Here is a 69,114-nt window from a genome sequence, read left to right on the forward strand (position 1 = left end):
AGGGTTAAATGGCTAAAACGAGCCATCTGATCAGCCCTTGATTAGAGATTGCCTTACCATCTCCAACCGAGGGGCCAGAGGGCCATAGGCCAAACATAGCCTTATGACAAAAAACCATCTCCAACCGAGAGGGCCAAACATAATTTATTATTTTAATTTAAAAAATACAACAACTTAAATTTAAAAACTACAACTTAAAATACAAAAAAAAAAAAAATCCTTATTTGGGTTTACAAAACTATTTTGGGCTATCTCCTTGCTAATTAATATTAAACAGGCCACACGGACCCAAAGAATACTTAGGGTGTATGGTTTTTAAACAAAACATGTTCCATCGTTGTCTGTAAAGTGTAAACTCGTCCTCAAAAGCTAAAAAAACCCATATAAGTTTTGCCTTTTTCGCTTTTCACAATTGAATTTTAATAATTTTGAGTTTGATCATCATCCTCGTCCTCGCTTCAAAATCAAGCAAAGCATCGCATAATTTAGTTCCTCACCATCAATCAGAAACCCCAACTTTTCAAATTAAAAAATTATAATAAAAAAATATGGAGAGGGTGATGAACATAATAAAGCCAAAGCCAAATCCACAACAGCAATTAGAGATTGGCAGCGCAATCTTCGTCAAGAGTGCCGCAACATCGAACGACAAATTCGAGGTATTTTTTTAACTTACCCTAATTTAATTTTTACCATAATTTTCAATTTTCTTCGAACTTTTGGGTTGTGGGTTAATTTCTATGATGATTTAGGTTCATGGATCAAGAAATCGGTTTAATGGGTAGTTTTAATTTTGGTTATTTTGCAATGGGTTTTCTTCAGATATACAAAGAGAAGAGAAAAGTGTGCAGAAAGCAATCAAAGAGCCCGCTGGCTGGCTGGTTGATCTTGGCCAGCTCGCTGGCCTACTTTGAGATTCTTGGCCGAGTGGGATCCACAAACCCTTTGGCCTAATCCTCGGTTGAAGATGATTTTCGTGTCAAAACGGGTTATTTTTAGCCCTATAGTCCTTTGGTAGAGTCGGTTAGAGATGGCTAAACCAGAGTATCAGTAGGCATTCATTTCACATATCCAAACCACCATAACTGATTTTCTTTCATCTTTTCTTCAAATGCGGCTACTCCTACTTTACCTCGGATATCCTCTTTCCCAATGGCGAAGCTAGAAATTATTGAGGGGAGGGGCGAAATTTGAAAGGGTAAAAAATTGTTGTCGACGAGGTTTCATGTCATGAAAACATTCCATAATATGCTCATTGACTGCATAATGAAACATTATTAGCTAGGGTAAAATGCTGTAGAAAAAGGTATTGAGCCGTCGAAAAAACTTTTCGAGGAAAAAATTTGCCGTTGATCGTCGCAAATTCTTCTATTTGAAATACTTTTTTTTTCTTTTCTGATTAATCATCCATAAAAACACATTTTCGACACCAATCACCCTTCAATTTCAGTTAAATGCTTGTCGAAGTCGAATTTTAAAAAGATTAATAATCCTAAATTAAAGAGGTTTTTTGTCAATCGGGTGCAAATATAGTTTACAAGTTAGCTCATATAAGGTTCTCAAGCTCACAATATCATCAATTTAATAAATTATCATACAATTAGGCCGAAGATAAAAATTAATACACTTATAATATATCTTATGATGCATTATGAGAATTTTAAAACTTCGTGAACTATTTTAAAAATCATTCCAAATGTGAACAATGTAAATTGTAGTTGACTTATTTTTTTAAGGTAAGCTCCAAATACATACGACTCTTCATTTTTTTTACTCATTTGAAAAGATTAAAATGAACACTACCAATTATCGAATATTTACACATATGTAAGAGATTGAATTATGTGCTAACTATTACTTTACATTAGGTGATTGTAGACTAAAATTTATATTCATGTATACAAAATTAAATACATTGCCAATATAATTTAACAAGTTAGAACTTGAGGGTATATATATTTGTGAAGTGTGAGTTTTGGGGCATATTTTGCTGCTCTCGTAAAAGGGACGGGGTGTAAGTGAGTGTGAAGAAGAAATGGGGAACCAGTGGTCCCCACTATAATCATTTTTTTAAATCTCAATAAAGCAAAACGGTGTAGTTTTGCCTAAGAACTTTCAAAAAAATTATAACCCTTCATTGCTGCTGCTGTGTACAACAACAAAGAAACCAGAGTAGTAGCAGGGACTCCATCATTTCTGACGGCACCAGAGGGGTGGAACCATCGCTCCTGGGCTTGATTCTAGTGAGGGGAGGGGCGTCCGCCCCTCTTCGCTCCTCTGTAGCTTCGCCTATGCTCATTCCTAATCTTATCCTTGCTCGTGTGCTCACAAATCCAACGAAGCATTCTTATATCCGTTACACCCATTTTATGTACATGTTGAAGCTTCACCACATAACATTCCATGCCATAAATCATTGCCAGCCTCATTGCCATCCTATAAAGTTTTCCCTTGAGCTTCAATGACATACGACAATCACATAACACGCCGGATACACTCTTCCACTTCATCCATCCAACTTGTATTCTATGATTAAGGTCTCCATCCAACTCTCCGTTCTTTTGCAAGATAGATCCAAGGTAGCTAAAGATGTCGCTTTTTGGTATTTCTTGATCTTCAATCCTCACCCCTAACTTATTTGAGCCTCTGTTTGCACTGAACTTGCACTTCATATACTCTATCTTTGACCGACTTAGGCGAAGACCTTTAGATTCCAACACTTATCTCCAAAGGTTAAGCTTCGCATTTACTCATTCTTGAGTTTCATCTATCAACACTATATAGTTTGCGAAAAGTATACACGAAGGAATATCATCTTCAATATGTCCCGTTAACTCATTCATTACCAATACAAAAAGGTAAGGACTTAAATGTCACATTCCGTCTCGGAGATGTACGTTAATTATGTTATCGACGGTGTGAAATTACCTAAATATCCTTGGATGTTGAGAATTATTATGGGATGGGGTGGTTTAAACTTAAGATTTTGGACCAATTAATTATATTCCTCTTTTATTGGATCCAATTAGAACTAAGTGTTCTCTTAGTTGTGATTGGTGTGCATTTTGGGACCACACACACATCCCTACCCTCTCTCTTTTCTTTCCCGTACTCTCTCTCTCCTTGCTATACGTACGGACAAGAGCAAGAACACCTCAAACTTCGCAGATCAAGGAAGAAAATGGTACCATTGTGTTCGTGAGGACCCTACGAGTTCAAAGGTATCAATTTCAGGTAAGGAAGCATTCGATTTCACGTGGAAACCCTAGCCCCGATTTTGGTCACTATTCATGTAGATGTAAATATGTTGGTTTCAGGGAATTTCAAGCTCATAGATAGCTTTAGGAGGTCCTAAGGAGGCTCGGGGTGGTTCGTTGGATAAATTTGGACGTCAGGATAGCTAGTTTCAAAGTTGACCGGATTACTGAGCTTCCTCAGGTAAATTCTAGTGGATTTCAAGGTTTAAAAATAGTATAACGTGATTCTACATGTGGTTAGCTTTCCAATGGTTCAAATTTCATGAAAAATGGTGCAAAAATAAAGAAGTTAGGATGATTTTAATATTTTTCTAGAAACCGGCAAAGTCACCGGCGACCAGCGACTTACCGAAGAAGACAGGGGAATCTTCTGTTAGTTTTGACGGAATACGCTAACGCCGTCAGTTAGTTTGGACGGTTACCGTTGGGTTTGAACGGAATATTTCGAGGAATATTCCTAACGCCGTTCATGTTCCGTTACATGTGTCTGGCACATGGCGGCGCGTGGGAGCTCAAAAAATTTATCTAAAAATTTGGGGATGATCTTGAGATTGTGTAGGTCACTGTGGTGTATTCATATACGCATTTTGAGCAATGTATGAGAAGTCATTAGCTAGTCTTGTCTATGTGCTTTAAAATAACGTTTTTATAGTTAATTCGCATATAGGTGAGACTTATCCCGAGGACGAGCATATCCACGGACGACTCGGGGGTTACGACCCGTCGACATACCAGTGAGTGGGCTTTTGTTTTTAGTATATATTTATATACTTGATATATTTCCCAAAAAGCTTTTATATTCTGAATATGCATTTCATGTGTATATATATATATATATATATGTGGTGCTGTGGAGGCACAGGTAAGTTATGTTTGGCTATGTGAATCATCGATGATGTGTTATGTGATGGATTGATGTTGAGTTCATAAAACTGCACTTAGGGTGATTGTGATTTAGCCAGAGATATGAAGTACATGCCTGTTTATTTATGTTACCTCCCGCATTATATGCTCATATTGGATCCAACTTAAGTGCACAGTCTTGTCGTACAGATCTTAATTATGGTTCCGACTCGTAGGTGACTAGCGATTTATCGCCCGACTATTATGAGAGAGTAAAATTAAGCATAACTATATTACACCCAATCTTGTCGTACATACCTTTTTAGTGGTTCCAACTTATGTGCAGTATATTGTTGTATAGGTCATTGTAGTGACTCCGGCTAGATTGACTTAGAGCTATGAATTCAGCCGTACAGACTACCACAGGGGTTCCGGCTAACATATCATATTTCTATGAATTTATTCTTACCTAAATTGCTTACTCTGTTATATATTGGCATGACATATATTTAAATATCATTATGTGAAGCATGAATTGGATTGATATGATTTCATATATATATATATGCTTATATCCTGATTTTGGGAAAAATTATACATGTTTTACAGCGAGGGGTTAGATATGTTGATAAATGAAATGGTTTTGTAAAACATTTGTTTTTGCCTACTCACGTTTTCTATTTTGCGCCCCTCCAGGTTTTAAGTAAGCTTGTTGTTGGTGGCTTGAGGACGTCGGTGGTTCTGACCTATCTAAATAATAGTAGGACATTCCTGGTACTGTATAACTAGTACTTGTCCTACTGGACTGCACCTAGACTTATTATGCTCTGATTAGGAGTGTTTACTGTTGCAACTAACTCCTATCACTTCCTGTTTAGTAGTGCACTCTAGTAATTCAGTTTTTAATTATTCGTATAATTCTTATCTTTATTGCTTCCGCACTGTGCACATGGCTACGTCACTCTCACGTGATGGCCAACATGCCTTGATCTCGGTCGGAGTGTGTCAGTTTGGTATCAGAGCCTAGGTTTAGCAGTCCTATATAATTCTTGAATATTCTAATCCTTGTGATGTCTTATGTCAGAACTATGCCGCCTTGTAGAGAGCCCCGTCAATCAGCTGAATCTAGTTTCCCTGATATTGCTCAATTAGGGGAAGCTATAGTTTCTGCCATTCAGACAGCATTCCGTACTCCTTAGATGACACCTCTTGAGACAGTTCATAATCTGAAGTTAACTCACTTCATTGGAAATGAAGGTCATGAGGGGGCAGAAAAATAAGCTGAATCATGTGGAGAAGACCTTTCAGGTGATGTAGAGTCAGGAGAATCTTTCTTCTGATAGGTAGGTCGAGATGGCTACCTAGTTTTTGGGAGAACAGCCTGCATCCTGGTGGAGATATGAGTCTTACCAGTTGACCCCAGAAGAGATTATGGACTGATGAGTGTTTAAGGAGCTGTTTCGAAAAAAGGTTCATTACTCATGCGTATATCGATCTTAAGAAACATGAGTTTACTCATCTGAGGCAAGGAAAGATGTCCGCTAGTGAGTATTATAGGATGTTTACTGATCTGTCGAGATATGATATGAAGCTTGCTGCTAATCCGGTAAAGATGTTTCGCCGTTTCAGTTTGGGTACTAAGAAGAAATGGCGTTCCATAGCGACATCGACTCACTATGCCTCTTACCAGGAGTTTTATGAGATTCTACTGAGGATTAAGGAACATGCCTAGTGAAACTGAGGATGAGGAAGGAAAGAATAGGGGCCAGAGATGAGATGACAAAGGAAAAGGACAAACATTTCAGGGACCCCGCAAGACCCAGAACTTTAAGAGAAGTGGTGGTAGTTCTAGCTCTTCTAGCGAATGATTGAGTACTAATATGTAAAAGAGAGGTGGTAGATTCACTAGAGGTATGAGGTTCCTGACACAGAGAGATTTTGGTGGTTCAAGTGGATCTGGTGCTCCTTTATGCTGCATGTGTAATAATCGGAATTTTGGGGAGTGTAGAAAAGACAGTAATGAATGTTTTACTTGTGGACAGATGGGTCATAAAGCTGCCCAATGCCCTTAGAATCAGCAGAGACCCCAGCAACCTTCTTTCCCACCACTTGCATCGACCCAGCAAGCTTCAGGATCTAATGGTTATTCTCAGACTGGACGAGGAGGTGCCTACCACTATCAGGGCGACGCCGCTCCTTACACCTCAGGACAGCAGCAATACTCTCAGGATCTTCAGTATCAGAGTGGGTATTCTCAGTATCGGGGAGGATCTATGTCTTACCAGCCACATCAGCCAGTGGATCTCAGTGGTACCAAGGGGGATAGCCCCAGCAAGGAGAGATTGCTGCTAGTAGTGCAAGATCTTCGAGGCAGTCAAGTCAGCAGAGGCAGGGACGTGGTATTCATGCCAACATAGGTCGTGGTGGACGACAACAGAATTAGGGGCGTATCCATAACATGTCACTGCAAGACCAGATTTAATTATGGGTACATTAAATATTCTTGGTCATTTTATTAGAGTATTGATTGATTGTGGTGCTACACATTCTGTTATTTCTCATACATTTGCTCAAGTGACACAACCTCATCCTACACCTCTAGGATATAATTTAGAATTTTCTATGCCTAGAGGGGATAGATATTTTGTGAATCGGGTATATCCAGGATGTCCGGTGATAGTAGAGGATATTATTATGCCGGCTAATCTTATGTCGTTGGATATTATGGATTTTGATGTGATTTTGGGCACTAATTGGTTGCACTATAATCGTGCCAAGATAGATTGTTATAGGAAGACAGTCACATTTCATTGTCCTGGATTACCTAAAGTTACATTTGTAAAAGAGCCTAGTGGGGTGAGGTATGTTATTATTTTAGCCATGAAAGCAAAGAGATTGTTGTCGAAAGGTTGTCAGAGATATTTGGCTCATGTGGTGTTGAATGATGATGCTCCTAGTAGTGTGGAGGATGTTCAGGTGGTCAGATATTTTCCGGATGTATTCCCTGAGGATTTGCCTGGATTGTCGCCAGATAGAAAGGTGGAGTTTGTCATTGATCTGCTTCTAGGTACGAATCTCATATCCTTAACTCCTTATAGAATGGCTCCTGCTGAATTAAGGGAATTGAAAGTCCAGTTGCAAGAGTTAGTGGATAAAGGTTTTATTCAGCCTAGTACTTCACCTTGGGGAGCTTCAGTTTTATTTGTGAGGAAGAAAGATGGAACCTTGAGGCTGTGCATTGATTACAAGCAATTGAATCGGGTAACCATTAAGAACCGTTATCCATTGCCTTGTATAGACAATTTATTTGATCAACTCAAAGGTGCCTGCGTATTTTCTAAGATTGACTTGAGGTCAGGATACTCTCAGTTGAAGATTAAAAATGAAGATGTCCCTAAAACAACATTCAGGACTTGATATGATCATTATGAGTTTTTTGTGATGCAATTCGGGTTAACTAATGCACCAGTAGCTTTTATGGATTTGATGAATCGAGTATTCCAGCCATATTTGGACAGGTTTGTTATTGTCTTCATTGACGATATTTTGGTATACTCTAAGTCTAAGGCTGAGCATGTTAGACATCTAAAGTTGGTGTTGAGTAGTTTGAGGGAACATCAACTATATGCTAAGTTTAGCAAATGTGAATTCTGGTTGAATCAAGTGGCATTTTTGGGACATGTTATTTCTACTCAAGGCATTCAAGTGGATTCTCAAAAAGTGGCAGCTGTGGAGAATTGGGAGCAACCTCGAACCGTTACCGAGGTACGGAGTTTTATTGGCTTAGCAGACTATTATAGACGGTTCGTTAAGGATTTTTCAGTGATTGCTTTGCCATTGACGAGGTTGACGTGAAAATATGTTAAGTTTGAGTGGGATAATAAATGTGAGCAAAGTTTCCAGCAGTTGGAGTACTATCTCACTCATGCTCCTGTTTTAGCGCTTCCAGATGATAGCGGTAATGATGAGGTTTATAGTGATGCTTCTCTGAATGGTTTGGGTTGTGTATTAATGCAACATGGTATGGTGATTGCTTATGCTTCGAGATAGTTGAAACCTCATGAGAAGAATTACCCTACACATGATTTGGAATTAGCAGCTATCATCTTTGCCTTGAAGATTTGGAGACATTATCTTTATAGTGAGAAATGTAAGATCTTTACAAATCATAAGAGTCTTCAGTATTTGTTTACTCAAAGAGATCTTAATCTTTGACAGCGGAGGTGGATTGAGTTACTTAGTGACTATGATTGCACGATTGAGTATTGTTTATACCATATTTAGGGCCTCGTATTTAGATCTCGTACAAATACTTAGGGGACTTAAATGTAATTATGTGATAAAGGAAGGGGCAAATATGTAATAAGTAAGGAGTCCTTATTCTATAAAAGGACCCCTCACCTTCACAATTGGGGAGAGCCTCATTCTCACCCTCAGAGGCCAATTCCTAGGCTCTCTCACCCCCTCTCAAAGCTCTCACTCTCAGAGCTCTCTCTCCCTCAGATAAATACATAATCAGTGTGGACGTAACCCAAATTTTAGGGTGAACCACAATACATCTTGTGTTATTTACATTTCTTGCAGATTCACAGTCGAATTTACGTTGTTCCAAGATCCCCGGTTTTATGCATTAACATTTGGCGCCGTCTGTGGGAAACGACATGAAAAACTATGTCGGTTCTTTCTCAATTTTTCACCTCTACCGTGAATCTGCAAAATCTGCACACAAAAAAAAAACCCAGAAACCAAACACTCTATCTCTCACTCGCCTAATCCTTTTACAGAGGAGTCACAAAAATCAAAACTCTCTCTAAAAATCCAGTCTCTCTCTCCCCTGTTTCTCTCTCTAAACACACAGAGAGAAGGACAGCAAAGCCTTGTCGCATTTCACAGCTCCATGACCTCTCTTTCTCTCTTCTCTAACTCCTTGCTCGGCCAACGCCTATTTCCCCCAACTCTGTACTCTGTCCTGACCAAGTTAACATCAAAGCCTTGTCGAAATGTAAGGAAGAAATGACCGCCGCCGCAGCCATTCCCTCCCACCAAGATCTGGCGCTGCTGGCATTGGAGGATCAACGTGAACCAGAAGCGGTACGCCATCGTTTCGACCATTGCAGCTTCTGCCATTCCTGATCTTCCTCTTGTCGTCGGCGACTCAGTCGAGGGACATGGAGAAAACCTCGGCAGCTTTGAAACTTCTGAAGCAGATCGAGGCTTACGATGACGCCGATGAGGTGAATGGCAGCCACGCGATTCACCCCGGAAAGAGTAAGATAAGGAACAGCTGCAACACTGGTTCTAGGAAACAGATCCATATTTGGATCTAGACTACGGACATGTGGATTCGAGACTTGAAGAAGCTCAAAAGCAGAATAGCTGCGGCGCTCAAATGGAACCAACATAACTATCTTCTTCTACTTCCATGGCTGGTTCAAATTTTGGAATAATGTTTTTGTATGAATGATTATATCTCCGACGAGCGAGCTATCTTCGCAAATATACAGTTCTACAGTGTCCATGTTATGGAATATGAATTTGAAGCTCCTGTCAAGCTTTTGGACAAGATGTTGCATTCAATGCCACAATCACTAGATTGGAGATCAGAAAACTATAACAAGTTAGCGATGCAGTGGAAGGAGTTCAACGAGCTATGCCAAGTTAAGGTTCCATCATTCAGAGTCCAATCAAGACATGATAACAAAGAGAAAGTGGAAACGAGGAGGCGGGTTGTTGTTACTTGCCTTCACCACACATATGAGGGATAATTTATTTTGATGAGCTCGGGTTTCTGATCTTAGATTGTGAGTGGTTCTACGGCGAGGTGCTTGGCCAACTTAATCACACGGCTGGCGATGCTCCTGTGACTCACATCGTTGCAAACGGTTGGATGTCGGCGTTCCCCATGGATGTTGGTGTTTCTTTTCCAATACCTATTTTAGTACCGGGTGCACATGCATGACAGCTCAAAGATAGAAAGAGGTGCAATAAACGGAGAAAGCAAAACCATGCAGCAGAGAAAAAGAAAAGGTGCAAAGCAAAAGTGAAAAAAAAAGTTTTAAAAAAAAGAAAGAAAGAAAAAAGAAGAAAAACAAAAATTTTCCTATGATTACGATTCATTTTTTTTGCCAGGTGAAGAGACAGAGAGAGTGGTGGAAAAGCAAAAGCAAAACAGAAAGCGAAAGAAAAAGCAAAGCAGAAAACAAAAGCAAAAGCAAAAGCAACGCACCAACGATCTTTGTTTTTGTATGATGTAATTTATTTTTCTTATCTTTCAAAGACATCTGTATAAACCCCATCAGATGGTAATAAAAAAAATTAAAAAAATATAAAAAAAAACGGCAAAGCCCACAATAAATGGGCTGGAATGTTGTGTGGAGAGTGAAGTCCCATATGCCCAAAAGAGCCAGACCCTCTATTATCACCAAACAGGCGACCAAAAATACGCCCAGTACTACAAAAAATTAATCGGCAACCTGCCACTATTACCACCAACCAGGTGATCAAAAGTACGCCCAGTACTCCAAAATTATTCAGCAACTCGCCATTATTATCACCAACCAGGTGTTGAAATGTACACCCCGTACTCTAATATCATTTGGCAACTAGCCATTCATGCCACCAACCAGGTGATGAAATGTACAACCTGTACTCTAAAATCATTTGGCAACTAGACATTCATGTCACCAACCAGGTGATCAAAAGTACGCCCAGTACTTCAAATCATACATGAGCATTACTCATGTCAATCATACATAAACATTCATGAGCATCACTCATCCAATCATACATAAACATTCATGAGCATCACTCATGTCAACATTCATGAGCATCACTCATGTCAACATCCATGAGCATCACTCATGTCAATCAACATAAACATTCATGAGCATTACTCATGTCAATCATCTTCAAAAGCTTCATTTACAGAGCTACAGCTTCAAAAACTTCATTTACAAAAGCTCTAGCTTCAAAAGCTTCATTTACAGAGCTCCAGCTTCAAAGCTTTACTTGCAAAGCTTTACCTACAAAGCTTCAGTGCAGGGTATACAAATACTACCTCCGAACAACCGCCACTTCGGCCCATACATGGATTCAATTCAAAGTCACCAGCCAACAGACTCTATTGACCGAATATCTGGGGGGACTACATTATGTACCATATATTGGGCCTCAACTGGGCTTCATGAAAAATACTTGGGTGACTTAGCCCATTATTTATGTATTGAGGAGCGAGCCCTTATTTTATTAAAATGATTCCCTCACTTTCATTAGAGAGCATCAACTTTAGCCCATCACTTATGTATTGAGGAGCGAGCCCTTATTCTATAAAAGGGACTCATCACCATCATTAGAGAGCATCAACTCTAGCACATTATTCATGTATTGAGGAGTGATTCCTTATTCTATAAAAGGGACTCCCTCACCATCATTAGAAAGCATCACCACCTACTGAGCAACCGCCTCGCCGCGAACATCAACTCTAACCCATCATTCATGTATTGAGGAACGAACCCTTATTCTATAAAAGGGACTCCCTCACCTTCAAATGCCACAAGTCGAGCCAACCAAGGCAATATAAGCCACGAGCCGAGCAGCCTTGCAGTGTGTGCTACTTCTAGTTGAGCATCATTTAAGATTGAGCATTGCCTCATATCGAGCATCAGTTTAATACAACATCCAGTTACTTCGGCCCACACATGGACTGAATTTCAAGTCTCCAGCCAACAGACTCTCTTGACTGAAGACTTGGGGGACTACTGTTTATACAATATTTATGGCCTCTTATTTAGATCTCGTACAAATACTTGGGGGACTTAAATGTAATTATGTGATAAAGGAAGGGGCAAACATGTAATAAGTGAGGAGTCCTTATTCTATAAAATGACCCCTCACTCTCACAATTAGGGAGAGCCTCATTCTCACCCTCAGAGGCCAATTCCTAGGCCCTCTCACCCCCTCTCAAAGCTCTTACTCTAAGAGCCCTCTCTCCCTCAGATAAATACATAATCAGTGTGAACGTAGCCCAAACCTCGGGGTGAACCATGATACATCTTGTGTTATTTACATTTCTTGCAGATTCACGGTCGGATTTACGTTGTTCCAAGACCTCCGGTTTTGTGCATCAACAAGTATCATCCTAGTCGTGCAAATGCAGTGGCGGATGCACTTAGTAGGAAGACTTCAGCCAGACTTAATGCCATTTATGATTGTCATATTCCTCTTCTAGCAGATTTGAGGTCCACTGGAGTGGAGCTAGGAGTGGAAGATCGAGAAGAAGCCTTGCTTGCTAATCTTCAGGTTAGGCCAATTTTGGTTGACCGTGTACTTGAGGCTCAAATGAATGATGAAGAGACTCAAGAAATAATTCAAGCTAGGAACCAAGGCAAAAAGAAAGATTTCGAGATTCGAGAAACTGATGGCATGTTTATGCAGGAAAGCAGAATGTATGTGTCGAATAATGCAGAGTTAAAGAAGGAAATTTTGTATGAAGCACATATTTCGGCATATGTGATGCATTCAGGAGGTACTGAGATGTATCATACCATTAGACCATTTTATTATTGGCCGGGTATGAAAAGAGAAATTACCAAATATGTGAGTAGGTGTGCCATTTGCCAACAGGTTAAAGCTGAAAGGAAAAAGTCGTTTGGGTTAATGTAGCCATTTCCCGTTCCACAGTGAAAATGGGAAAATATTACTATGGATTTTGTGTACAAGCTCCCTCGTACACATAATGGTTATGACGGCATTTGGGTGGTAGTTGATCGGCTTACGAAGTCAGCACATTTTATTCCAGTGAGGGAGAAGTATTCGTTAAGTCGATTAGCTAAGTTATTTATATCGCAGATTGTGAAGTATCATGGTGTGCCAGTTAATATTATTTCTGATCGGGATCCTAGATTTACTTCCAAGTTCTGGATAGCATTCCAAGAAGCTCTTGGTATGAGATTGCTTTATAGTACTGCATATCATCCTCAGACAGATGGACAATCTGAGAGGACCATTCAAACATTAGAGGTTATGTTGAGATCTTCAGTGCTGTAGTTTGGAGATAGTTGGCATGATTGTTTGGATTTGATGGAGTTCACCTACAACAACAGTTACCATTCGAGTATTGGTATGGCACCATTTGAGGCACTTTATGGGAAATCTTGTCGTACACCTCTATGTTGGTCAGAGGTTGGCGAAAGAGTTTTAGTGGGCCCTGAGATTGTGGAGATAACTACTCAAAATGTTCAGGTAATTAAGTCCAACCTGAAAGCGGCCCAATATCGACAAAAAAGCTTAGCATACATCTTAAATTTCAGGTAGACGGGCCATGGGCCCACTCCAACAACACCGATACCGTCCCCATTTGGCCATCTGCTCAATCCATCAGGTGTGGGGTTTTAATACAAAAGGCCTCGATATTAGTTAGAGTGGGGTAATTCTATATAAATGGCTTGTTCTCAAGCCTTTTGGCCAATGTGGGACAAATGAATTTTAACAAGATAAACATACCACTGATCGGAAGTATGATGCAGGCGATTGAGTATTTCTGAAGCTATCACCTTGGAAAGGTGTTATACGATTTGGAAAGAAAGGAAAGTTGAGTCCTAGGTACATTGGACCATATATGATCACCAAGCAAGTCGGTGAGGTTGCTTACAGGCTTGAGTTGCCTCCAGAGTTGTCCAAGGTGCACGATGTATTTCATGTTTTGATGCTTCGGCTTTATGTTTTGGATCATTCACATGTGATTCCTCCTCAACCCTTGGAAATCAATTCGGACTTGACTTATGATGAGGAACCAGTGACTCTATTGGATTGGAAGGACAAAGAACTAAGGAACAAGACAGTTCGTTTGGTAAAAGTGTTATGGAGAAATCATTCAGTGGAAGAAGCTACTTGGGAGACAGAAGATCGGATGAGAGAGATGTATCCACGCTTGTTTTGTGATTATTAGTGGATGTATTTGTTATGTATAATTTCGAGGATGAAATTTTATAAGGTGGGGATATTGTCACAGCCCATCCCGGAGATGTACGTTAATTATGTTATCGACGGTGTAAAATTACCTAAATATCCTTGGATGTTGATAATTATTATGGGATGGGGTGGTTTAAACTTAAGATTTTGGACCAATTAATTATATTCCTCTTTTATTGGATCCAATTAGAACTAAGTGTTCTCTTAGTTGTGATTGGTGTGCATTTTGGGACCACACACACATCCCCAGCCTCTCTCTTTTCTCTCCCGTACTCTCTCTCGGTTTCACTCTCTCTCTCCTTGCTATACTACGGACAAGGGCAAGAACACCCCAAACTTCACAGATCAAGGAAGAAAATGGTACCATTGTGTTCGTGAGGACTCTACGAGTTCAAATGTATCAATTTCAGGTAAGGAAACCTTCGATTTCACGTGGAAACCTTAGCCCCGATTTTGGTCACTATTCATATGGACGTAAATATGTTGGTTTCAGGGAATTTCAAGCTCATAGAGATCTTTAGGAGGTCCTACGAAGCCTCAGGGTGGTTCGTTGGATAAATTTGGACATCGGGATAGCTAGTTTTGAAGTTGACTGGATTACCAAGCTTTCTCAGGTAAATTCTAGTGGATTTCAAGGCTTAAAATAGTATAACATGATTCTACATGTGGTTAGCTTTCCAATGGTTCAAATTTCATGAAAAATGGTGCAAAAATGAAGAAGTTAGGACTATTTTAATATTTTTCCAGAAACCGACGAAGTCACTGGCGACCGGCGACTCGCTGGAGAAGACAGAGGAATCTTCCGTCAGTTTTGACAGAATACGCTAACGCCGTCAGTTAGTTTGGACGGTTACCTTTGGGTTTGAATGAAATATTCTGAGGAATATTCCTAACGTCGTTCATGTTCTGTTACATGTGCCTGGCACATAGCCGTGCGTGGGGGGCGCATTTTGCCGTGCCCTTGCCGGCGCGTGGCGGCTCATGAGAGCTCGAAAAATTTATCTAAAAATTTGGTGATGATCTTGAGGCTATGTAGGTTACTGTGGTGTATTCATATACCCATATATACTCATTTTGAGCAATGTATGAGAAGTTATTAGCTAGTCTTGTCTATGTGCTTTAAAATAACGTTTTTATAGTTAATTAGCATATATGTGAGACTTATCCCGAGGACGAGCGTATCCACGGGCGACTCGGGGGTTATGACCCGTCGACATACCAGTGAGTGGGCTTTTGTTTTCAGTATATATTTATATACTTGATATATTTCCCATAAATGCGTTTTTTTTAAGGAAAGTATGCTTTGAAATAATATGCCAAATGCTTTTATATTCTGAATATGCATTTCATGGTTACATATATATATATATATATATATATATATATATATATATATATATATATATATATATATGTAACCATGATGATGTGGAGGCACAGGTAAGTTCAGGTAAGTTATGTTTGGCTATGTGAATCATTGATGATGTGGTATGTGATGGATTGATGTTGAGCTCATAAAACTGCACCTAGGGTGATTGTGATTTAGCCAGAGATATGAAGTACATGCCTGTTTATTTATGTCACCTCCCGCACTATATGCTCATATTGGATCCAACTTAAGTGCACAGTTTTGTCATACAGACCTTAATTATGGTTCTGACTCGTAGGTGACTAGCGATATATCGCCCGGCTATTATGAGAGAGTAAAATTGATCATAACTATATTACACCCAATCTTGTTGTACATACCTTTTTAGTGGTTTCGACTTATGTGCATTATATTGCCATATAGGTCATTGTAGTGACTCCGGCTAGATTGACATAGAGCTATGATTCAACCGTACAGACTATCACAGGGGTTCCGGCTAACATATCATATTTCTATGAATTTATTCTTACTTGGATTGCTTACTCTGTTATATATTGGCATGTCATATATTTGAATATGATTATGTGAAGCATGAATTAGATTGATATGATTTCATATATATATATATATATATATATATATATATATATATATATATATATATATATATTATGTATATGCTTATATCCTGATTCTGGGAAAAATTATACATGTTTTATAGCGAGGGGTTAGATATGTTGATAAATGAAATGGTTTTGTAAAACATTTGTTTTTGCCCACTCACGCTTTCTGTTTTACGCCCCTCCAGGTTTTAAGTAAGCTTGCTGTTGGTGACTTGAGGACGTCAACGGTTGTGACCTATCTAAATAATAGTAGGACATTCCTGGTACTGTATAACTGGTACTTGTCCTACTGGACTGCACCTAGACTTATTATGCTCTGATTAGGAGTGTTTACTGTTGTAACTAACTCCTATCACTTCCTGTTTAGTAGTGCACTCTAGTAATTCGGTTTTTAATTATTTGTATAATTCTTATCTTTATTGCTTCCGCACTGTGCACATGGCTATGTCGCTCTCACGTGACGGCCATCATACCTTGATCTTGTTCGGGGTGTGTTATTAAAGATGAGTTATGGGGAAACTTTCGGTTTGTCTTTCATACTTACGGCAGTTCTTGCTCCATCATATATATCTTTTATAACTTGAATATATGCTAGTTGTACTCATTTCTTCTCTAAAATCCTTTTCTCTAAAATCTTCCAAAGAATGTCTCTTGGGACCTTATCATACACTTTTTCTAAATCTATAAAGACCATGTGCAAATCCTTTTTCATATCTCTATATCTTTCCATCGATCTTCGTAAAAGATTAATTGCCTCCATGGTTGAGTGCCCTAGCATGAACCTGAATTGGTTGTTCGAGATTCGTGTTTCTTGCCTCAGTCTATGCTCAATTACTCTCTCCCAGAGCTTCATTGTATGACTCATTAACTTAATACCCCTATAGTTCATGCAATTTTGTATGTTGCCCTTATTCTTGTAGATAGGCACCAAAGTGCTATTTCGCCACTCATTTGGCATCTTCTTCGTTTTCAAAATCCTATTGAAAAGGTCTGTGAGCCATGCTATACCCATCTTTCCCAAGACTTTCCACACTTCGATTGGTATATCATCTGGGCCCACTGCTTTTCTATCCTTCATCTTTTTCTAAGAATAATCTACAAATGACGAATTAAAATTTAACTAGTTTAGACACTTGAAAAAAATTTACATAATGGAAACCACAAGAAATTATATATATGTAAAGGAGCAAAATGAAGAAATAAATTTTGGGGCTAAAATTTTAAGTCAAAACCATTAGCGGAGAAAAATTGTTTTCAGGTTAGAACCTAAATTTTTGGGCTAAAAAATTATGTATTAACTCCAACCATTTGAGTTGATCAAAGGAGGTAATTATAAGATTACAAAGGAACAATACGAGGAAATAAATCAAAATAATCCTTTGTCCACAAGACAAAAATACCTTCTTTTTTTTTTAAATTTTTTTTGTCAATGGTTACTTTATTAGCTAAGCACAACATAATTACAAAATAGAGGCCAAAAGACAATATTCACACAATCAAAAGAATGGACCTCTAGAGTAACCAAAAGCCCAAAACTTTGTTTCAGGCCCAAAATAGAGAAAACAGACAAGCAAACCCTATCTACTTCCTTCCAAGCTGCTGCCGAAAGCACCACTATGACATCCATAATGATTACGAACCGTCACCACCAACTATTGCCAGGAACCAAGGTATGAAATGCCGATATTATCGGTGATATTTCGCCGATAATATCGGTTTTTTGAGTTACCGATATTTTAATACTTATCCACTAAGTTTTCGTCAAAATATCGCGATATTATCGATAATATCGCGATATTTTGGAGATGTGCGAATCGGAGAAGAACGCCGGAGCTTCTACAACTCCGGCCGACTGTAAAAGAGCACCCTAGACTCCGATCTAGGTATCAAAATGAAATACAAGATGAGAGGAATGTTTTTATAACTTCCGTTTGCCGTGAAATGGTCGGAGGTGTTCGGAAAGTTCGTCGACACCCATGTCGGATGGGTGTGCCTATTCCCGAGCCGATTTCGTCCTAAAAACCTTGCAAAAACACGAGATAGAACTTAAATTTCACATCTAAACTTCAATCTAGAACAAAATGAGGTAAACTTGAAGCTTACCTAACCGGAGAAATTCAAGAAACTCGCCGAAGGGTTCCTGCGTCGTCGAGTTGCAGAGACGAGAATGAGAGGGAGAAAGACGAGGTTGCTGATGACGATGGGTGTCTTCCTCAAGCTGGTGTGATGGTGTGCGTGTGTGTATGTGGGTCTCGGTGCAGAGAGAAATGAGAGAGATGAGAGTTTAGAGAGAGAGACGGCACCGACGAGAGCTATTTGTTTTTTTTTTATCTTAAAGAGAGAGAGGTTTAAGAGAAATGGGAAGAGAGGGCCGAGTGAAATGAAATGAGGTCCTTGAATTATTGAGAGATATGTCTGAGAGAGGCCTAAGATTTCTAAAAGGTAATCAGAAATGGGAAAAATGGGGCACATCTTAGCCTTTATTTTGGAATCCTAAGAAGTTCACCACATGGATGCATGACATGTGTGCATGCCATGTCTGTTGAATGGGAAAAGTCTAACACGGAAAGACAAAGAGCCGTTTGGGGCTATAGGCTCGAGGCAAGATAGAAAGTGCTAGGGTTTTTTTTTTTTAGAAATGAACATAAGCTACTAAATTTGGATATATTATAGTTGTTGCTAAAGATTGACACCAGTGTGGATTTGGACGTGTTGGTCAACATGTCCTCACAATCCCCAAGTTCTCCAATTTGAACCCTAGCGCCCATCGAATTTTTCTTTCTTTTTGATGCGTTTTTCCCATGGCTCTAGGTCTTGATTTCGAATCTAGGTGAGCCCTCACAACTTTTTCTTTTTTTTCTTTTTGTTTTATTATTTGTTTATTTTAATTTATTTGTTTCTTTTATGTTTTTCCTTTCTTTTAGTTTCTTTGTCTTAGGCGTTCGTTTTTATTAAAGTAGGATGTAAAATCAATTATCTCAAAATTATGTGTTTTTAAATTTTGGACTTGTTTGTTGGATACTTTTTTTGCATTTTATCATTCTTTTATTATGAAAATATGTTAAAATATCACTTATGTTTTTGTGAAAATATGCTAAAATATTTATATATATGGTTTTTTTTTGAATTTTTTTGTACTAATTCATTATATATAAATGATTATGGTGTGTTTAAACTTCTTTCATTAATTACTACATATTTTCTATACTCACAATGTTTGCCAGCTCGCTATATAATCAACTTAAATCAGTTAAATCCATCATACAATGCATTTCCTTCCAATTTTTTGTGATAAACTAATAGATAATTGACTAAATAAACATCCTGCAAAGTTTCAATAAAAATTTCCAAGTTTTTCTTATAATTTCCATGGTTTCCATATTATTTTTATCGATATTGATAATATCTCGATATTTCCATCGATATTTCTGTGTTTTTGGACTACCGATATTTCTGGTATCATCGATATTTTATACCTTGCCAGGATCCAACACCTTATAAATGGAAAGTTAATGGACTTTGTCTTTCATCAGATAATATTTCGCCAATTGCAATTACCAAGTAAGAGAAACTAAAGAAGCCTGTGGGATTACCATAAGAAACACTGCCAGAAAAGGCAAACAAAGAGAAGAAGGTGGTGTGGCCACCCGAGCGGGTGCGAATACTGAAACTCTATGCACATAACATTCCCAGTTAAGGACCGCAACAGTTCGCAGTCAATAGAGATTGCAGATTGAAACGGAGATGGGATCGGTGGAAGCCAAATGAAGGACATGTATGGATAAGTGGATGAATAGATCTAGGACAGGAAGATCAGTGATAGTTGAAGTGGAAAGACTAAGGAAAAAATGAAGGAAATCAGAGAAAAGCAACCCAAAAAAAAAAAAAAACAAAAAAACAAAAAAAAATAAAAGAAGAAAGAGGAAGCAGAGATGATGCAGTAAGGGCTGTCACAAACCTTAATCCAAATTAGTGCCGGGGCCTAAAGAAGATCTAGCTTTGTTGCTATTCTCACTCATGGAGAGAAAAAAATTTCACTCTCAGAGAGAATCTCTCTCACTCACAAAGAGATCAAGACAAAGAAACCAAAACCAAACCAAATAAAAAATCATATAAAATCCCTAATTAAATCAAATCATATCAAATCCCTAATTAAAATAATTCTCTAAAATATTTTCTTTATATTTTCCAAACAGTTTTTTCTCCCCAATACCAATGATTTAATGTTACACGAAGACAAAGTTGACTATGAGATTTAATGTTACACGAAGACAAAGTTGACTATGAGAAAGCAACACTCCAAATGGACCTCAATTTTATTCATACAAAACAATACAATATCAAAAAGCATAACATGCAGTTTACAATCATTATCAATTTTATCACACCAAAAAAAAAAAAAAAAAAAAAAAAGAGAGAGAGACTGAAAATTAACCAAAGATTATCATTTTCTAGCTATTCACAACTGAACATTGCTTCCTAATCTCGCCAGCCGATCCAGTCTTAACGTTAGCCCGACCCATTTTCTCCATAGACTTTCCAAACTCATCGTAGAAGTTCTGCAGTGAACCTTTGAGCAGCTGGTGGATATAATTATAAGTTGTTGAGCTGGTTGTCAAAGCAGCATCGGATTGGAAGAGCCCTCGCCTTTTGAGCAAAAGTGTGTAGTAGCTTAGGTCAAAAGTCCTGACGCTTCCAGGGTCCATCTCAACAATTGTGGTGTTATCAGTTGGAGTTTTGCACTTGTTGGCCTTGAGATTCGCTGCGTATTGGGTGTTCAAAGCGGGGTCCTGGTCACCCACTCCGGTGAAATTGTAAAGGCGGTTTGAAAATGATGAGCAATGAGAGACCCCAATTGTGTGAGCACCTGAGAAGAAAAAAAGCATATTAACCCATACGGTGTGATTAGATATTAGCTTTAATATGGTAGCATTACTGGCACTATTTTATTATTTCCTTGCCAAATGTATCACATATGTTTTTATCTATTTTATTTGTGGATGTTAATAGTTATTGTATGTTGTTTTTGTAGTACACGTTGTCAGATTGTAAATTAACATTTCGATTAAGTTAATTGTCGTTTATAATTTGTAATTTTGATTCATAATCAATATAGATCTAATAAGAGAACATTACAACGTATACATTGTGAGATTCTAATCTAAATAATCATATGTAACAGGTAAGATAATTATTTGGCAAGAAGATTCGTTTCCTTTATTTGCATATTTACTATTATGTTTAAGGATTAGCTTTACCAGATAGCAAGACCAAGTCCTTCAAATCAAGACCCGTGTTGGCAAAAGTTCTTTGGAGATTGCTGAAGTTGGAAGTTGGGGGTGGAATGTTGGCTAAGGCATCTGCCCTCCTTGCGATCACCCCATCTCTTCTACCTGTTGGAACCTTCCAAGTTGGACCTCCCTACACACCATGCCCATAAAACAAATAAATAAACAAAGTTGAAATCCAATAAATAATTGGGACGTTTGATTATTTTGGTTTTTAAACTTTGATGGTTGGTTGGAGATCTTACTGTTGCAACAATAGAATCTCTTGCTGCCAAAGCAATAGTGTCTGCGCAAGAAACTATTCCAGGGCATTGAGCTTCAAGTCGGCTCTTTATTCTGTCGATGAAGTCAAACCCTCTGAGGGTTAGATTTGGGGGAGCATCTTTTTCAGCTTGGTTACTTGAAGTCGAGTTCAGAAGAATAGATGCATCACAACCCTAATAAGCAAAAATCATTCATTAGTTCCAAATTACAATTCTAACCCTAATGATATTACTTGCAGAGAATGTTGGTCTGTAGAGAGAAGAAGATGGATACATACCCTGACAAAGCAATCATGGAAGTGCAACCTTATGAGAGCAGCTGCAAGTGAGGGTGAGTTGTGGATGTGCTCCTCGACGTAGTCTTTCACAATCTTCTCTGCATTCGGGCAGTTCTTGGCATAGAAACCCAGTTGCAACTGAGCCTCACTGAGGCCTATGATCACCAAAAGACATGAAACCAAAATCCCAGAAAATCGAGTCGACCCCATTTTTCGTTGTAACTGTGCTTCAACTTGTATTAATTTGGAGGAAAGAAACTTGATTTGAAAGTATTTGCAATTACAAAACTGTGGTTTGAAATTTATAAGCCTCCCCCAAGGCCCCAACTTCAACTTTGTGGACCTCTGCAAAATAAGAAAATGCAAGGTGACGAAAATAGTCCAGCTATCCAACTAACATGTGCTTGGAAGCGATGCTATATCATTTCTTTAATATTATAACTAGGACGAGCAGTTAGGGTTGTTCCCCATAAGACAAGTGAATTAAATCCCATATCAGGAATGTTTTGTACTTTGGTGATGGATTATATTTGAAGCACATATTTATGGTCTCATTGCCACCAAATTTCATGTCCTTTTCATGGTAATTGGTGATTAAGTACATGTGCCTGAGGAATGAGTATCAATTTATTGGTCTAATCATCACACACTACCATATGATGTCACCAATCTACTTATATTGTTACACGTGTATCTATTCACTATTAGAGATTTATACTCTAAGTTCATACATTTTTAATTTTCTCAACTTCATGTTATATATGATATGTAAATTAGTAAAATCATTTAACAATGTGACCGTCATATTCAAATAAATGTGAAACTGGATTAATTAAATTGGTACGCACCAATTTTAATAGTCAATGGTGGAGGCTTTACATGTATAAACATGTAACGTGGATTTGGTGGATATTGATCTTACATTTGCATATAAATTAAGCAGTTTATTCACCTGCTCCTATACTGGCAATTTAATTCTTATCATTCTTCTAACCTATCCAATTTATTAACAATAATTGTTTATCTGCTTCCACCTGCTTTGCTTCCCTTGTTAAAGAAAGTAAAACATATATATATTATGCAATGAATGACAAGATGGCAAAGAACAAGTCAATCGATCGAGTCGAGCTGACGAACCTAAGGCCTCCTCAGCTATATATGTTTGCCGGTGCAGGCAATTGCTGAAATCACTTCTTTAATCCCTGTCAATATCTCTATGAAGCTTCGGGACTAAGAATTAATATATCGGAGTAACAAGGCAAATTAGTAAAGTCTAGTACTTCGCTAGCTCTTTATTCGTACCATGGAAAGATGTACCTCTAGGGCTTTAGACAGTTCAATGAAAACAATTGAAGAGAATCCGCTTTAGGGTTTCCATAATGAAAATTAAAGTTAAAAAAAAAAAGTAGTACTAAAAGTGAGGATGACACATGATAAATCTTTGTTAGCTTGTCATCTACTTTGTAATGGAACTTTTAAGCATATATAAGGTTGGTTATGAGTTAATCTATTTATTGCAATTCTTTTTAACTAGAATTGTGATTGTGTAAATCTTAGCAAATTGAATTTCGGATTATGTTCTAGATCTTTCCTATTAGACTTTGTATTCCTTTTAGGGCAAAGAATCCCGCTATGTTTAATATAAATAAAGGCACAAAATGATGAGAAATAACCCAATAGAGATTCTCCAACTCTCTTTTCTCTCTTTCTCATGTGCCACAACTTATCCCTATTCCCTCACTAAAATACACCTACAACAATATTATGTATTTTTTAAGGGAGAATACCTGCTCCAATTATTACTTTCAAGCATACAAAGAGGTTGGTTATTATGTATCTTTGAAGGAAAAATTGCTCTAACTTATTAATTCTTTCTATAATCTAGGTGGAGATATTCTCATGTGTCACTAGGTAGCTTTATATAGAAATACACAAATAAATGAATATATACAAAATGGTGATGCATTACTGGTGATGATACATATGGTGATTCATGACTGAACTGCATATTTATATAGCAGAGCCAAATTACAGAAAGTTTCGTTCTCTTTTCAATTTTTTGAAGTGCAATCCATGTTCTTCTCAAATGTTGGTGAATTTTATTATAATTTTATCAATATGTAAATGTTAGAGTTGTGATATTTATCCGATGTCTAATTGGTGGACGCCGGGCCATATGATATAATAATCAACACAACCAGAGCACGTCGATGAAAGTTAGCCATCAATTGTGTCCGACACTTTGTTGCATACAAACCACTTTTCTGTCTCAATCGAATAATGTTCAAGCCTTATTGATTCGAAACACAAATATATTATAAAAATGAAATGACCTAAATAATTTATTTGTCGGAAAATAATAAAACATTTACAGGATATGCTGTTGAAAGGCTCCCACACCATGGCAGTCCAAAATCATCACGACGTGGTAACCAATTTTGGCTATAACCCTTTTGGAACACGCAACACATGCATGCATTACTAATTATGCAAACAATATTCATACTTACAATTGCAAATTCAAATCACCAACTGAATCAAAATGTATACATGAAGTGATTTCCGCATTCCATATTTTTCCCTTCTTAGTTCTTACCAAGGTATTAAATATCGATGATATCGGAAATATCGGTAGTCCGAAAACACAAAAATATCGATGAAAATATCGGGATATTATCGATATCGATAAAAATAATATGGAAACCACGGAAATTGTAAGAAAAACTTGGAAATTTTTATTGAAACTTTGCAGGATGTTTATTTAGTCAATTATCTATTAGTTTATCACAAAAAATTGGAAGGAAATGCATTGCATGATGGATTTAACATTATCAAGTTGATTATATAGCGAGCTGGCAAACATTGTGAGTGTAGAAAATATGTAGTAATTAATGAAAGAAGTTTAAACACACCATAATCATTTATATAAAATGAATTAGTACAATATTTTACACTTTATACATTACATGGTAAGATACATGAGTGACTTAGTACCACATAGAGTTCCTATGAGGTTCAAATTTTTCACTATCTTCATCATCTCTATGTGTAGAGTGAGTGTATTGTGAAGAGTAGTTATCAAATGATAAATCCCCAAAATAGTTTTTCATGTAATTGTTAACATGCCACCCATATGGATCCGAGATTGGTTGACGTTGTCCATAAGCAAAATCATTTGAAGATTGAGTCTCGAATTGTTTCCATGAGTCGCTCGATTCCATCCCAACAGGAATGGGATATGAAGGGTAGGGAAATGGTTGGTTATGAGTATAACCATAGTTACTACTTCCCACTCCAACAGAGTCTGAAGTTATAGATAATGAGTCATCTTCTTGACTTGACAAAATCCCCTTGCCTCTTTCTCTACGGGTATAGTCCTTCCCTATGACACCAATTCCTGGTCCTGCCTGCCTACTGCCATGGTCCTCATCCTGTGTTGCATGCATGAAGTTTGCCTCACCAGTGAAGGGGCTCATAAATCCGGGAGGTGGTCCAACATAGTTTCCATATCCACCACCACTACCTCTAGCTCCACTATATCCTTCATCATTCCCACCTTCGGTGGTAGGTGAGTCTCCTGATCTTGTACTAGAGCTATCATTAGTATCAGCACGATGTTGTGGTTGTGTAGGATTGGAATAAGGTGGAATTCCAGTGTTTCTTGGTCTTGGACGCAAAAGTTCTTCCAAATAGTCAGCGCTGCTAGATCCCACCTCCTCCTCTAATACACTTTCTACATTTATCCCTTCATTACGTGCTTCTTCAGCAACTCTAGGAGCTGGGTTGCCTTCATCATCATCTAAATGAAGAGGTCTAATCCATTGATAAAGTTGGTTACCCTCTGTATCATCATCTTCACCAACAATATCAAACACATCTAGTGGGTCACCACGGTCGACATGATCTATTTATGCTTCCTTATCTCGAATTTGAAGCTTCATGTTGTAGTAGCAATAAACTAATTTTTCCAACCTACTATGAGCCAACCTATTTATTTGCTTTGTGTGTATGAGTGCAAATGTGCTCCAATTTCTTTCACAAGCAGATGAGGAAGCTGTTTGTGATAATACTTTGATTGCTAACTTTCTCACAGTTGGTGCATCGGTCCCATACATAATCCACCATTCAGCTACAATGAAAAACAATGTTGATAAGCCCAATAACTCCAACAAATTATATTATAAACTTATCGTGAAATATGTTTACACTCACTAGGAGACATTTTTGTTCGAGCAGCAACTGATGTTGGTTCTCCAAAAGTTATTCTTGCATCTTTAAACCATGTTAGCTGAATTCAATAAATCGTGTTAGTTTAATCCAACAAAGTAATTATTATAATTTAAGTAATTGTGTACCTCATTTCCAAATTGGCCAACTACTGGTGATGCATGGTCTAATTTAGAGTATACATTATGTACAACACGTATAAGGGTACCATCATCTCCAACACCGGGTCTGTATTGGTATTGAGGATTCAAATAATATGTTGTTCAAAGAAACACATACTTTAATAAGAGAAATAATACTTATGCAACTAAAGAAATGAATTGCAAATTATGACATAATTTATACCTGCTGCATGCAAATCATGGTATAATGTTTTATACCATCGATCTTCAATTATCTTTATGACCCACCTTGCACCATGTTTTCTTTCCAATTCATCCTTCACTACACGCATCAACTCATATATTGCCCCTATAGTAGGATACACTTATGTGTCAACAATCCATAAAACTTTGTAAAGAGGTTCAAACACTTGGCACACATGTTCTGATTGAGTCCAAAAAGCATGATCAAGCAATATACTTTCCACCATACGACCTGCATTTGAGCGGCTCAAATTGTGGTTGGCCCAATTGTCACTAGTGAATAGTTGCTTCAACTCTGCTTTCTTCTTAAGTAGGTTGTCTAATGCAATATAGTTGGTGGCGAATCGAGTGGTAGCTGGACGAATAATTTCTCCTTTGCAAAATTCACGCATCTTTGCCAACAACTAACCGTGATTGTAAATATAATTTGTGATCGTTCTAGCTTTTTTTACCACAGTAGCAACATTCTCTCTCTTCCCCATTGCCTCAAACATGAGATCAATACAATGTGCTGCACATGATGTCCAAAACACATTATGATGCTTCATTAACTTTTTTCCAACTTTGACAAATGCAGAACCATTGTCGGTCATGACTTGGACAACATTATGCTCTCCCACCTCCATGATTACATCCCTCAATAATTTGTAAATATACTTGTAGTTCTTTATATGGTCTGAAACATCAACAGACTTCAAAAAAATTGTCTTTCCCTTGGAGTATACCATGAAGTTTATGATAGACAATCTGGTCGGGCCAATCAATCCGTCACACATGATTGTGCAACCATTAGTTTCCCACTTTGACCTCAACTTGTTAACATACTCGCCAATGTCTTTATACTCCATATCCAAATATTTGTTTCTTATCTCATAAGGAGTGGGAGGTTGTACTCCAACACAGGCCTGTTGACATCCCACTACCATATTTTTGAAATGATGTGATGATGCTTTCTCAGCAGGGACATTTTCATAGATAAAGAACTTGCTAATTAGACGCCCCATTCCCTCCTTCACATTACCTCTAGTGAAATAACTCCAAACACTATTTTGACGTGATTTGGATGACTTATATAAACTTGGGGCTATTGGTGGTGTTGGTTGTGATTCTCTAAGACTACCTCCCCGTCTCATTTGTGCACCACCACTTGTCCCGAAACCTTGTGCTCTATTAGGAATTTTATAAAGGTGTTCTCTTTCCCATGCTGATTGTTTGGAGGCACGTAAAGCTTGTTTCAAACTGCGTCGTTCTTCAGGTCCCATGTCATCATCACATTCGTCCTCATCGTCATCATCATCACTGTCAACCGCTTGGCCAATGACTTCTCCTCGTAACCCAGCTCGAATATTTTCCATTCCATGTGTTATCTTTTCCTTCTACTGTTTTTTATTTTTTAATAATGTGCTGATGAATGCCTTCACTTATGGGGGGACATTATCGCATCGTTGGACATTTTTTGCTGGATCTAATCCACTAAGATGGTACTTAAGTCGTGTCACTCCACCACTCTTCATTACCCGACCACAATATTTGCAAATTGTGCCATGTTTGTTTCCGTCTATTGGGTCTCCATGTTCCCAAGCTGGATCACATTTAGTAACTCCACTGGACATCTTAAACGTATCTATATTTATTTTTCATGAAAATTAGACAATTATTTTTTGGCCAAAAAATATAGTAGTGATGACGGTTATATAAGAGAACCTAAATAATAAAGTTATTCTACAGAAGAATTAAATACGAAGTAAAGAAAATGATTGTAAAAATTTAAGTAATTATAAAAATAATATGGAATAATAAAACCTAATATTAATGAATAATAATCCAATTTGATAAAAAAAATAATCCTAATATAAAACATAGTGATGAATAATAATCCAATTTGATAATAATCCAATTTAATAATAATCCAATTTAATGAATAATCCAATTTGATAATAATCCAATTTAATGAATAATAATCCAATTTGATAATAAAAAAACCTAATATTAATGAATAATAATCCAATTTGATAATAAAATCTAATATTAATAAAATAATAAATAACATTAAACATATTAAAATTATCCTAGGGAATAATTGTACAACATTACTTAATTACTTAAAAAAACTAACATGTAATTCTTAACATTACTTAATTATTTACAAAAATTAACATGCAAGTATTAATTACTTAAAAAAATTAACATACGAGTCCACACAAATTTTTTTGTTGTTGTATAAATTACAATAATATAAATATAAGTTTGTAAACTTACCTTAAATATGGAACCCTTTGTGTTCAAGCTCTGGAATGGCTTTGAAAGGGGTAAGGGAAGAAGAAGAAACGAAAATGCTCTGAATGACTCTGATACTCCACCTCTGAGAATGTGAAAGAATATCACAGACAGTGGCACACGGTTTTGAATGTGAAAGAATATCACAGACTCACAGTGGCACACGGTTTCATTATGAAAGCATTATTATTTTTGTCCATGGTCTGAAATTGTAAAAAGCGATTGTAAAAGTTGTCAGGTTAGTCAGATGACCCAACCACACACACACACACACACACACACACACACACACACACGTCACCACACACGCACACAAGTTGTGTGACACAACACACGCACACAGACACTCACACGCACACAGTCTCTCTCTCTCTCGATCCTTCTCTCTTCTCTGAGCTTCTTCTCCTCATCCTCCATTATCCCACACACACACACAGATCTCCCACACACACGCACAGAGACCCAAGGTCTCTCGATCCTTATCCCATATCGCCTTCTGCTCCTCCCTCATCGGCGCCGTCTCTCTCCTTTCTCTCTGCACCGAGGGTCGGAGACCCACATACACACACGCACACCATTGCACCTGCTTCAGGAAGACACCCATCATCATCAGCAACCTCGTCTTTCTCCCTCTCCTTCTCGTCTCTGCAACTCTGCAAACGCAGGAACTCCAGCGAGTTTCTTGAATTTCTCCGGTTAGGTAAGCTTCGGGTTTGCCTCTTTCTGTTCTAGATTGAAGCTTATATGTGAAATTTAAGTTCAAAATCGTGTTTTTGCAAGGTTTTTGGGACGAAATCGGCTCGGGAATAGGCACACCCATCTCCGGCGAGGCCGTGGGTGTCGACGAACTTTCCGAACACCTGCGACCTTTTCATGGCAAATGGAATTTATAAAAACGTTCATCTCGTCTTCTATTTCATTTTGATACCTAGATCGGAGTCTAGGGTGCTTTTTTACAATCGGCCGGAGCTATAGAAGCTCCGGCGTTCTTCTCCGACAAGACACAGTTCCAAAATATCGCAATAGTTTCGGAAATATCACGATATTATCGATAATATCGTGATATTTTGACGAAAACCCGTTGGATACCTATTAAAATATCGGTACCGTGAAAAACCGATTATATCGGCGATATATCGTCGATATTATCCGCATTTGAGACATTGGTTCTTACACACTTTTTCTTATTCTAGCCTTCGCATTGCAGAAATCTAAAGAGAAAAAGAAAAAAAAGTATGTGAAAATCATTTCCCAATGTATAGATAGTTAATTGCCTTCAGTTGACAAAAGCACAATGCTTCCTTATTTCACCGTTGTTGCCTGTGAGGACTCCAATATTACCCATATTCACCATTGAGACACCAAAATCGTTTAGAAAGGTGGATCCATGAGTGGTGGGCTTGCTTTGTCACATAGGCTTTTGTCTCATTGTTATCAAGAAGAGCCGAGTCAGACTGGAATAGTCCTCTTCTTTTAGCGACAAGATTGTAGAAATCTTCATCAAAGGTTTAAAGCTTCCAGGATCCATCTCAACGAGGCTAGTTGTGTCCCCTGGCTTGCATTTTGTCTTCAGCTGAGCTATGTAATTTTTGTCCAATTTTGGGTTTGTATCACCATTTCCGGTGAAATTATACAAGCGATTCATGAAGGACAGGCAGCGAGATATGCCGATTGTGTGTCCTCCTAAGAACAATGAAGAAAAGAGAGATCAGATCATGTTGATTAGGGTTTCATGAAGCAAAAACAAATAGAGAAATAAAATTTGCATGCATGTTAACGTAATAATATTCACCTGACAGAACCGCTAGGTCTTTAGCACTTAAACCCTTGGCAGCAAATGCTGCTTTGAGTTGAGTTATGTCAGCAAAAGGAGAAGGTAAGCCCCTGTTGGCCTCTGAGGCTAATGGCACTCTTCCATCTCTTCGTCCAGTCGGAACCTCCCAAAATGAGCGACGAACCTGGAAAAAATATATTCATTCATTTTGTCAGATATATGAAATTGACGTTTGTTTTTTTTATACAAACGATAGTGAGGGATGGGGAATCGAAGATCTCGGGTGCAGGAAAATATCCCTAACCAGTTGAACTACAATCCCCTTACACACGATATCCCTTTTTTAATTTAAAGAAACATCCATTCTTAATCTAATAATATATTTAATAAATATTGATTTATGTGGAATGAGTTTAATTTGTACCATTCTTATTAACTACATTGTAAAGATGAAGAAATGGTACAGTGGAAGAGGAAGATGATAGAGAGAAAACCAGAAAGATTGTATTGATTAAATGGAGAAAATGTATACAAAAGAACTTAAAGAAATGATAGCTATACAATCCCTTATATAGCCATATAACCTAATTACAATAATACCCTTCTAACTATACTAACCAATCTTATCCTTATGACAACCTACCAACACATTTCAACTAACTATATTCTTCATTACTAAGTAACCATGTCATCACTAATGACTATGGTTAATACTCCCCCCTCAAACTGAACTTGGTGTAGCCAAGTGAAGGTTGAACGATCTAGAACGCTGAAACTGATCTGGAACTGCAAGACCAAGATGTATGCAGGGGCTGTTGTCGTTCATCAATTCTGCCATGTTGGCTATTTCTCATTTATTGGTGGTGGTTCTGTGATGGCACAGGATGTTCCAAAATACATGATGGTGGCAGGAGAAAGAGCTGTGCTTCGTGGTCTTGGTCTGAACATACCCAACAAATGTTCGACAGTGAACTGAGAAGCCATAGTTGACATTGCCAAGAAACGAAATCTACCAAGGAGAATGACACTCCCAAGAAACTAAACTACCACGGAGAATGACACTCCAAGAAACTAAATCTACCAAGGAGAATGACACTCCAAGAAACCAAATCAGCCAAGGAGAATGACACTCCAAAGCACAACACAAATCTCACACTTCTACTAAAAATACCAAATAAGGAGACTGACACTCCATGAACACAAATCATACTGCAACTTAGGAGACTGACACTCCATGAACACAAATCATACTGCAACTGAGGAGAATGAAACTCCAAATCATACTGCAACTTAGGAGAATGAAACTCCAAGATTCATAGAAAGAATGACACTTTCTTCTTTAAATTGACAAGAAAACTAATACTTGCAGAGATCAACACATCAAGACCACAGCTTCACTTCAATTAAACCTCGAAAGTACATCAAATACCACAGCTTCAACAAACACCCAATGTCTTCACCAGATCAACAGAATCGCAGAAACTCCCACACATTGTTGATGCAGAAAGAATAACACTGTCTTGAAAGATTGACATTTTCTTGACTACAAAACTTCGTATTTCTACACATCAACATATCCAATACAATATATGCAGATGAACACAAACACCCAAATCAACATATGCATCCCAGATCAATCAGAAATATCCCACTTCAACAACTTGAGAATTTAGCAACCCAGAAATCAAAAATTGACTATAATCTTCGAATTAAAGGAATAACAACACCTGAAACAATCACGAAGACACTGAGCAACCCAGAAGAATCCAACACTCTAATTTCGGACACATCCAACAGCAATTCACGAAGACTGCCACTCCATCGTTCCAACTTCGCACCTCTGCGACAACCCTCGGAGGCGATAACAGCGGAAGAATCAGGATCGGACAACACCAGAAGAAAGGAATCACGCAATAAAGAAATCGAGGCGGTGACGCAACGCGTTTTGGTGACAAGGTACGAACTGTAAGACGGATTAATCAAATCAAGACTCTTCTACTGTGCTGAGATCCAAAGGGTGCTCTGTCATGGCGTCGTTTCTTGAACTGCAATTTCATGGTTCTTTCTTCAAGTTCTAGACGATACTAACTGCGTTTGCTCCGTTTGACCAAGTTCTGATGAACCGGGTATGCAGCCTTCATGGTAACTTTTGAACTGGGAATTTCGTCAAACACCTGGAGTGCATAAGTGACATATATTTCATTGGTGGTGGTCTGCAAACACCCAAAAGCCTAAAAGATTGAACTTGGAATTCCTGCGAGTCAGCAACAACTTCACAAAAAAATCAACCCATAAATCCGAGTCGTTCGAGGGAGGATCTGAGAACCCAATCGAATGACATCGCAGGAGCAGGGAGCGATGGACACTGCCAGGCTCGACGACATAATCAGGCGGCTCACGGAGGTCCGATTGGCCAAGCCGGGGAAATCTTTCTTCAGCAGCCCAATTTGTCCAAGCTCGAAGCCCCAATCAAAATTTGCGGTGAAACCCAGATGAAAAATTGAGGTTCTTGATTCCTGTTCTCCATGGAAATGCTTGGATCTTTTCACAACAGATTCAAGAAAACCCAGAAGAAAAGGACCATCGAGCAGCCAGAGAAGGTAATAAAGAAAAAAAAAATCCAGAGACCAAACAAAAAAATAAGAACTATGAATACGGGAAATGAAAGAAAGCAACGAAGAAAGATAGAAGAGAAATCAACCACCAAGATCCATGGCGTGAGCCTTGGTGGCTCTGATACCATATTACCTACATTGTAAAGATGAAGAAATGGTACAGTGGAAGAGGAAGATGATAGAGAGAAAACCAGAAAGATTGTATTGATTAAATGGAGAAAATGTATACAAAAGAACTTAAAGAAATGATAGCTATACAATCCCTTATATAGCCATATAACCTAATTACAATAATACCCTTCTAACTATACTAACCAATCTTATCCTTATGACAACCTACCAACACATTTCAACTAACTATATTCTTCATTACTAAGTAACCATGTCATCACTAATGACTATGGTTAATAATTCTAACTGCATCACGAGCTACCAAGGCCAAGATATCAGCACAAGAAACAACACCAGGACACTTCTCTTCTACTGCAGATTTTACTGCATCTATGACATGGAACCCTCTTAAGCTCTGGTTGGGGATTGTTTCTTTCTCAGCATGACTGTTTGATGTGGAATTCAATAGCACAGAACCATCACATCCCTGAAAATAAAAATTTAAGGGAATTAGTTACTTTGCAAAATTCGGTAACTAGCAATTGTTATGCCAACAAAAAAATAATTCAAGGGACAGTTTTCAACAGAAATTGTTATGTCATTAGCAGGACTTAATGGATTACTTAGGAGACAAGTAACACAACCAAATGACATATCACTTACCCTAACAAAACAATCATGAAAATGCATCCTTAGAATAGGAGCAGCAAAAGTTGGTGGTCTATATATGTATTGATGAGTAGTCCCTGCCACAATAGCTTCTAAATCGGGGCATGTTTTTTAGTAGAACCCGACTTTCAATTTCTGCGCATTGCTTGAGTCTAAGGCCAACAAGGCAATTAGAACTTGAAGAAGCAAGATTGAGATGAGCTTTGGAAAAGCCATTGTCTTTAGCGATGGATTGAATTGAAACCAGACATGTCTGGTTTTGTAGTTAATGTTTAGGCCTTTGAACTTGCCATCGTAAAGTTATTTTATGAACGTTATATTATCTAAAACGTTAATTAAGGCCTTCAAGGCTTGACCAAACAATCGAGTTGACAACGTCTTCATAAAAAGAAAAAAGAACTGAGCAATTTTTTGCCCTTTTCTGGAATTGTGCAGTGAGTTGGCCATTTTGCCCTTTCTTCTTTCTGGTGCCGCGTTCTTCATCATTTGCGGTTCTTTGCTTTTCAAAACCCACGCACATTTTTTAATCATTTTCCCCTTAGAACAATTATTTTTTTAATTTTTTGCGCCACAATGGCTGGATTTAACTCTTGACAACTTTAATCATTTGTTTTGTCCTGCAGCCTATTTGTTTATCATTTTTTTTGTCCAAACACCAATCTGTCTCCATGACATGACAGAGTTCATGAGAAAAACAATTATATATATAATAAACAAAACAGTTTTTCTCATGAACTCTTTCATGGAGGTAGATTGGTGTCCTTCCCATTTCATTGTATTTTGTGCGATTATGATTAAGCCACGTTAATATTTTATATTAATTTTTTATAAAGATAATAAGATAAAAAATAATAAAAATATAAAATGTTGACGTAACTTAACCGTGATCTCACAAATAAAAAAGAATGAAAATGACACTTAAACAGGAGGGCAGCCAATTTGCCCCCTTTTAAACCCATGTATATCTGTTGGGTAGACAATTTTTTTTTATTTTTTAAATGTGATTAAAACCGGGTCACATGATTTATGGCATAACAAACAATAAAAATTTATACCCGGCCACGTGTCAGTCATCGCCACAAGTTAGAATCTCTACTTTTGTTCTTCTATCTTCCGTTTTCTTTTCAATTTTTCTTTGCTTCTCCCGCTCTTGCCAGTCCTTTTCTTTCGTTTATGAATCGTTGCTGCTTTTCTTTTTAACCCGCCATTGTTTCTCTGTGTGTTGCCGTCCACTGCCGGAGCGTCAAAGCTCGGCCTTTCGAGCTTCAATCCGCCTTGCCGAACGCCTCCTCTCGGCGCTTCCACCTAAACCGCTCTGGTACTCCTACCCTCCCAGAAACTTGAGGTACGAAAATTTCAATTTTTTTTTTTTTGTGTTTTTGATTTATTTTCAGTGTTAATTTCTCATTAAATTATTATTTTTGATAAACCCATTTAGAATCTGATCCGGGTTTGCCTGGATTCCAGAGTAATAACCTTGAAACTTAAAGGTATAAAAATTTTCAATTTTTTATTTATATTTATTTTCAGCGTTACTCTGGAGGGTGATAAAAATTTCTTGGGAAAGGTCACAGTGTTCAGATTTTGCAGGTGGGATATTAAGGTGAGGGGAAAATGGGAAAGAGAGCATGGAAGACAAATTTAGGATTACAGATAGGAAAATTAATCAAAAGATTATGACAGAGATTTTTCCGGTTGTTTGAATGTGATATAAATCGTTTGTTTTGTTTTTTGACTTCTTAGGTTATCTGTGGTTATCTTATATAGATACCTACCAATAGGTGTAATGGATTGTAATATGTAAATGTGTTGGTCATTCTATTCAGGGGTAATTTTATTAATAGATCAATTGATTGTTTAAATTGGAGATGAAGGTGTATTTCCTTTTGGGTTATCGTGTGGTTTTCGTTTGTTTTATTTTGTTGGTTGTTGAGTTTACCATTGTAATCTCGCCTTGACGTTTTTATATAAATACTTAAAAACACATGTAATGGACTGAATTAGGTGAATGAATCTGTGATGGTAATCATTCGAAAGTAATTTTACAGTTTAGGGTTTAGCATTGATACAGATCTACTTAGCAATGAATGTAATAAATTGGATTAGGTCAATGTATCGGTCATGCTAAGCGTTGAGAGGTAATTTTATTAATAGATCAATATGTTGTTTTAATTCGAGATGAAAGTGTATTTCCTTTTGGGTCATCGTGTGGCTTTCGTTTGTTTAATTTTGTTGGTTGTTTTCTTAGCTGTTGTAACCTCAGGTTAAAATGTTTACACAGATAGTTAATGATGGACTTAGTGAATTGGATTATATGTGTTTGAATGATAATTGATCCTTACAGTTAATTTTATAACCTTTTATACTCAATGTAACAAATCAATGTATTTTGACAGATAAATAAGTGAAATCCTCTTATATCTAACCGAGCTTAAACAAAAAAAGTCATATGATTGGAAGGTTATCATATGTGTATTTATTTGTTTGAATATGTTCTTTTATCTGTTTTTTAGAAATTGTTTATAAGCAGTAAATTATTTTCATTGATAAAGACAGTTCATTTTTCTTTTGGATTTCATGATATTTTTATCAATTGAGTATTGCAATTTTTCCAGCTTTTTCATTCGGTGTATTATTCATTTGTTCAGGATTTGTAACTTTCTATTTGAATTTAGTGTAAAGAATGGAAGCATTTTTATGAAATTTCGCTTCACTTTTGGTAGATTAAATGGATCCTACAGAAGTAACCCCTATTGTCCAATTGCGTCCATATACAAAAGCGGACAAAATAGGGGTCCGTGTGTGCAGAATATGGAAGTCAAGTGTTCCCGGCACTGTTCAAAAATATGTCAACCTGCATTGTATCTTGGTTGATAAGATGGTGAGTGGTTGTACTGTTATTTTTTTATTCCATATTATAATGATATAATTTTTTTTTATCATTTATTACTTTATTTTTGTTTAAATTGTTTAATTTTTTGTGTTTTTTTATACTTTTTTTTAAACAACGATCCAATGTTTTTTAAACATTGTTTGGAATGATTTAAGTTTTTCCAGTGAGTATGTTTGTGGGTACAATTAAATCTAGGGAACTTTAACGAAAAGCTCCCGGTACTGTTCACTTTAACGAAAAGCTCCCGGTATTGTTCACTTTAACGAAAACCCACATTTTTACACTAAAAAGTCAATCCTGGTACTATTCACTTTACCCTTTATTTTGTCATTATCATTAAAACTCAAAGTTTTCAAGCCATTTTCATTAGTTTTCCTTTAAATCTATCTATATCAAAATATAATATTTCGTGTGATTTGTTTGTTTATTGTCTTTTTAACTCTTTTTTTTTTCTTATTTCCTTTTTGGTTTTTTTCTCTCTTTAATCAACTACAAAGAACCATGCAGTTGAAGCCTTTACAAAAGATATTGATTACGAAGTTATAGCTTCAAAAATTGAGGCCGGTAGTAGTTATGAAATTATGAATTTCAGAACAATTAAAATCAGGGGCCAAGACAAGGTTGTTGCACATGAAACTCAGATCATGCTCACTGCCACAACACTTTTTAAAAAACTGTCTAACGTCTTTCTACCGATATCTCGACATAACTTCTTTCTCCAAGATTATAATTCTCTGTATCCCCGTTTGAACAAGGTTGATATTCTCACAGGTAATGTTACAGTATCAATATTTATACCTATATATTTATCTGTGCATTTAGGGTGCGTTTGGTACGTGGGACAGGACGGGACGAGGCGTTCCGTCCCGTGTTTGGTACGCCAAAAATGGGTGGAACGCGCTGTTCCACGAGAAAAAAATTGGGTGTTTTTGCGTCCCACCTTCCCCCCTTGGAACGGGTTGTTCCACGTATGTGGAACACAAAAATTCCATTGTCTACCCTCCCTCTCTCCTGTAGCCTCCTCCTCCACCACAAACCCAACAACCCAAATGCTTCATTACCCAGCAACCCAGATGAATTCGAGCTCGATTTCGGGCTTTCCGGGCTGAGTCGGCTCTCTCTTCCTCTTCTCTTCTATTTCTTTCGTCGGCTCTCTCTCTCTTACGGAACACAGCTGAAAACCTGAAAGCCTGAAAGCAGCAGCTCCACGTCCACCTTCCAATGGCATTTGTCAACCCCTGTTGCTCCTCAATGGCTCTTTCCCCTTCTCCGTAAGCCCCCACCCCCTCTCTCTCTCTCTGGGTTTAAAATTTGTGTTATCCTTTTGTTGATTTGAATAATCACAGTAATCTGAAATGTTAATCCTGAAATTGTGAGAGATAAATCGAGGTTTTTCATGTTTTGGAATTGAGGCATTGTGTGTGTAATATGTGTTTAATGTTAAATCTTCAAATGGAGGAGGTAAATTGATATTACGCTAAACCAAGTAGTGGATGGAAATTGAGAATCCACACTCGCCTCCCTTAGCCTTTTCATATCGTTGGTTTTAAATTGGGGAAAAATAGTTTGATTTACTGGAATTGAAGAGAAGGATAATGAAATGAAGAGAAAGTATGGGTTTGATTTATTGGGTTTGATTTTTACTGGGAGATCTGAGCATGCGGGAGAGAAAGAGAGAGTCAAATGGAAGAAGAGAAAGCAGAGAAACGGGAGAGAGAGAGGGTAAGTTAGTCATTTAATCCAGTTTCGTTCTGTTCCATCTTGCCAGTACCAAACATGACATGAATCTTTGTTCCGTTCCGTCCCGTCCCGTCCCGTCTCCGTACCAAATGTTACCTTATACATCAATTGAAAATACTTGTAATTTTTTTTCTTTTCTATTTGTTTTCTAAAAGAAATTTTTGCTAACTCTCTATCTTCGCATTTTAAGCTGTAAGATGTCATTGAGCATCTAACTACGATACAACACTTGGAACAAAAACAGATTAATCAAAGAAAAGTACAAAAGTGTGATGTGCGCATTGAAAATATCAGGTTGTCATTCCGGTCTCATCACACCAATTCTACATAATTCAACTAATTGTTTTGTACGGCTTACAAAAAAAAATGCAACGTTTGTATTTTATTTGCTTTATATGCAGGAAAGAAGAGTTATCTATCACATTGAGGGCAGAGGTTGCAGAAAGTTTTTCTTCTTTATCACTTCAAGCTTTGTCTTTACCCATTGTCATTGTGTTTACAAGTCTAAAAGTCAAACTTTAGCTACGTAAGTAATAAACTTTAAACCCTTTTAAATATCTTTGTTACAATGCGTATATAGTTTTTAAACAGACCTTATCCAACTAATGATACTTACTCATCTGTTATATTTACTTATACCTATTTTATAAATCTTTATTATTTTTGCCATTTCACAAAGAACATTGTGTTGAACATGTCTACTCGCTTTTTTTCATTGATCTAGATATACCAGAACTTAATTCATACAGATCAGTGTTGTTGATGCACAAAATTAGAGGGATCTTGGAACAACGTAAATCCGACCGTGAATCAGCAAGAAAGTAAATAACACAGGATGTATCGTGATTCACCCCAATGTTTGGGTTACGTCCACACTGATATTGTATTTCTCTGAAAAATGTGTATGGATTACAAGGGTGAAGGGGAGTCCCCCAGAGAAAGAGAGAGTTTGAAAGGGCTATCTGTTTATGAGCATGAGAGCTTGAGAGAGATGAGGTTTGTGAGGGTGAGAGGGCATGAGGTTTGTGAGGGTGAGGAGGCATTTTTATAGAATAAGGGCTCTTCCTCTTTTTACATATTTGCCCCTCCATTTATTACATAATTACATTTAAGTCCCCCGAGCAGTTATACGAGATCTAAATACGGAGGTCCTAAGTATGGTACAAACAGTAGTCCACTAAGTCTTCAGTCAAGAAAGTCTTTTGGCTGGAGACTTGAAATTCAGTCCATGTGTGGGCCGAAGTAACTAGATGTCGTTTAGAACTGAATACTCGATATGAGGCGGTGCTCGATGTGAAATGATGCTCAACTAGAAGTATCACATGTTGTGAGATAGCTCGGCTTGTGGCTTATGTTGCCTTGGTTGGCTCGGCTTGTGGCTTTAAAGGTAAGGGAGTCGTTTTTATAGAATAAGGGCTCGTTCCTCAATACATAAATGATGGGCTAGAGTTGATGCTCGCGGAGAGGCGGTTGTTCAGTTGGCGGCGATGCTCTCTAATGATGTAAGGGAGTCATTTTTATAGAATAATGGTTCGTTCCTCAATACATAAATGATGGGCTAGAGTTGATGCTCGCGGCGATGCGGTTGCTCAGCTAGCGGAGATGCTCTCTAATGATGGTGAGGAGTCCCTTTTATAGAATAAGGGCTCGCTCCTCAATACATAAATGATGGGCTAGAGTTGATGCTCGTGGTGAGGCGGTTGCTCAGCTAGCGGCGATGCTCTCTAATGATGGTGATGGAGTCTTTTTATAGAATAAGGGCTTACTCCTCAATACATAAATAATGGGTGCTTTCTAATGAAAGTGAGGGAGTCATTTTTATAGAATAATGATTCGCTCCTCAATACATAAATAATGGGCTAAGTCCCCCAAATATTTTTCATGAGGTTCAATTGAGCCCCAATATATGGTACATAATGTAGTCCCCCAAGTCTTCGATCAATAGAGGCTGTTGGCTGGAGACTTCAAATTCAATCCATGTATGGACCTAAATGGCAGTTATTCGGAGGCGGTCTTTGTAGACCATGCAGTGAAGCTTTATAGGTAAAGCTTTGCAAGTTGAAGCTTTGAAGCTAGAGCTTCGTAAATGAAGCTTTTGAAGCTAGAGCTCTGTAAATGAAGCTTTCGAAGTTGGAGCTTTTGTAAATGAAGCTTTTGAAGCTAGAGCTCTGTAAATGAAGCTTTTGAAGCTAATTGACATGAGTGATGCTCATGAATGTTTATGTTGATTAACATGAGTGATGCTCATGGATGTTGACATGAGTGATGCTCATGAATGTTGACATGAATGATGGTCATGAATGCTTATGTATGATTGACATGAGTGATGCTAATGAAATGTTTATGTATGATTGACATGAGTAATGCTCATGTATAATTTTGGAGTACTAGACGTACTTTTGATCACCTAGTTGGTGATAATAGAGGGCCTGGCTCTTTTAAGCATATGGGCATTCGCTCTCCCTTAACATTCCAGCCTATTATTTTGGGCTTGCCGTCTTTTTTTTTTTTTTTTTTACCCTCTGATGGGGTTTATACAGATGTCTTCGAAAGATAAGAAAAATAAATCACATCATTCAAAAACAAGAAAAGCAAATCACATCATTCTGGTGGAGTGTTTATTCCTTGCTTTTGCAGTGTGGGTGTTTATTCCTTGCTTTTGCAGTGTCCCCATGTGCTCTTGCAGTGGAAAACATCTCTTTTGCTTTCTGCTTTTTCTCGATTTTTCTGCTTTGCTTTCGCTTTTGTTTCCCACTGCATTTCCAAGCATTCTTTTGCCTTTTCTTTTCTCTTTGCAATGCGCCTCTCTCTGTCTCTATCTCTGCTTTTGCTTTTTCTTTTCTCCTTTCGCTTTCGGATTGGAGGACGTTGCCATCCATGCTTCTTCATTTTTCAGCTGGAAAGTTGAAGACCCAAGACTGCAAAGCAGATTAAACAATGTATGGGGAAGAAAAAACAGTGACTTGGGTATCTCTTTCACTTATTTTCCTCCACTTTCCCTCATTTTCCGGGAAAATAACAGATAATTGAGGTAGTGCATAACCAAATCAACAAAAGATTATCCTTTTGCTTATTCTCCTCCTCCGCTTCCTTTGACTGCAGATTCAGATTTTTAACGGAATTGCCCATGCAGCTCGTCTAAGGAAAGGGTGTGATTTTCTTCATTTTAGTTTGCTTAATGTCCACCGCAAAACCCTTACCATGCAGCTTCCAGTAGTCCGCCTGTGGATTGATCCACTCTGGCTCCGCAATATCCACCCTCGATGTCTTCAAGGCATCCGTTGATATGTTGTATTTGGCATCCCTCGTTTCCAACAGCTCCGGCTTCACCATACCCAGATTCACCGGCTAAGGTGACATCATAAGGGCCGATGCTCCCAGTGGAAGTCGGTCACCTCGGTCAACTTGCCATGTGCACCAGAATTTGCCGTAAGTTTTGGCCAAATTCTGGATTTGACGAGTGGTTGAGGCGAGTGATGTAGTGGTGGGTCTCAATCTGAAAAGTCATGTCGTGGCTGTAGAGTGCGAAAGTGCACACGTGCTGGCTCATCTGTTTCACCGGTTTGAGGGACTGCATCATCTCGGCGCTGTTGTCCAGGACGTGCTGTCCCATCGTCATCGACTTCTTCGAAGGCGTTGGCTGATCTCCCAGCCTGAAGGCAGGGTTCGGAGTTGGCGTCTTATTACTTGAAACCATCTCAAAACGACGTTGTGTCTTGCTTCTGATCTCTCTGAAAGATGTGGACGATGGCAGGCGAGAGGGATGACGGAGGCTGAAGAAGAGGCGTTACTCTATGGTTCTCAGGCCCAGTCCCAGCATAGAATAATCTGGTCCGACAGAGCTCGCAATTCATCATATTTCTCTTAATTGCAAAGGACGCAGAGTCCGCCTTCAGTTTTTTGGGAATTTTCTTTTCTCGCAGTTTCTCTATGCGTTTCTCAGAAAATCTTATTCTCTCTCTTCTCATATGCTGATTGAATGGGTGTGATTGTAACTGACAAATAATGGTAGAGAGAGAGTTTGTGGTGTTTTGTTTGAAGAGGTGAAAGAGATCAGAAGCAAGAGTGAGGTAGAGAGAGTTTTGGTTATCTCTTGGGTTTTGCAGATCCACGACGGAAGTGAAAAAATGAAAGAGAACAGACATAGTTTTTCATGTCGATTCCCACAGACGGCGCCAAATGTTGATGCACAAAACCGGAGGGGTCTTGGAACAACGTAAATCCGACCGTGAATCTGCAAGAAAGTAAATAACACAGGATGTATCGTGGTTCACCCCAATGTTTGGGCTACGTCCACACTAATATTATATTTCTCTGAAAGATGTGTATGGATTACAAGGGTAAGGGGGAGTCCCCCAGAGTAAGAGAGAGTTTGATAGGGCTCTCTGTTTGTGAGCATGAGAGCTTGAGAGAGATGAGCTTTGTGAGGGTGAGAAGGCATGAGGTTTATGAGGGTGAGAAGGCATTTTTATAGAATAAGGGCTCCTCCCCCTTTTACATATTTGCCCCTCCATTTATTACATAATTACATTTGAGTCCCCCGAGTATTTATACGATATCTAAATACGGAGGCCCTAAGTATGGTACAAACAAGTGTGAGTGCATTTGTTGAGCTATACTTTTTCTCTCAATCCAAAAAACCACAAATTATCCAAAATTCTTCATACCTTATTCTGTTTTAAAACTTACAGGTTTTCAAACTCAAAAAACCTTGTAAAAATCCTGCCCCCTTCTTCAAGTCAACTCAATGAAGCTAAGGTTCTACGGACAACAAGGAGAGTTACAATTGATGAACTAGCTTTTCTTGATCCTGATCTGCATAAGTTATAGAAACAGATTATGTGTTTTCATCTTTTCTTAAGATATGTAATTGTATATCTCCATATGTAACAAACGTTCAATGTATCATTACTCTTCCTTACACAATTATATGTTGAACAATTTATAGGATGATACATTTCTGTGCAAAGCTTCTGTTAAACGTTTTGATACACGTTACAATTGGTGGTACAGTGCTTGCCCCAATTGTGTAAAGCAAATGCAGAAGGATTCCAACACCTTGGTAAGATTTAATACATAAATCTCTGTTTTTTTTTTTTTTTTTTTTAACGAAAAAGAGAATCTGTGAGAATAGCGCTTTTCATTCCAGGTGAACAAAGGTTTGATATCTAATACTATTCTCAAATATGATGTTTATATTTTTACATCATGTTTTCAAACATTTCCTTATGTTCGCTTCAACTTTCTTAAAATTTACATATCAAACATTTTCAATACTATGAATTATAACTAGGAATCATCTTTTCTTCTTTCCGTGAACAACTATATTAATGTTGCATAATCATTCAAATCAGTGAATTTGAATAAATTTCAGAAATTGATCCAAGAGAATGTGATGAGGTTCCGATCAAGTTATTAAAAATAAATAAAAATATCACCTCATGCTCAGGCAAAGCCACACAGCAACACTGGAAACAATGATTAGGTTGGTATGCTTTCAAGTTGTTTTATCTTTTCCTCCATTACCATTTAAATGTGATACTAAATCCTATCCAAATATGTTATGTTCTATTCCTCTTTGTTCAGGTTGCTTTATCAATGACAACAAGGGCTGAAGACACCTTTCCCTTCTCTGATCAAGAATGTTTACCATGTTTTGTTTATCTATATTAAATCATGTTTAACATGTTTAAAAACTCGTACATATCTTTTTTCGTCCAAAACTCAACAATATTTTTTGCATCCCCATACAACAGCATCTCCTCATTTTCTGTATGCAAAAGCTGGAACACAGTATATTAGATGAGGTTATTAGAAGAAATTCAGTTATTATAATGTTTTTTGTATCTTTGTACCAGGATTTTCTATTTTTTGTAACTGAATGCAACTGAATGTAATCCTCTTGGTCCAGAAATACATAGAACTACTACAATAGAACGGATAACTATAATTTGTATCTTTATATGATCTAAATTTAACCTTTTCCAGTTAACGCTTTTCCAAATTCATTGTTGTTATCGTTGTTCCTATTTTGTAACCAAATTATTCTCATTTTTAACATCTCATCTTAACTTTAAACCCGCGTCAACGCGCGGGTATTAAGCTCTAGTGATCTTCTATATATTAGGTGTCCTTAACCTGCCCCCACGATCGAGCTGAAAACGAGTTTAATTAGGCAAGGATATGATTATCTGCCAATTGGTCTGACCGCAGACAAGTTTAACTCCAACTTTGTTCAAAGCCGACTCTCCAGCAGTCATAATCTATGCTTCTATAGAGTAACAATTTTGTTAATAATTAAAGTACAAGTACTTTGTTGAGAAGATTAAGGGTAGTTGTTTCTCTTAGTTTTCCGTTTTGTATGCCGTCACTTATTTTGATATATTTTTCCTTCTACAATTCTTTATTTCTTATCATGAAATTGGTCGACTAAATAAGAAAAAAATTGGAAAAAAAAAAAATGAGAGTGCGAAAATTACTTTGGTGAGTAAAAGTCGAAATTGGTAGGATATATTGCTATATAAGATAATGCTACATGCAAAGATATAGTCATGAATCTGACCTAGCAATATATATTCTCATCGTCTCATCCTCGTGGTCGTGCTTGTGCTACCAATGTTTTCAAGCTTATTAATGTCTCTAGTTGTAGGGGAGTTTGGACACGGTCTCACAGAGGCTGACGAGTGGTGATCGTGACCCAAACAACACATATACATATAATTTTAATTGAGGAAAACCGAAATAATTAAACAAAGTTCAGCCAACGTCCAGATTCTTAGAATGAAGGGAGTTTTAACGAAAAGGGCCTGAAACTATTCATTCTTAATTATAAGGACATTTTGTGTATGAAAAGTCCATAATGGATCAAGTTCTTTTCTTTATTTACTCTTATGCTATTACAGCGGGATCCACAAAGATGTTGACATTTCTGTCTGGGAATACATCATTTTACATTATGCTATTAAACTTATGTTAATTTTACAGCTAGCTCTTCAGGCTTCCATCATGTTGTCGATGTTATGCAGCTCTTCTTCTGACAAATTATTCTAATATTGTTCATCGCCTTCTACTAGCTCCGCATCTCTTTCTCTATCTTCTTTCACCTTGTAATATATTTTTGTTGTTTCTTTTTTGAAATTTTGGGGCTTCCAATAAAGCTAATGACTGATTCTTGTATTGCTGTAAATATACATCTCTTCTTCTTCTGCTATTAGTACCATGTCATACCTAAAATCTTTAAACTCATCTAAAGCAAACATTTGGATCCCTTTAAATTTTAAAATATCTTTGTATGAAGGAGTCCACCTATGTGAGGAGATAGGGTTTAGTCTAAGGGACTCTTCATTGATCATGGCTATATGCCTAGCTTTCTCTTTATGCATATGTACATACCAATCTGGTAGACTACTAATAAAACTTATGCAAATTTCTTTCCACATTTCTAGATAATCTTCTGCTACTTTTATAAGTTTTTTAGGAAATGATTCTAGTTGAGAAATACGGTTAATAAATATTTTATCGAGATAACCAAACTCTAATAGTAAGGCAGGGGTAACTTCTACTACATTATGCTTTTCCTGATGCTCATAACTAAAATGTCATGATTTAAAATCTTTCATATTAATCCTGGCCACAGTTACGCTAACCTCTGATTTACAAATACAATTCTCTGTACTATCACAAAGACATGGAGGATATATCTTTGTAATAATATCCATCCCTGGTTTTGGATCAAAGATGGACTGATACAAGGAGTATTGTAATTGTAATTGTAACTCTTTCATGGACTGTGATGCTCTGCTCAGGATCTCATTTTGCATATCAGTTGGCATTATTCTTAGTTTTGCCTTTAAAATTTCTTCTAATAAAACATCATCTAATATTAAGTCTGAAGATATATTCCTAATAAAACTTTCATATTTTTCTTGTTTTTCTTTGTCACTCAGAACCTGATGCTGATCATTACTTTGATGTTACTCCATTTCAACGTCTTCTTCTAAGAGCTCAATCTTAATTTCTTCTATGGACTCATTAGCCTCTTGTTCTATGGGTTTAATAACTTTTTTTCCTTTATTCTTATGATGATCAGTTTCTAAACCTATTTTTAATTCTCTTTTCAATGTGTCACTTGCCTTTTGCTGCATTCTAAGATATTTGAGTTCTTGGTTCATTTTGGTAAACTTACCAAGTAATGACTCATGGTCCCTATAGATGGCTTGAAGGTTGTGCTTAAGAGAATGAATATGCTGCTGGTTTTGGTGGAAATTAAAATTAAAGCTATCAAACTCTTGTTCCAAGGCTCTAATTAATTTTTCATGACCTAACCTCATGTTTGGTTGCTTAATTTGAATATTCCAAAAATTATCTAAGAGAATCTGTTGCCTATTAGAAAGCCCTGGTACCCTTGACCTATATCTCAGAGTTGGATTTCTGATTCCTTCAACAATATTGCCATTAAAGTTGAACGTAGGTACTGGTGGTGATGCTGGTCTGCTCATGCTATTTTGAAATCCACTGAATGGTGGAGGTTGATGGTGGATCATCATGCCATTGAAAGAAACTCTTCTACCTTGCAGCCTTGTGCTATTTGCTGATGATAGTCCATGATATTCCATACCTGTTCAACAAATTAATCTTGATAAGATATCAGCTAATGTATTATCATTACCTTTTATATGTTCAAAAATTAGTTTAAAACCATTTCTTGTAATTGAATCAACAAAATTAACTCATCTTCGGGCTGCCTGTTTATTAGCATGTATCTTGTTATAATGAGAAACTGTATTTTGACAATCTGTTCTAATCGTAAATACTTCATTATGTAAAAATAAAGAAAATGCTTCAAGTGAATTAATTATCCCTAGAATTTATAAATCTGTTGATGGTAATCTTGACTGTATATCACTAAACTTTCCTGAGGAATATCTACAAACTTGTTCGTCAGACTTTAGAGACTCCCTATGCTTTTTCTGGTATACTATACCTGCCCATTCTAATAATGAAGCAACTATTATCTAGTGGTAATGTTAATGGCTTAAGTTTAGTAATTTCTTCTTTTATTTTTTGAACTAATTTAATATCTTCACTATTAAAATACATTTGTCATGTTTTGCTAGTTTTACTATGTAATATTGCTATTTTTCTTCCTAAATCAGGGATAATTTTTTTTGCATAATTTAGCAATCCTAAAAATGCTTGTAACTGTTTCTTATCTTCTAATTTATCTGGAAAATCTAACACCTTTTTAGCTATATGATCTTGTAATTGTATTGTACCTGACTTGATATACATTCCTAAAAATTCTATATCTTGCTTTTCTAATGCTATTTTATTTTTGCTAATCACAATTTCATTATTGATAAATTCTTGTAATACTATCTCTAAATGCTTCCTATGTTCATTTTTATTTTTACTATGTACTAAAATATCATCTACATAAACACTACAAAAATTATCATATTTCTTGAAAATTTGGTCCATCTTTCTTTGAAAGATCGATGTCGCATTTTAAGTTCAAATGGCATCACGAGCCACTCAAAATGTCCTTCTATACAAGTAAAAGTTGTCCACTCAATTGATTCTTCTGCTAATCTTATTTGCCAAAAACCTGATTTACAATCAAATTTGCTAAAATATTTACTCTCTTGAATTTTATTTATAAGCTCATCCTTATTTGGTAATTTATAACTATCTTCGTATGTATTATCATTTAATCTCTTGTAATTATAAACTATTCTAGCCTTACCTCTCTTTAGTTCTGAATGTTTTCTTACAATAAATGTTGCTGATCTATGTCTAGACTTAGAGGGTCTAATTACTTTTAAATTTAACAACTCTTTTATTTGCTGCTCAAACTCTTGTTTATCTATTAGACTACAAGACATATCAGCTGTCTTAATGGTTAAATCTGTGTTAATTATATCTAATTTTGCTAGTATTTTATTTTTACTCTAATGTAACTGTGGGTCTTCTCTTATAATCCTAGTTTGTTCTGCTAATTGTAACAATTCTTCTAAACTCTTTGGTCTATCTAACTGTAATATTTCTATACAAGTTCCTTCTTCTAAAATCGGGTATTCATGTTCAAAAATGTCTTCATCAAATTCTTCTACATTATTATGCTCATCATTTTCTTTTGAGTTTTCTAAATGATAACTATCTTGGCCACTAGACTCTTATATACTTATGTTTTTGTATGCTTCTACAGTATTACTTTGGTCAGTTATTGTAAAGCCTCTTTTGAAAAATGTTATGTTAGGGTTCATAAATAAAAAAACCTTGCAAACTTTTCAAAAAGTTTAAACCTAAAATAAATGGATATGATCCTGCTGGTGAAACAAATGTTAATGGTAAATTAAATTGTTGTTTTTCTACTTTAATAAACTCATTATTTATACAATGTGTTAAGTAAACTGGTCTCCCATCAAATTGTGTTATTCTTACTGGTTTTGCTAATTTTTGTCTATATTTTTCTGGTACTAACTCTTCTCTTATGACACTCTTTGTACTCCCTGTATCTATCATAGCTATCGTTTATATCCTATGTTCTTTTGCTAATTCAATTTTATAATTTATGGTAATTAAAGAACTATTTTTTGGGTTTTCTATACTATAAACAATATTTCCTAATATTTCAGTAGTTTCTTGTGATTCTGCTGAATTAACTTCTAATAACCTATTATTATAATATTTTTCACATAATATTGAATATGTATTATAGTATTTATTTGCAACTAATTTACTACATTTATGACATTTTTCTGGCCGACCTAAATTGATGTATTTATATTCTTCTTCATGCTGTTCTTCTATGAATGCACATATATACTCTTCTAGATCACTATTTGTGTTACTTGAATCTTCTGAGTCTGAATCTATTATGTTAATACTCTCTATACTATAAATGCTCTCATTATCACTTAAATTATCTAAACTGTATATTGACTGAATATCCTCATCTTCTTCTAACTTAAACAACTCCATCAAATGTACTTTTTTTTTCGACTGTTTACCTAATTTTGGACATTTAGGTCTAATATGTCCAGCTTCTCCACATGAATAACATTTACAATTACTCTTATCTTTTGATACTTTATATTTTCTAATCCAAGGTCTGCCACTTCTTTTTCTAAATTGCTTTGGAATATATTTTCTTTTCTTATATGTTCTTGAAGGTCTTATGCTGAAATTCTTATGCTGTTTGTAGGGTTTATACGATTTATATTTCTTTTTGTATATTTTCTTATACTTTTTCTTATGGCAACCATACTGTTGTGGTAAATCTATATTTTTACAACACATGTAAAATTGTTTCCTAATTTGTCTCTTAGCTTTTATTTGACTACACTCTTGTCTGAGTATATCATATACATGTTGAATTCTAGGTCCTAAAGCAATATCATTTTTCTTCGGATGCTTTTGCCATTCATTCCAAATCTTTTCACCTATTGGTCCTTTTATTTTTTTCATATAAGTATCTAATAAATTAATATCACTAATTCTACATGTTCTTCCTAAATATTTAAAGAAATTTGTGGTATACTCAGCTATATACTGTAAATCGCAAATTTGTAATTGTTCTAAATTTTTGATTGCTCTTATTTGTTCTTGTTCGCTTTTGCCATCTAACCTATTATGATCTAAAAACTCTTGTTTAATCAAAGTAACAAAACCATCAATATTAAAATATATTTTAGCTGCCTGATACTGTTCTGGATTTTGAACTTTCCATGACTGGAAGTAATAAAAAATTAAATCATCCAAAGTATGCTCAAAGTAATCTAACATATTTTGTGAATTACTAAAATCTAACATTAATGCTGCATGTACGCAACATTTTTCCCATCTCTCAATCGTTCTTTCTCAATCTTGTGGATCTACATTATCTAAATTTAATATATTACCAGCTATATTAATTTGTTCTAATCCTCTCAAATATGAAATCCTTTTTTTTTAGGTTTTATCATACTTTCTTTCATATAGTCTACTTTTGCTTTTTCATTATATTATTCATTTGTTGGTCTCAAAAATTATTGATCAGTTCTACTTGCGTGTCCTGGATTTTCTACTCCTGATGTACTACTTTCTTCTGCTGGGTTACATTCTACTTTCAATTCTAATAAATTATTATATTCTTTTGATCCTAAAATGTGTTCTACTCCTATTTCTAAGATTAAAATTTTCATTTCTTCGTCTGAAATTTTATGTAGTCCTAAATCATATGTCTTATATTTTTCCAAATATTGTTTTTCATCTAAATGATCAATATCTTCTATAAGTTTATCTACAATATGATCAAAATTTTGTTCAACTAAATTAATATCTAAATTATCAAAAGCCATATTTATACTCTCATTTTCAATTTCACTCTCATCCTCTTCTATTTTTTCTAGTTGCTTATAATTACTAAACCTAATTGTTGCTTGACCTGTACTAGTTTCATATATTTGTACTTTATCTGGTTGTCTATTTTGTACTACTTGTAAATTAGGCAATCCACTAAGTTCCTTCTAAAAAGCTATTATCTACGGGTTTTGCTTCTATCATATTTACATGTTTACTGCCAAATGTTTGAACTAAATTTTGAAATTCTAAATTAAACTTATGATTATATCTATCAGACACTTTACCTATATACATTAAGCTAATACACAAATTTTTATACTCTCCTTTCATATTATAATTTTTTGTTCTTATGCTCACTTTGATATATTTACTAAATTCATTAATCGTCATAACATATTTGGAATACAATATATGATTGCTAAGTTTGAACTTAAGTCTACTTCAGCTGTTGTTATTGCTGCTTGTTGGTGATTATCCCATCTATCATCATATATGTATACTAAAGCTTTTGTACCTTCTTGTGCTCTGGTTAATCCTGGTATTCCAATTAATATTGTTCCTATATGATCTGACTAAAATGTGATTTTCTCAAATGAGTAACTGCTTCTTTACTAATTAGATTAAGTGTGACTTCTTTATCAATACAGTTAACTTCATGTTGACTGATGCTGCTTACAATTCTACTTCTGCTTTCAAATAAACCTAATTGATACAAGTTATATTTATTTTTCTGTGTTCTCTCAAAACCTCTTCGAATAAATTCTTGTGCTTCTTCTTCATTTGGATAAATATCCTCAGCCCTAACTACTTCTTTTCCTTTTTTTCCTAAAGAGTTCCATTTTCTATTATCAAAAGGATTTAGCTTAGGTCTTCTATTATTATTTACACTTAAAGTTAAATTTTCTAATTTATCTAGTAAAGATGGTGGAAGTGATGAAAATGCGTTATGTAAAACTTGATTTATTTCTGCTATTTGTTCTTCAACTTGATCTAATTTTTCAACCAAACTTAAAACTAATTAGATAATCAAATTATTTTGCCTAATGGGAATATTACTACTGGATACCTGTGTTGAAAAATCTGTTAAACCTACTGGTTCTTTATCTAACTTACTAATTTCTTTCAAAGCTTGGATATATTTTCTGCTTGTTCTAGAATCTGTCATTAAACCAATAATTTATCTATTTTATTATGCAACTTATCTACTTGTTCACTCAACTCCTTTTGTACTAATTGAATTTTTTGAACTTCTAATTTTAGTTGTTCAACTATTTCTAACGACCTAAGTTCTACTTGCTTTGGCTTACTATCTATGAGGTCAACAAGCTCTTTTATCTCTCTTTTGCTAGGAAACCTTTGAATATTTTTATTATTATCTTCTAACTGAGATGTAATATAGTCTAAATTTTGTCTGATTAACTTTATGGAATTTTTCTGAAAATGTTCTAACAACTGGTTTAACAAATGATTATGCTTATTATTTTCTAATTTTATATTTTCTGCTTGACTAATAATAAGATCTACAATACTATTGGCTTACGGATTTTCTTCACTGTGCAAAATATGATTATGCTTTCTTGATGGAAAATAACAAACTAAACTATTTTGGTCTAAAGTTATTTTTCTTTTTTGAGGTTCACTAATTTCTAAATTAAGATAATCTATCATAAACTACAGTTTACCCTTCTCTAGAGTTACAGCTAACTGGTTTCTTAAAAACTCTCTTTCTTCTCTCAAGGTCTCTAAAACTTGATCTGTTGTTCTTTTTGCTTCTAAAAATTTATGCTGCACTTCTGTGTTATTATATTTACAAATAAATGAAGGATGTTCAAGATAGCCAAGATAAAATTTTTGCTTCTTCAAAGTACTGATAATTCTTTTGGATATATATGCTAATCTTCTCTTTATGCTAGTTATAGTTGAATGTCTGGGACAATAAGTACCTGGTAATTGTGGTTGACAGGGTCTACAGGAACAATAATATATGTTGTTCATACACAATAAACAAATATGATATCAGTTGTATCAATGACTTCTATCCTCAAGGTACTTTACTATTATGCTTATATTATTAAAATGCTAAACTTGGCTCTGATACCAAATTCGAAACGCATGCTCGGTTAAATAGTAGGATGACCATTATAGCAACTAGACATAGAACCTTGCACATGGAACTCGACATGTTTCAGCATGACAGCTACTCACAATACAAGTATAAGGCCTCAACGGCTGAACTCAGAGGTACGAAGAACTCAGAGGTACCCTGGTTAATGTCCAGTTATTTGTATGGCAGACATTCAACTATAACGGAGTGCTCGAATAAAGTATAATCGTCATTTTTAGCAGGTTAATAATATAACCACAATAATGTTTCCCTGTTTTGGATTAGAAGTCTAATTAAACAAACACACTAAAGAAGGAAAAGAAAACTTACTTAAGACTTGGAGATTGCTTGAATATGTACACTTGAACTTTTATTGATATATGGAATGTTTACAGAGATAGTTGTTTACAAGAAAGTGATTACAAAGAAGTGTTTACAAGGATGCTATGAAGGCTACGAATGTTTGAGTGAGTATGGTGTTTTCAGATGTTGAGAGAGGTGTGTGGTATTCAAGTGTGTTCTGTATGGGAGGAAAGACTCCCTTATATACAAAATCTAATTCTTTAAAGACAAAATAACATTTCATCTATTTACAATTTTTTGAATAATGACAGCACACTGTTTCTGAAAACTGTCAGCACTGTTTCTGAAAGCTGGCTGTCTTGTCTTTGCTTGAATGTCATGTGAATTTATGTTGTCTTGGTTGCTGCAGTGTTTGCCACATTTTCTTTTGCATGTGAATCTATATTGTCTTGGTTGTTGCAATGTTTGCCACATATCCTTTTGCATGCAAATGCTTTCTGAAAATGTCAATCTCTTTTTTCTTCTTTTGGATGTATCCACATGAACTTTGCAGAAAACTGACCCAATCTTGTACATATGTGTGAAGGGTAGGATCGGCATTTTTGAAAAAATTTGTCCTGATGATTAAAAGTAAAGTTTTGAGGATGTTTCGGTTAGTTTTCCATAGAAGGAACTAGAAACGGACAAATGTTTTTATGTATTTGACCTAAGGTTCTAATAGATGCTAAGCGTTAGTCGGACGGCGAACATGGGTCTAACACCTAGACTGTTAGGCGGGGATCTAGGCGGATTTAAGTAAATTCCTTATATATCGTATAAATAAGTGTCTACTTATACTTAAAACATACATAATTGCATTGGACATACACCAATTGCAAAATAGAATGACATAGATTATAAAGTATTAGAATACAATGAAAACATGGGGAACAAACATATAATGTGTATTCATCTAAGTATTCAGCAAGTCTTCTACAATTTAGTGAAAAAAATAAAATGCAAAAGGAAAATTGTCTATTTTCTGGCTATTAGAGTTGCGAGCTAGATGAGTGCCTAGGCAGGTCTTGGCGAGACTAGGCAGTTTGGGCGGGCACCTAAAAGGTCTAGGCGCCCTTTCTTAATTTTTAAACGCCTCGAGATTAATCGGGACGGTGGTCAACCGCCTAGCGCATAGGCGGAGCTAGGCGGGGATTTTTAAAACAGTGACATCTAAGATGTGCAATCCTACAAGTAGAGTTGTTAAATCAACGCATTGAATTGTTAATGGATACCCATTAAGACCCATTTAGGGCTGGTTTGAAATTGTGGTCCTTAAAAAAAAAAAAAAAAAACAGCTTATTAAAAAATCTGGAACATCAAATGTGTTTGGTAAAACAAAAATAAAGTATTTTTTAAAGAAACTATTATCAATGGTAGTAGAACAGCAAAATGATGAAAATACCCACATATAACAAGTATACCTCCACATATTTTACAAAATTACAATTATTGTCCATACATTATTCTCTTTTACAATTATTATAGGAAAATTGACATAAATGACCCATTTTCTTTGTTAGATCCCACATCGCCCAAGGGAGTGAATCCTCTATGCCTTATATGTGCATGCTCACCTCCTTTGGCACGAGGTTTTTTGGGAATTTACTAACTTCGGATTCCATTGGAATTCCGAAGTTAAGCGAGTTCGGGCGAGAGCAATCCTAAGATGGGTGCCCCCCTAAGAAATTCTCGTGTGAGTTCCTAGAAACAAAACCGTGAGAGCGTGGTCGGGATCCAAAGCGAACAATATAATGCTACGGCGGAGTTGAGTCCGGGGTGTGGTGGAGCTCGGATCGGGACGTGACATTCTTGTTCTTGGGATCAAAATAGACAAACTGTCCATGCACAAAAGCAAAATGATGAAAATACCCACATATAAATTGAAACAACTCACAACTCATTGTGTCATTTTTCTGATTTCGAGAGAGAGCTGTCAACTCTGGGATTTTAGGTTGAGCTCATATTTGTGAGCTTATCATGTGCATGTCTTATACATACAATGTACTACCTCAACGTAGGCGAGCTTAATACGAAGAAAGCGAACGAGTTCACGAAACAATTTCCTTTAATTTAGTTGGGTTCTTTCATATCCATTCAAACCGCAATTTTCAAATCCTTGAAATATTTTAATCCAATCAAATTTGGTACCAAATTCAAATGAATGAATCTTCGATTCTTTATATAAATTTGAATCTAATAAATTAATAAAAAAAATGGGACCAATGGACTTGATTTTGCTGACAATTCCTCCAAGGTTGACGATGAGAAAGAGGATAGAAAAGTTGACGGATAGCTGGCTTTGGATGACGGCCGGAATCGGACTCGGTTGTTGCCATGGTGGCTGGTTGCAGGACCGCACCACAAGCCACCAGGATGGCCTAATTGTCTCCACCAAGGACAGATCATTCAGCTCGGTACACTTCGCCGCCATTGAATCTGCCTTTCCTAGAGAAAGTAAAGGTCTTGCACATCTTGTTACCCGGAGGAGTTGTTGCTGATATCGCGGCCCTCGTGGGATGAACTTCTTTATGACAGCAGAATTCCGCCGGAGCTGGGGTCGCTGAGCTCGCTGCAAATCCTCGACATGGGCAGATACAACCTCGTGGGCCCCACCCCCACCATTCTCAGCCTTTTGAAACACTTGCACACTCTATTTTTGCAGGGGAACCGGTTGCAAAATGGGAGATTGAAACAACGTTTGAGGGTTAGGGGTCTTCAAGCTGGGGATTGGGCGAGAGAGGTTTTAGGAGAAGGGTGCGGGTCGGAGGAAATAATCATTTATATACGAGGACAATTAGATCATTTTCAGTGTTAAGAAAATATTATATCTATCGTATTGTTATGCATGTTCTGTACATATCTTGAAAATCCTATTCTGGTCCCAAAATTATGAAAATGAGTCACCTCTGTCAATTTCTTAGTATTATATCACATCAAATACAATATTCTTTTCGTTTCAAAAAAAAAAAAAGACAGTATCATTTTTAATTATTTAACATACCACAACAATTTGTATAAAAGTTTACCAAACACTCAAACATTATTATTTTCTGTTAAAAATATTTTTACAAAAAATATTTACCAAACACTTAACAATTTTATTTTACAACTGTTATTCTCACATAACAGTAGAAACAATTTTTTTTTAATTAAAAGGCACAACAATACCAAACTAACCCTTAGTTTGATTTCACTTTACACAACCATCATCATTATCAATGGCGAAGCCATAAATTATTTGGTGGGTGGGCTAACCTAAAATTATTACTAGGAAATCAAATGCTCAATCTTTTTGTTGCCTATAGAAAGTTATACAATAGTAAACTTGAAAGTAATAATTTGAAGTAAGAAATTTATAGTCTATTTCCTTAGCTTATAGCCCTCAAAACTTTCAAAGAAATAAAATAAGGGACCGTATGTGGTATGAAAGTTTTAATTTATTACTAGTAAATTTTAATATTTGTTAAAGTGATGATTTTTTAATATTTATTAACTCTTACTTTCCCAAAAGCAACTCTAAGATTCAGACTTTCATTTGTTGCGTGGTTTAGGACAATCAAAAATCATAAAATAGCCCAAATAACTAATATTTTTAAGCTTAAAGAACTAAAACTCTCCCTATGCTATAGCTCACTCGAGCCTTATACTTGACTCTGCCAGAAAACACTATCAGTCTCACCTATATATTATGATGATATCAAATTAAATAGGTTTTAAAGGCACCAATTAACAACCCAATAGGTTAATTTGCCACATCTACCTACTAGTCACCCGTCAGAGAGTTACAGACATGTTCTACTAGGTTTTCCTAGATTTCTAAGTTGGTAACAGACTCATATTATACACTTCAAGTTATATTTTAACTGCTTGATATTTGTTGATTTTTTTTTCCTTTAATAAGCAAGGCAATATTCAAATCTACATACAGGAAGAGAAATTGGAGAATGAACGCAAGAGGGCGGACACATAAACCAGATCTGCATATTTTTTTGAAATAGTATGGACATGAGAAATGAGTAGGGATGTCCCATTCTCTTCCATTGCAACGGAAATGGACCAAGGACTTGAAAACGGAGTTTTACTACCATGCAAGCAATGTTCTAAAAAGCATTAGGCGCTAGTTGAGAGTAGATCAAGGGTCTTGTGCCTAGACGGGGGCGTAGGCCCTTTTTTTAAATTTTTAATTAAATTTGTTATATAACATATAAACAAATGTCTACTTATAACTAAAACAATAAATAATAATATTGGGATACATAAATTGCAAAATAGAATGACACATAGATTATAAAGATATATAACATATTAAATACATAGGGAGCAATCATATAATGCGTGTTCATTTAAGTATTTAACAAGTCTTTTACACTTATTGAAAAAATAAAATACAAAATGAAAGATATATATTTTCTGTCTAAATGAAAGTCGCGACCTAGGCTAGGCAGGTCTAAGTGCCCTTTTTTAATTTTCAAACGCCTAAGGATTAGTCGGGCGGTGGCTAGCCCCCAAGCGCCTAGGCAAGATCTAGACGAAATTTTTTAGAACACTGCATGTAAGTGGTGTGTGCGCGCGTGTGTGGTGGGGGACTAGGGGCAGCATATCCTTCCTGAATCATGCTCGTGATCAAAATTTATGCTTTTTAAATGATTCAACATACATGTAGAACGATGGAATAATTGGGTTTGGACATGACTAGTACCAAAATTTTGAACTTAAAAACCATTCTTTACCAGTCATTGTAAGGTGATACAGGGGAGTGAGGTTCTACGAACCTGAAATCCTTTATATGGTAGCAATCGTGCATTGTCGATCAAATAAAGTAAGAGAGATGGATAGACAACTGCAGCCTAAAAAATGGCATGGTGTGGAAGATGGAGATTCCAGATATTTGTTCGAAGTGACGGTCTATCGCAGTGGATGCCGATATGCACAAGAATAGTAATTATTCCATAGCTGAAAATCAATCGTAAACTAGTCAGTTCTGAAAATCTATAGAGGAGCATAATTAATAAGCATCAGTTCCGTTAGACATTTCAATGATTTGTTATTCCTTTCTTGCTTTCACTCTTTCTACTATGCATTCTTGTTCTATGTCCATAGCTAGAGCAAAGCTACAAATTTGCTCACCTTTATCATGAAGTGAAGGGGGGCAATACGTGCTCAGTTGATATTGCCAGCCATCTCGAACTTCGTAGTCATTCATCTGAAATTACAATCATTCTCAATAATGAAGATCAGACAGTCTTACGGGAGCTTCTATGAGGTTCATTTTCCCATTTCAGATCAAATGTTACAACTATAAGCAATTCTACGCACATCTGTGATCTGACAATCCTGGGGAGTTTCTGCTAGGCTCAATTTTCTACCTTGGAATTAATCGACATTTTCATTTTACTATTCAAGTGGAACAACCTTTGATCTCCAAGTGTGGTACTTACACCCTGCAGTTTCATCATGCAGTGATACTTTGGGGGGTGCAATGACACCTGCTTGTGTACATAGTTTTATCATTGCAGGAGCATGCCCATAAAATCCCTTCCCTTCATTCGAAGGTACTTGAGGATCCTGAGGCTGCCACCGCCATACACTCTTTGAAGGCACAAGATCATCCACATTTGCTCTTCTCCAAAAGTGGATTCCCTGCTCACTCTCATACTTGAAAACTCCATGAAGCCTTATGTCCAGATAGCCCAAAACGAACTTCTAAATAATGTCTACAGACTTTCGCTGGATAAACCTTCAGCAACTTCTCCATGCCATTTCTAAGAATTTCCCATGCCCTCAAAGTTTCACTGGCAACCAGAATCAGTTCATCGGGTAACAAAGACTCAGCTCCGTTAACGCCAACACACTCACTTTCAAAGTTCCAATTTAAATGATTTCCATCATAATATCATTCTCCCCTGCTTGCCAGCATAGCTCGACAACTGCAGGAACACGTTCAAGGTCAAACCTCTGATGGTGTTTTATAACATCCTGGAACATGTGCTTGAGATGAAATGCCTCTACTGGAACAAGCACATCTTTCAAACCACCAACTATCCATTCAAACTTTATTCTTGCCACGACGTTTGAACCCACAAGAAGTCTGAATTAAGTGGCCTTTCTCGCCTATGGACAGAACATGCAAAAGTAAGATATAGATAAAAAAGTTGGCCTTTCTTTTCCACCACAAAAATTGTTCAATAAGGGTGCGTTTGGTACGCAGACGGAACGGAACGGAACGGGACGGGACGGGACGGGACGGAACGAAGGTGTAATTTTTGAAAAAGACATGGGGTATATTTGTCTTAAAATGGTAAAACATTGCGTTCCACAAACGTGGAACAAACCCGTTCCAGGGGGGGAGGTGGAACGCAAAAACACTCAAAATCTGTCCCGTGGAACAGCCCGTTCCACCCATTTTTGGCGCACCAAACGCGGGACGGAACGCCTCGTCCCGTTCCGTCCCGTCCCGTCCCACGTACCAAACGCACCCTAAAAGCAGTAGGGATGGAATGGAAGCTAAATTAGACTAAATCTAATTTGAAAACTATAGATTGTGCAGCTCTCAAAAATAGCAAAAAGTGGTCTAATTATTCCAAATAAGAAAAAGTTCATATGAATCCTCTTAAAAGCAACTTGGGACATAAGGGATTTACTTGCAGGCCAGAACGGGCACCATTTTGAGGAGAGTAGAGACACCTTGCATAACGAGTCTCCGGCACTCCATGACCTCCTGGGCTACCGGTATCATGGCCAGCATTGGGTAATCCTTAGCCGGGTTTTGGATTTTATTATGAATCATAGGCTTTAGCTTCCTTAAGTCCACCTTGTTTGAACTGTAATACCTTGAAAAGCTGTACACAAATTTTCCATTGAAATCGGAACTCTCCCACAGTTTCTTCCTCAGCGCCATAATTTCCTTTTGGTTCCAATTTTTACACAAAATCACATCTTCTCCAGTGTGAACAAAACCCCAATGAGTCAATCAGAAAACATATCAATAAGTACAACACTTGGGAACTGAAAGCAACTACATTAACCACCAAAGCATAACTCTATTGGATCCAAAACCTTTGCTTCCAATAAAAAAACACCTTCCAACAGTTCCATCCCCTGCACCACAGTTCGAATCACTGTCTTATAAATTAGAGTAGTTTAGAATATCGTCGGTACACAATATAGACTTCAAATTGTCACTAATTATCATAAATCCACCGGTGACCCAATTCCGTAGACAACCAACATTGCACAAAATGACCGTAACATTAAAATTATATGTCCTATAACAAAAATTAGAGGCTACTAATTCATATGAACCAATGCAAATCTGAAAGAAACTATATTTGATTATTCGATCACTCAAACAAACATAACGAGAAAGAATTCATATCCCAGAAAACAGTGAGGAGGACGAGAAGGACAAGTACCTGAAAAGCAGAGACTGAATCGAATCAAGCGATGGAGAAAATGAGAATCAAGCGATGGAGAAAATGAGAGACGTCGGCGAGGGGTTTATAAAATTGCATCATTCATATTTCTGTCATTTTAATTTTTTTTGTTAAAATACGTTGTCAATAAAATTAAAGGGTGTATTTAATTGAAAGTTTTAAGAAACTTTAATTCTTTTTATAGATTTAGGATATTTGATAAAGATTCTAAGCAATTCTCTGAAAACTTAAGTGTATTCAATTGAAACTTTAAAGGAAATTATAACATTCGAGGTGTATAGCATGTGATCCAATATCTTAGTGTATAGAGTATTAGATTTCTACCATATGTTCAGGGTTCAAAATTACCTCTTCCCTTAATTATTGTAATAGTTGCAAACCCTCCTCATCTCTTTAATAATAATAAATTTTAAAAAAAACATTTTAGGTGTAGTTAATTAGAAGTTGATTTTAAAGGATTTTAAAAAGTTGGGGAATTCGATGGAATCAAAGAGATTTCGTACAATATTTTACATAGAAAGAATCTATATAAATCAATTAAACTCGGTCAAAATTCATAGATTTTATAAATCTATTAAGGTCTTTCAAAATCTCCATTGAATACACCCTCAATAAGATGCAAAAAAAATGAGAAGAGCAAGTATCTGTATTTTAATTTGAGTAATGTTAGATAGACTAGACTAAATTTTTAAAATACATTTGATTATGTGATATGACACCAATATAAAATAAGCACGTTAATTAATATTTAAATAATAGCACAATCATCAACAACCATATCACATATTTAATTTAAGTAATACTCACAGAGGCTTTTCCTAATCCTCTCTATGCTAAATTTTGTGGTCCATTCCTTCATATTTTAACATCAATTCCTCAGATCTTATAAACTCATCTAAAACATACCCCATGTAAATAGAATGAAAGATAATAATAACAAACTTCCAAGGGCTCGGCTTCTTAAATCGTAACAAAACATGAATTTCTTCCATTTCCATGCATAGCATTAAATGTTAAGAGTATTAGATGATCTGAATTCACAGGACCATAATAAAAAATAATAATTCAAACCTATTCAAGTAATTCAATGCTCTGAGTTTGTGAGTCTGCTTGACTATGACCACATATAGGATGAAATTCCCCATAGCCTCTCAGAGCACAGAATGAGTTAATAACTGTGACTTGCCACCAATTATCCTCATTTATGTAAAAAAATAAAAATAAAATGCTTATAACATTTAAAGCTATGTAGTGTGAAAGAATTTTCTAAAAATAAATCTACCAATACTATTTCGCACTTTTTAAGCAATTGGTGTACATGTGCATTCGTTACATCTTGACTTGCCCAGTCATTAAAAAATCAACTGAAAATGAGAGTTTCCCCTTAAAACTTATTTTCTCTCACTTAAAACCCATCATCTTTATTTTTTCAGACTTAAACCCTATTTACTAGAGTCCAACAAAGCAAATTTCCTTAACAAGCTTGGTATGTCAGTTTTTATAATTATCGTGTTCCTAAAATACCCTCATAGAGTGTAACGTGGGTTAGGTTTACAATGCAATTAAATGTCAATTAACCTATTATTTGATTAGGCTTTCTTATCTCAAATTTTTTTACTAACAATTATTTTATCGTGGAACTAACTTACCTTATTATCATGCAATATATAATATAAATAAAAATATTATGGTGTTTTACGTTGAAACATGGACAAATAATTTGTGTCAAAAAAATTATACACAATAATGGTTGTATTTTTTTCTTTTGATAGAAAATAATTTACCTATCTATATGTTAGTACCCACTTAGACTAGAAATACTGTAAAAATAATTTACCTACCTCATAGGCGTGATATTGTAAAGAAAAAATGTATATGATTACTTTGGATATTATAAGTAATTATATATTATTTGTATAGGTAAATTAATAAGTAGATTGGTGAATTAGTATGTACTACAAAAATGCAGATAAATTAGCTTGTAACAAAAGAATGTAGGTAAATTAGTGAATTTTTAAAATAACAATTAGGAAAATTTACCTGTATTTTAGTAACAATGACAACATTCAATTATGCTAGCAATGAAGAATGTAGGTAAATTAGTGAATTTTCAAAAAAATAACAACCTTCTTGTTGGTTACTAAAAATTAGAAGCTACATATATACACACACACTAAGTTTGTTAACTTTTCTGAAGAGAAATAGAATTAGTAATTTTGGCAGAAAATCGAAACCTTAAATCATCTTTATTAAGGAGGTAAATTTCCCCCACAAAATCAAAAAAAGAAAACAAGTGTACACCAACGATAAAACGAAACTTGGCGGTGCATTTTGGCGTCAAAGAATAAAGTAAAACCCCGAGTTTTGTGCTGTTTGCACGACTCTTTCTTATCCTATATAAACCCCTCCACCCACTCTCCCTTTTCCTCATCCCTTTTTCTGTCTCTTCCCTCTGTCCCTTGTTTGGATTCACCCTCTCTGCAAATCAGGTAATTTTTTTTTTCTTTTACCTTGTTACTGTTTGATTGGAATTACCATTTTTCAGGTTATGTTTGATTTATTGCTTAGCTTGAGGAATGGATTGTAGTTTCTGATTTAGTTTTTGTAATTAAAATATGAGTTATTGGTAATTTACATGAGCTGGGTTGTTTATGGAATTGGATCATGATTTTTGTATTGATTAAAGATGTGTACTTTGGTAATGTTGAGGCTTTCTTGTCCCCCTGTCCCCGTAATATCATGAAAATATCAAATTCTGGCTTTGTATTATAAAAAAGGTGGCGTCATTGACACTAAAAAAAAGGAATTGGATCCTCTCCAACCCAAAACCTTGGGATTCTCCTGATCGGACAACATGGGTCGTTGGATTTTGATTCAACAACTACAAACATGGAGTTCCTCTAACAGTTTTAATAATTGTAGCCGTTTGATCAAAATCTAATTCCTAAAAAAAATAAAAAAGTTGCTCTGCATTGCTCCCAAGCGTACGTTTCCTCTTATGTTTCTATATGTTTGGATGTGTAATTTGGGTATATATTTACTTTGGTAATTGTTGAGGTTCCTTATGTCCTACAATACGATGGAATTATCAAATTGTGCTTTTTTTATATTTTATATACATATATTAAGCCGATCGGGTTTTTACCCTTTTGTGGAACAGATTTTATATTGCTGTTCAAGAAAAATCACTTTTGCTGGTTACTTGATCTTCTACCTCCAACAGTCAAGTTTCATGTCTGAATTCGACACCCAGGTCCCATCTGCTTTTGGTAAAGTTATTTTCTTAAAAGCTAATTTCATTTAGATGCATGGTATGATTTATAGGAAGGATCGTACTTGCAAGGAATTTTAAAAGGGTGACTTACTGATGTTTTGTTGTGTCCTTGTGGATTGTGTGTACGGGCAGATCCCTTTGCTGATGCAAATGCTGAGAACTCAGGTGCAGGGACAAAGGAGTATGTGCATGTCCGTGTACAGCAGCGCAACGGGAGGAAAAGCCTGACTACTGTACAAGGATTGAAGAAGGAATACAGCTACAATAAGATACTAAAGGATCTCAAGAAAGAGTTCTGTTGTAATGGTACTGTCGTTGAGGATCCTGAGTTAGGCCAGGTTTGTTCCCGTCCTTTAGTATTTCAACATGCATTGTTTCCGTACCATGATGATTGTTGCTAATGTGATGTGCTCAAAAGTAGAATTGCTGCATGTGTAGGGTGATTGTACACCTTGCAAATATTATGTTTGCACGTTTCATATTTTCCGTGTTGTACGAGCTTCTTGTTTATTAGACATCAGCCAACATTTGGACGAATATTCACAGCTTCGGACCTTTGTCCTTAAAAACAAAGCTTTATAAGTCACTGTTGCATGGTTGCAGGTCATACAACTTCAGGGGGACCAGAGAAAGAATGTTTCCTCCTTTCTTGTGCAGGTAACGCTTTGTGTCTGGTTTTCTATTAAGTCGCCACAACCACGAATTTGCAATTGGTTCATGTATTTAACTTGCCAACTTCACGTGTTCATTTAAACAGGCCGGCATTGTTAAGAAGGAGCACATCAAAATTCATGGTTTTTGAATAGCAGCAGCGCCGTTCACCCTATGTAGATTACAGTATCTCAACCTGCATAGCGAGTATTATATCGCCTATGTAGATTTAAGTGTTGCTGAAACTTGTTCTCTTGCATGCACCTTATAAAGGTCTGATACAATACTTTTGTTTTCGTTATAGTTCCGCTGCTGTCTATGCTATGTCAAAGGATAATTCAAATCCCTTTATCTCGAATAATATATTCCTGATTTCTGCAAGTAGCAAACTCTCGTGATTTTTACTTTCTGGCCAGTGGGCGCCTTTCTTCCATGTGTTCTGGAAAATGGCTTCCCTATCTCGAGAGGAAGTCGTTCCACTTCTCATGGGCTCATCTGACCTAGCCCAATGGGTTGTGTCTTTATCCTTTCCAGTTTGTTTGCCTAAAACCTCCAAGTCCAAATTGTGGAACCTGGTTTGTTAGGCTAAAAAAAAAAATCAGACTCGGGTGCAAAAAGAAAGAGTAAACACATTTTAAGTTCGTTTGAAAGGGCTTTCGAAATAAAGGGAGGTGATTTTAACACACTCTGTTTAGTTTTTCACACACCTCTTAATATTTGGCCATTGGATTGGACAAATCAAACAATCAATTGACAAGATTTAAGAAAGGTGTGTGAGAAGTTAAAAATAAATATGTTTTTATCATTTTCTTAAAATACCTGGAAGTTGTTTTTTCTTTTAAAGAAGATTTCGATATTTCTTTCATTGATAAAATGACATTACAAGTACCTATTAGGAAGAACTCGGTCTCAAAAGGGTTCTTGTAAAATAGATCTAAGTATTACAATCGAAAAGCAATAGATAGACATTAACACTCATCCGAGCTCATTGGAAACTACATGATTATACATAAGAACTTGAAGTGAAAAAGATTGGTTTTGAAATTATTTTCATTAAAATGTTCATCTGAAAGTATTTTCACACGAGCATTTATCTATATATAAAGCCAGAAGGCTCTTTTGGTGTCAAGGCTTCTACAAAAATAAAAGGACGAAAATGCCCCTCAACCAAAAAAATCCAAAAGCAACCCAATATAATATATCAAATAATGCAGGGGTAATTTGGTAGTTTGGTATCATAAAATATAATATAAATATAAGTGAGAAGAGAGAAAAGAATAAAAAAATGGAAGGATAAGTGAAAGTTGATGGTGCCCACGTGAAGGGGGAAAAGAAAAATATAATAAAAAATAAGGAAAATCATGAATATTGTGGTCAAAACATCTAAAGAGGCGCGTAGTGCCGGTGATAAATTAGTAAAGTTTTTTTTTTTAAATTAGTACTTTACAATAGGCTAGCAATAATGTGATTCAATAAGTTATTTATTAAATATTATTTTCTTTATAAATAAGGTCTTTCGTACACGAATAATAATGTTATTAAATTAATTGTCAAATTATTGTTTTTTTTAAGCAAACGGTATTATCACACTAAGGGGGAGGAGGTAGGCTTAGCCTCATAATGAGTTAGCAATAATGTGATTCAATCAATTGTTTATTAAATATTATTTTCTCTATTCTTAATGTAAATTATATAGAAACCGATTTTATTATGTGAATTCCGGTTCTTTAATTGATTTATAAGGGGTTTCTTCTAGCATAATATAAAATTATTCATTTACTTCAAATATTTGACTTTTATTTTGTCAATTTATGCATATAAATAAATTTAAAACGTGTAAGTTGCACGTAGCACGCCGTGATTCAAAAAATGTCTTCTGCACGCCCTCACGCGCATGCATGAAGGCTAGTACTAACTAATATGACTTGCTCATGTCATTGACAAGGAAAGAGCAATTTACATTTCAATATAAAAAAGAAATTTTCCTACAATTGTTTACATGTATTTAAAATATATGGAAAACTAATTAAAAATATTTGAAAATCTTAAGTTTTAATGATAAGAATAAAAATAAAAGGTAAAGTGAATAGTACCACGATTGACTTTTTAGTGTAAAAATATAATTTTTCTTTAAAGTGAACGGTACCAGAAGTTAAAATTTCCTTTAATATATTCATATTTCGACACTCAAATACTAATTAATTATATTTTCATTCTCTTATAGTTTGTAATTATATGTCAATATCTTAATTTTCAGTTCTTTCAATTGAGTTTTATATTTCATCCCACTATAATAAATAGACTGAACTACTTAGCTAGTTTGACTATGAGTCTCAATTAGTCAAATAACACAGCTACTTTTTAATTCCTGGATAATGACAGTCCCCTCTCAGAAAATTAATTAAAATACATCAAAGGATAATTGCCTGCCAACTTCAGAGTACTGTAGGAAAAGATGGAATTGGGATCTACTATGGCCGTCCAATTAGTTTATTACTTTCTTGTTCGATATCTGTCGCACGCCACCACACCTTAACCACGTGCAATAAAATGCAGTGTGAAGCAATGGTAGCACATGATTCTTATCATTACAGTATTAATCGACAAATGTTTTATAGCGTTAGTCAGGCACATGTGCATGCAATGATGGATTTACATAATATAACATATGTTCGTCTAGAGGAATTTTCGATGGGGACGTTTCCTGGCCAACTAGCACACAGCTCTCCAAGAGGTTGACACCGGTTGTTATTGTATTAATCGACAAATGTTTTATAGCGTTAGTCAGGCACATGTGCATGCAATGATGGATTTACATAATATAACATATGTTCGTCTAGAGGAATTTTCGATGGGGACGTTTCCTGGCCAACTAGCACACAGCTCCCCAAGAGGTTGGCGCCGGTTGATATTGTCTGTCAGGCTTCTGCTTTTGGCGGGCTGTAAGAGAAGGACAAAATTAATTCTGAAATGTGCCTTTGTGGGGCCTTATGTGTAGGCCTTGAGGCTCACAATCAAAATTAACTTGAGGTGTTCAGGCGTGCCACTGCCATCTTTAGCATGACAGATGTAAAACAGATGTTTAGTTTAATTGTCTATGCCCGAGAGACCAAGTTAGCTATGAAATGTGTCTTTGTAGGGCCTTAGGTGTAGACCTTGAGGCTCGCAATCAAAACTAACCAAGTACTCGAACATATAGTGATTGTTTTATTGTTGCAGAAGTATTACAACTGTTATATTTTATCACCCGAGCTCGAAGAGCAGAACGAACTCAGATAGGTGCCTTTGTAGGGCCTTAGGTATAGGCCTTGAGGTTTCCCATCAGAATTAATTTTATACTCAAGCGTTCTGTGGCAATCATAATATAACAGAAGTAAAACCACGAAATAAGCTGATTACATGCGCCCCAAGTAACTTCGGACTTCTTGTATCAAGGATTGTCGTGGATAGGTTAAGTCCACATAAAGTTCTTTTTTATGCCTTGAGACCAAGGACTTTTGATTGATCAATCTTATATACCCGAAAGGTTAGAACTTAGATCTAGTCAATATGAGTGCAGATTCCAACTTTACTTTTACATGGTTGGGCACCATTAAACCGACCATATTCAAAAACCAAGACACCTTTTAATCATAAACTTGCTAGAAATAACTTGGATATAGATGGAAGTATACATTATATTACTAGATTTATGAATGAAAAGACAGAACAAAGAAGGTCGAGTAAGGTTTCACCTTGTTGGGCAAGGCTGATCGTCTTGCAACTTCCTCTCTTTGTGATTTACAAAGGGTTTGAGTGCTAGAAGAGGAGATTGAGAGATGAGTTTACATGAGGGAATCGATACTACAACAAGATTTAGACAAGGTAGCAGAGCTTTTACAAAGGGTTTTTGGTGAGGGTTGATCCTGAAAATGATGAAGGCTTGATGCTGACTACAGCTTTGTATGCAAATCTGGATTGAGCACAGTTTGTGTATTTGTTTGTTTGATTGAGTGTGTTTATCTCTGATTTCTCTTTCCCTTTTTATAGATGATTTGACTTGGTTGCATGTAGCATCGATCTTGCCTGAATGCAGCTGAAGGGTAGTGACTCATCAGCTTTTTACTTGTATTGACTCATCAGCTTTTTACTTGTACTGCCATTGTAAAGTACTTTTAGGCTGATTGGCTGACTAGTTTACACCACTTGACTTCTAGGAAGGTGAGTAAGTGGCTCAAGTGATCTTCACTTAGTCGGGAAAAGGGCCTCTTCCTCTTTTTGGGCTTCGGCTGAGCCTTGGACTTCCTTCCTTCTAGACCTTCTTCTGGGTTGACTTCCTTTTGAGCCCAAAATTCCAGTTTTAACCCAAACAACATCGAGTGCAAGTTATTGCCTTTACTAACCATGTTGTTATTTATGATAACT

At 36.2% G+C, this 69,114-nt stretch overlaps 2 protein-coding genes, 3 long non-coding RNA genes and 2 pseudogenes across 7 annotated transcripts; 3 read left to right on the forward strand and 4 right to left on the reverse strand.

The window, feature by feature from the left end:
• Positions 1-345: 345 nt before the first annotated feature.
• Positions 346-5,018, forward strand: LOC139193798 (uncharacterized). Its single transcript, XR_011578280.1, has 3 exons — positions 346-659; positions 3,925-3,991; positions 4,797-5,018. It is a non-coding gene; the product is annotated as an uncharacterized lncRNA (long non-coding RNA).
• Positions 5,019-15,227: 10,209 nt separating this feature from the next.
• LOC139193799 (uncharacterized) lies at positions 15,228-16,604 on the forward strand. The gene is made up of 2 exons (XR_011578281.1): positions 15,228-15,290; positions 16,247-16,604. It is a non-coding gene; the product is annotated as an uncharacterized lncRNA (long non-coding RNA).
• Positions 16,605-20,345: 3,741 nt separating this feature from the next.
• Positions 20,346-22,330, reverse strand: LOC103425937 (peroxidase 3-like). Its single transcript, XM_008364034.4, has 4 exons — positions 21,891-22,330; positions 21,595-21,786; positions 21,320-21,482; positions 20,346-20,928 (listed from the first exon to the last, which is right to left on the reverse strand). Exons 1-4 carry the CDS (start codon positions 22,098-22,100, stop codon positions 20,513-20,515), a joined length of 981 nt encoding a protein of 326 aa, XP_008362256.3. The 5' UTR covers positions 22,101-22,330; the 3' UTR covers positions 20,346-20,512.
• A 7,705-nt stretch (positions 22,331-30,035) lies between these two features.
• Positions 30,036-34,144, reverse strand: LOC114822783 (peroxidase 27-like; annotated as a pseudogene).
• A 7,555-nt stretch (positions 34,145-41,699) lies between these two features.
• On the reverse strand, positions 41,700-42,258 carry LOC114822416 (oil body-associated protein 2A-like; annotated as a pseudogene).
• A 13,252-nt stretch (positions 42,259-55,510) lies between these two features.
• On the reverse strand, positions 55,511-60,901 carry LOC108173590 (uncharacterized). Of its 3 annotated transcripts, XR_011578341.1 has the most exons (5): positions 60,765-60,901; positions 59,994-60,450; positions 58,480-59,463; positions 58,125-58,305; positions 55,511-56,072 (listed from the first exon to the last, which is right to left on the reverse strand). It is a non-coding gene; the product is annotated as an uncharacterized lncRNA (long non-coding RNA). The 3 variants fall into 3 exon arrangements; XR_001790277.3 differs by lacking the exon at positions 55,511-56,072 and having other exon boundaries at positions 57,667-58,305; XR_001790276.3 differs by lacking the exon at positions 55,511-56,072 and having other exon boundaries at positions 57,667-58,305; positions 59,994-60,470; positions 60,765-60,876.
• Positions 60,902-63,140: 2,239 nt separating this feature from the next.
• On the forward strand, positions 63,141-65,091 carry LOC103404797 (protein translation factor SUI1 homolog). Its single transcript, XM_008343757.3, has 5 exons — positions 63,141-63,274; positions 63,946-64,054; positions 64,192-64,397; positions 64,663-64,716; positions 64,817-65,091. The coding sequence occupies exons 2-5, from the start codon at positions 64,018-64,020 to the stop codon at positions 64,859-64,861; spliced, it is 342 nt and encodes a 113-aa protein (XP_008341979.1). The 5' UTR covers positions 63,141-63,274; positions 63,946-64,017; the 3' UTR covers positions 64,862-65,091.
• The last annotated feature ends 4,023 nt before the right edge of the window (positions 65,092-69,114 follow it).

Source organism: Malus domestica, chromosome 17, assembly GCF_042453785.1.
Source record: "Malus domestica chromosome 17, GDT2T_hap1".
NCBI lineage: Eukaryota > Viridiplantae > Streptophyta > Magnoliopsida > Rosales > Rosaceae > Malus > Malus domestica.

Excerpts from the sequence above, each read along its gene's own strand:
- LOC103425937 (XM_008364034.4), bottom strand. The coding sequence starts at position 22,100 with ATGGGGTCGACTCGATTTTCTGGGATTTTGGTTTCATGTCTTTTGGTG. Across the intron at positions 21,787-21,890 it reads TCCATGATTGCTTTGTCAGG|GGTTGTGATGCATCTATTCT; the intron begins GTATGTATCCAT and ends TTTGCTTATTAG. Across the intron at positions 21,483-21,594 it reads GAGATTCTATTGTTGCAACA|GGAGGTCCAACTTGGAAGGT; the intron begins GTAAGATCTCCA and ends CATGGTGTGTAG.
- LOC103404797 (XM_008343757.3), top strand. The coding sequence starts at position 64,018 with ATGTCTGAATTCGACACCCAGGTCCCATCTGCTTTTG. Across the intron at positions 64,055-64,191 it reads CCAGGTCCCATCTGCTTTTG|ATCCCTTTGCTGATGCAAAT; the intron begins GTAAAGTTATTT and ends GTGTACGGGCAG. Across the intron at positions 64,398-64,662 it reads AGGATCCTGAGTTAGGCCAG|GTCATACAACTTCAGGGGGA; the intron begins GTTTGTTCCCGT and ends GCATGGTTGCAG.